At 34.9% G+C, this 60,086-nt stretch overlaps 4 protein-coding genes and 1 long non-coding RNA gene across 7 annotated transcripts; 2 read left to right on the top strand and 3 right to left on the bottom strand.

Moving 5' to 3' along the window:
• The first annotated feature begins 3,349 nt into the window (after window positions 1–3,349).
• Window positions 3,350–5,853, top strand: LOC101740980 (dynein light chain Tctex-type 1). Its single transcript, XM_004931251.5, has 3 exons — window positions 3,350–3,539; window positions 4,500–4,668; window positions 5,585–5,853. Exons 1-3 carry the CDS (start codon window positions 3,516–3,518, stop codon window positions 5,737–5,739), a joined length of 348 nt encoding a protein of 115 aa, XP_004931308.1. The 5' UTR covers window positions 3,350–3,515; the 3' UTR covers window positions 5,740–5,853.
• LOC101742231 (histone-lysine N-methyltransferase trithorax) lies at window positions 5,840–32,370 on the bottom strand. 2 transcript variants are annotated; one of them, XM_038011898.2, is made up of 13 exons: window positions 31,378–32,370; window positions 26,518–27,742; window positions 26,249–26,440; window positions 25,725–26,065; window positions 24,924–25,463; window positions 23,946–24,119; window positions 23,418–23,630; window positions 22,770–22,931; window positions 13,168–22,689; window positions 12,870–13,093; window positions 12,661–12,788; window positions 11,301–11,491; window positions 5,840–9,738 (listed from the first exon to the last, which is right to left on the bottom strand). In XM_038011898.2, exons 1-13 carry the CDS (start codon window positions 31,552–31,554, stop codon window positions 9,565–9,567), a joined length of 13,263 nt encoding a protein of 4,420 aa, XP_037867826.1. In that variant the 5' UTR covers window positions 31,555–32,370; the 3' UTR covers window positions 5,840–9,564. The 2 variants fall into 2 exon arrangements, with proteins under 2 accessions (XP_037867826.1, XP_037867827.1); XM_038011899.2 differs by having other exon boundaries at window positions 23,418–23,627.
• Window positions 32,371–40,820: 8,450 nt separating this feature from the next.
• On the bottom strand, window positions 40,821–45,488 carry LOC134199151 (uncharacterized). Its single transcript, XR_009973508.1, has 2 exons — window positions 45,363–45,488; window positions 40,821–41,066 (listed from the first exon to the last, which is right to left on the bottom strand). It is a non-coding gene; the product is annotated as an uncharacterized LOC134199151 (long non-coding RNA).
• Window positions 45,489–46,033: 545 nt separating this feature from the next.
• LOC101740836 (ras association domain-containing protein 8) lies at window positions 46,034–55,536 on the top strand. 2 transcript variants are annotated; one of them, XM_012694878.4, is made up of 10 exons: window positions 46,034–46,763; window positions 46,878–46,988; window positions 47,087–47,205; window positions 47,773–47,964; window positions 48,545–48,779; window positions 49,342–49,458; window positions 50,150–50,352; window positions 51,516–51,630; window positions 52,159–52,285; window positions 53,537–55,536. In XM_012694878.4, the coding sequence occupies exons 1-10, from the start codon at window positions 46,692–46,694 to the stop codon at window positions 53,635–53,637; spliced, it is 1,392 nt and encodes a 463-aa protein (XP_012550332.1). In that variant the 5' UTR covers window positions 46,034–46,691; the 3' UTR covers window positions 53,638–55,536. The 2 variants fall into 2 exon arrangements, with proteins under 2 accessions (XP_012550332.1, XP_062525362.1); XM_062669378.1 differs by lacking the exon at window positions 53,537–55,536 and having other exon boundaries at window positions 52,159–53,454.
• Window positions 55,537–55,566: 30 nt separating this feature from the next.
• Window positions 55,567–59,227, bottom strand: LOC101740695 (inhibitor of growth protein 1). The gene is made up of 5 exons (XM_004931249.5): window positions 58,687–59,227; window positions 57,926–58,132; window positions 57,653–57,841; window positions 57,000–57,119; window positions 55,567–56,923 (listed from the first exon to the last, which is right to left on the bottom strand). Exons 1-5 carry the CDS (start codon window positions 58,820–58,822, stop codon window positions 56,601–56,603), a joined length of 975 nt encoding a protein of 324 aa, XP_004931306.1. The 5' UTR covers window positions 58,823–59,227; the 3' UTR covers window positions 55,567–56,600.
• Window positions 59,228–60,086: the final 859 nt, after the last annotated feature.

Here is a 60,086-nt window from a genome sequence, read left to right as displayed (position 1 = left end):
CTGTTGATGATGATGATGAAATTTCAATGACAAATAAAATTATACAAATATAAAGATCTTTTTTTATTTAAACGTATGAAATCTACGTGTGCACTTACGTTCTTAATAGAGCGCTTAAAATTTTTCAGCTTACAACCTGGTATCAAGAAAGTTTCCCTCTCTAGTGCTTGTGATCCAGCACTCGATCACTTGGTCGACGTTGCTTAAAATTATCAAACAAATTGCAATTGAATTTCCCTTGGTGCAACCAAGTCATGGCATTGAGATTTTGTTTTTTAGTTTGAATTATGGAGGGTAGAGTAAGTCTTGTAAATACAGAGGACAAGTTGAAAAAGTGTCCATTGTAAACAGCAAGTTATTATTGGAATACTCACCAAAATAGCGCTAGTGTAGGAAATGGGTAATGTTAAGTATAAAGTAATTTTAAGCAGAGTAGAGAGTGCTGAGTTGAAAAATGTAATATTTATTGTCACTTGCGTATTTAAAAAATATGTAGTATTTCAAATTTCAGTTATTTATTTTTGAAGTGAAACTTCTAATGCTGCTTCCCACTAGACATGTGTAAGTAATGCGAGTGATATTACTCGGGTAATATTACTCTACGATGTAATGCAACATCACACATTACGCGAAGGAAACAAACATCACACTATCACCCAACATGTTTCTTTCTTTGTCGTGTAATGTTGCTTAATACATGAACGGAACCGAGCGAGCGAGACAGACCGATCGACGCAAAATAAATGAGCAAGCGACACGGAATTATTCCTAGTGATTTTGAACCGTATGTCCTGGCCGCTAGGTACATTTTTATACCTATGGTACGTCTGAATTTTAATATAGGTATTTGTGTATATATTTTTCATGCGGCCAGCCGGTAGCTCCCCGCAAGTACTTACTTAATTTTTTATTCGCAACTTTTGTAAAATCGCTAGTCGCTCGTAATTGTTTAGTAATATTTCATATTAATTTTTGTGTTTGATTTGAATTACTTAAGCACTTGTTTGAAGATAGTTTTATTATTTGTTTTAATGCGTGTTTAATAAGTGAAAAAAATAACGGCGTCTAAATGAAAGTACAGTCCTCCTTGGATGCACTTTGAGGATATCGCGCCGAAACAATGCATCTACTGCTCTCGTATATTAACATTATTGTCGAGCTCAATTTGCAGTCTAAGTCGCCATATGAAATCCGTTCATCCCACAATAAATTATATTAAGTAAAAAATAAAATTATTATATTATTAAGTAAGTCAATCTCTGTCAAGTAATATAACAGTGTATTACAATACAAAGTTCTTACTTTGTATTGTAATACACTACTGTAATGACACACCCGAATCATTACCTAAGTGATGTGTATCAACACATCACTTAGGTAATGATTCGGGTGTATAGATACAATGTATTCGTCGTCACAGTATCTATTGAACGCACCGAGTAATGTTAAGAGTGATGTGTAATGTTTTCGAGTAATATCACCTATCTGTAAAAGTGATGTCATATCACATTACATTGGGAAGTGATGTTTTGCGCAAGTCTACTTCCCACAAGGCAGGCAGAGCGAGAGTGAATGGGTATTGGGTGGCACCCGAACGCATGCGCGCAATATACCAGTTACAGGCCAGCGCGAGCGTTAGCAACGAGTAGCGTCCAATATTTTAATGATATAGGTATTTAAAAAAAAATGTATTTATTTTCCCATCTATAATTTAAAATTTAAATAATATAAATGTTGAAGATGTCGCATCTCTTACACACAGCATTCCCAATTACAAGAGCAATCTGATTTAAGATGAAACATTAAGAAAACCACAATACTACACATCGAAAAAGAAGTTTCACTTCATTCATGTGCACCAAGTTGCACGCGCGCCGTTTTTTATTACTATTTACGTAGGATTGATTTCTTAATTTATATAGCTTATGGCGCTATTTAAAAAAAAAACCACTGCTTCTACCCTCCTTAGTTTGAAAATAAAAAACAATGAAATATTCAATCAAAAATAGTTTTTATTTTTGAAGAAAAAGCAGAAATTTCAACTTATAGCAGTTAACCAGGAAGCGTATGTTCCTGTAAGACGATTCTTCTAATTGGAGAACTAAGCCGTACAAAGAATTGAGTAGCATAAACTCGATAGATTCTACGGTTTACAAGTGAAGTAAATTGTTCCTTCATATTAAGGTGATACTTTACAAAACTTGTACGCGTCCGAATATACCTCATGCCTAATGTGTTATTTACTCTAGCAGCCATAATGCACAAAGACACCCTCCAAATCTTACAGTCCTGTTTTCATAGGTGAACCGCAGAAATCTGGCCCTTGAAGAATTCAACTCTTGAAGACCTCTAAATATAAGTCTCATACACAGCCTTAACTACAGAATATTATATAGCCATTATCGGAAATCTTCCTTGCGACACTGTAACCCCCTTATCGTGACCACAGCTAACTACACCTCTGTTCCTGACCCAGTTCACGGAGTAATGGAGCAATCAGCCACCGTCGATATTTTAGACACTTCTTGATCGATACACTTGATCCACTTTCGGTGCTGTTAGACACAACACTAGCACCGGTCAAAACACAAACTAATGTGCTTGTAGAAGATTTAGGCGTGACTTTTTTTCCTTCTTATGCTGATAGCCTTGAGAGGCTATTTCAGCATCTCCTTGACGTGTAGGTGAGCTCACGGGGCTTAAACCGAAGTGTTGCTAACACTGGCCCTAGCAAGAGCAGTGCTTCGCAGAATCTACCACCGGATCGGAAACGCGACCCACTGAGAAGATCCGGCGAGAAACTCAGCGGGCTGTGTCTGTCGATAAATTTACTCGCCGACCCTTAGTCGCACGCGACGGGCTCGACGACAACGATGATCGGTGCTTGGGGTACCTAAAAGCTATGTTAGTGGATCAGGAGAATCCGAAATGACGTGTTTTCTACGACGTCGACTGTTTACTTCGGTCCGAAGGATCGGGAATGAAGGCGTTACACTTTGTCCATAGCATCAGCCTGCTCGGTTTTTCACTTGGTCTTCTCAGCGGGTCGAGAGTTTGATCTGGTAGTACAGTCATTCGGGACCAGCTACCGGAGTCGAAAGTTAATTAATTTAATCGACTTCATTCTTCCCATTTATACCAAGAATTAAAGTCGAAAAATTATGGCGAGCTTAGGTATTCATTGTTTTTTATTTTTTAGGAAGGAATGATTGAAAGTCTTTTCGATTTCACCAGGACAGGTGGGCGAGGCCATCTTATTCATTTTATTCTATTTGCTAATGCCAAGAAAGTCATTAAAATCTCTTTTCAAAAAAAAAAAAAAAAAACGTAACGACAATTTGAATAAATTCTATTTGAAGCATCCACTACAAGACTAAGACGTAAACGAATATTATATTGCAAATTATCTATTCATTTAAACAAAATTAAATAATCTTTTTGTATTTGAGTCTCATTAAAATACAAAATACATCATTGTAAACAAGTTAAGCGCAACAAGGAATTAATTGTAACTAATGGCTCAAGAGGATGACGAAGAGGTATTTTAGTAAAATGTGAATACCTAGCTATGTTATTAACTCGACTACAACTGCAGTTTTTTATTGTTGTGCAAAAAAAATCACTAGTGTATTAGCTGCTATTAAAATACAATTTTTAAGAGAACCTAATGTCCTAGACTGCTTGAGCAGTAGCAGTCACGTTATGATATAAATGGATTTCTTCTTGATACCACATACGCCAAAGAGCATTCGAGTTCCATCTACCTATCTATGCCTATTTTATAAATGTTTCGAGATTGAATTCCAGTAAAAATAATTTACATTATGCGAAAAACACGTTTTAACAGTTCCTACAGTCTGAATTTACAGTTCAGAAACATTGTTGTAGTAAAAAATACTTTTTTTTTTATTGCTTAGATGGGTGGACTAGCTCACAGCCCACCTGGTGTTAAGTGGTTACTGGAGCCCATAGACATCTACAACGTAGACGCGCCACCCACCCTTCAAACCGAAACGCATTACTGCTTCACGGCAGAAATAGGCAGGGCGGTGGTACCTATCCGCGCGGACTCACAAGTGGTACTACCACCAGTAATTACGCAAATTATAATTTTGCGGGTTTGATTTTTATTACACGATGTTATTCCTTCACCGTGGAGGTCAATCGTGAACATTTGTTGAGTACGTATTTCATTAGAAAAATTGGTACCCGCCTGCGGGATTCGACACCGTTGCATCGCTTCAACACGAATGCACCGGACGTCTTATCCTTGAGGCCACGACGACTTCAAAAATACTGTAAGGCGAGCTCATAGCTTACCTACCTGTTGTCCAATGAATTCCAGTGGTTTTTGAAGTTAATAGATACCGCAAAGTGAATGCTGTTGCTTCCGTAAAATTCTACGATGTCTTGTATTAAAATGTACTTTAAATGTATTTGTTTTATAAAATAAAAAAACAGTAATTTGACTACAAAGACACCGTTTTACATAAATTCAGGATTTAACATTTAACGTCGATGAAGTGCAACAGATAGTAAGAGACAATGTAGAGTTGTGTTTGGGCGGGAACGCTTATAGTCACTCAAGAACGCCACAGTGGATAACTATAATCACAGAGAAGACCTTAGCTCGATTGAATAAATTAAACAAGCCTTACAAATATATCAGTAAGTATCGATTTCTGTTGACAAATAATTTTAACAGTGTACATTCTACAAATGTTCTAAAGCTTAGCTTAGCTTTGTTAGCCCACTTCAAAAAAGGAGGAGGTTCTCAATTCGATTGTTTTTTTTATGTTTGTTACCTCATAACTTTTGAACGTTATGTATTCAAACTAATGAGTTAAGGGTAACTAAGCTCCTTGCACTATGATACCGTATTATGAGGGAACTAATCTGAGGAACCAATAGTATGTTCAATATCAAACAACAAATAGCAGTTAGCAGTAGGCAGCGGCTTGGCTCTGCCCCTGGCATTGCTGACGTCCATGTGCGACGGTAACCATTTACCATCAGGTGGGCTCAGGTATGCTCGTCTGCCTGCTCTATGTTACATCTCCAAAATAAAATAGCGGATTTGTAGATATAAAAACAATCGACAGCGCCGTGGCTGTCGCTTGGATTGTTGATGTCTATGAAAATTCACCATCACTTACCAACAGGTCGATTGTATACACGTATACTGTCAAAGGTGTGTAATAAATAAACTGACTGAAACGACACAATGCATATGTGATATGAGGTACGCTATTGCTAAATAAGCAACCACTATGTATACTTCGGAGATTTTCTAAATTAAATAATCTAACACTCCTAAAAAAAAATTCAAACTTTTTTGAAAGACGAAGATGTGCCAAAAATTGGCAATTTAGGAGAGTGGTGGGAGAGATATGTAAAAATAATAAGAATATGTATAAAACTCAACTTTCTATTTTATACTAAATGATTTTCTTACTTTTTTGATCATAATAAAAAATTAAAATATTACTAACGCAGATACCATGGCACTAAAAATCATGATGTTAAGCCCCCCTTACCCTTAATTCCAATAAAAACAATTAAGAACTTATATTAATTTTGCTAGTGAGAATTACCATAACTCAGAAGAATGGTTCCGGTTTGCATACAGCCGCTGCGTACTACTGGGACATCGCTACAGATGGCACGTGCACAGTGCGTTGGGAAAATAAGTACATGTATTGCATTGTGAATATATGGGCGCTTGCTCTTCAAATATAGAAACCCACGGCGAATAACGTTATTTTTAATGTATGATGATGAGACGACTAGGTGTTCGAAATGTTTCGCAGAAGCAGTATACCAAGCTTAAATAAAACAATTTGGTAAAGCACATTTTAGTATTTTTATTTTTGGTAAAATTTACCACAATACAAAATAATGATACAAATAAATAAAGTAATAAAATGTATAGACAGGTCATAGAGTAATCCATTGTAAAATTGGTGCTTTTAAAGCAACTTCATATAATTTATAATAATATTAGGCAAAATGGCATTGTGTACATTAAAATAGAAGCATTATTTATAACACAAATAATATCAAGAGCAGATGATTTGCAAAATAATAATAATAATAATAATAACGCAAATTGATTCATCACTTGGTGACTTAGTCTTTTGTTTTTTTTTTATGAGACTAACAAAATGCATAATGTACTTAAAGCATTTTCCGTGTCTATCAAATAATTCACTTAAGCCATTCGTAAAAATAAACTTAAATTCCTTTCCTAAAATCCTTTTCTGCGACATTACGAATCATCTCATTACGAATAAAGATCACACGAGAACAGGAAAAATAAACTGGTGTTAAATATGACAAAAATATTCAAATACATTTATAATAGCCATTCTTATTTTTAAATTAAATAAAACTGTACTTGAAAAGAGATGTAAGCTTGTACGTTTCACTAAAATTCTTGATTATTATTAGATGATTTTGATAAAAGCGCACGAGTCCAACGTTATGCTCAATAACTTAATTATTAAAAGTATTCAATAACACCTTGATAAAATTTTAATGATGTGTTTTTAAACTATGTTCTCTACACATACTGACAGCTATAAATAATCGATCGACTTTTTGTATCACGAAATCACAACTGCTACACTACTACTTTTAGATAATAGCGAATTAAAATAATAAAAACATTCGATCAGTATTCAAATAAATAATTTTGGACTCAAACGCTACGCAGTTTGATCAATGTACATTGTTTTTAATCTACATTTTACGAAATAGTTTATTCACATTATCTTACATTTCTTTACACGTCGCAATGCTTAGGCCGTATGCCTTTGGCTAACTGATTATGTTACTTCAATGATTTTTATGAACATGTTGCGTTAAAATCGTCACAAAGTAATTTTTATACAAATACTTCCCTATTACAAAGATCACCATAAAAATGTATTTTGATAAAAAAGACAACAGTATTTGAGTATTGAAAACATTACGAATTGCTAAAAACTGCAAACAATTATTTATAAAAAAAAAGTATATAATATGTACTAGCAAAATTTTAATTGATGGATATTCCTTCAAAAGTGTTGTTGTTGGTCATGTGATGTCCTTCACAAAATTAGTAAATTTGCATTTGAATATGAAGTCATTGCAATCTATCGCAGTATACTTAAGATTGTGTCATCAACGTTTTTGGTCACATGAACAATACAATAGTTTTGATTTAACACATCTGAATTCATAAAAATCCATTCTTAGTTTTAAAATATTTCAGGGTTCTTATAAAACATATCTATCTATATGTTTTAATATATTATATAGTTTAATCAAATGCCCAATTTATTAGTTTTTGAGTGAAATTGTATCTTGCAAATAAAATTTGTAGCTGTAAGAAACGCTAATGAATATTGATGTTCGTACTTAATTAAAAGTTAATTTACAAAGAGTGCTAATATCGCTACTAAATTGGTTTCACTGGTATTTTACAAATATTTTACGATGTATTAATGCTATGAACTATCAAAAATATATAAAAGATACAAACCGATGTGACTACTGAATGTTATCTGATTCCTACGTGTTTGTATAAATGGCAAGGTACATTGGGAACAGTATTAGTGTTTTAAATAAAGCTTCACTAAAACTTACTATACATACAGACATTATTATTAGAATGTACAAAAAAATATTATTTTCAATGATCTGCAATTAGTTATGGGAAGAATAATGAATGGTGTTCTGACTTTAGTTTTTTTTAACAGAAAATATCTACATCAATAAAATATATTGCAGCTGGAGCTAGAATATCAAACCAATGTAAGACAAAACAAAATTTAAACCTCTATTTTGAGTGATGTGTAATGACAATATAATTAAGACTTACAAACCAAAATAAAAATACAAATTAAAATAATATAAAACGCATTTTAAAGCAAAATAAATTTAGCTAGTAACGCTTTTTTGTTAAGAAAAATATTCATGATTATAGACTTTCGTGTTTATTGAACGAAAACAAGATTAATTTCATAGTACACGTTTTATTTCATTGTACTGTCTTGATATATCTATATGTATATGTATTCCTTGTTGTAAAAAGAGTAAAAAAATTATTTATACGAATCTAATAGCATGCGTTAGCGCTGTATAAATTATATTAGATGCATGGTCGCGTTTGTGTCACTAATATCGTAAAACTATATTAAAAAGTGTAGGAGTTGTTTTTTTTTTAAACTTTCAGATATAAATGTGATGACTGTAAGTTGCGCTGTGATGTAATACTCAGTCTATAACCTCGTAAACAAAATAGAATGCTAAACTGCTAAAACTGCCGATCGAAGTGACATGCACTAACTCAATAATGTAAAATTTATATATTTAGCTATAAAATAATCTGAGGAGGTGGAGAGAAGTTTTAAAGCTAAATGTGCAATATTTAACTGTACTAATAGGAAGTAAGTAATTGAATATGTTTTACAGTGTGAATAACGCCATATTAGGGTCCATTTTCTCACGAGCCCTCGGACAGGTCACGCGGGCCGCGCACTAGTACATTTATAATAAACACAGTAAAATATACTTTAAAAAGTACAACCTACTACTATGACTACAAACAAACGATTTGTCGTTTAAACTCTTATTATGCCATAATTCCTCTTATATACAATTTTTTCTATACAATACACATTAAAATAATTAAAAAGTAACATTGTACTTGAAACTTTGCTACCCTTTATCGATACACTACCATTATCCGTTTATTGACTAACTTACAAAGACTACACTTATTATATACACAAGTATGCGCTGTTAGTCGGGACTTAACTGATCACATGTGCAAGAAATAAGAACATAATGAGGAACAAATATACATTACCTACGCACTAACCGTTTTGATGCCCCAGGCATCGGGGCTGAGCGCATATCACATCCGAAGTGTAAACACTTAAGCCGATCGCGAACCAACGCTACATAACCAACAAACTATGTACAAAACGTATCAAAACCTATATAAAAATAATATACATTCAAGTAAAAAAAATAATATAAAATTCATTTTAAGCTCCAACAAAATAAAACACTGGGCAGATTCAATTAAGAGATCATATCAAGATTCATATTATGTAACATTTCCGTTGTATGTGAATTTCTTCAGTACTTAGATGTCAACAGGTGGGAGTAAACACGATATGTAAATTTGACTTATTGTCTTAAATACTTATTTACATGTAACGAATTGTGCTCGACCCAGTATTCATTGTCAAACGTTCCATTTTCCCACTATAATTCTAGCCTTAGAATTTTTCAGGAGATCCATCATCTAGCTGGCTCAAAGTTGTAAGGTTCTCATCATTAAAATTATTATTTAATGTCTAATCAGTATGTACTATATTTAATTATATTATGCTCCTTAACTAGCTGGGCCGTAGGGCTCGTAGCGACAGTATACACTGCACTGGTCCGTTGTCCTTTTCTCTGGGCAGAGTACGGTACTTCATATCAAACGCAACACTATAACTTGTCGATTTCACAAAACAAGTATAATTGACACAAACCAAACACACACTCAATATTCTCGGGACATTTTCAATTGAGATATTTGCGGCATTTCTTTGCGCCACAAGTGCATGGAATCTTCACTTCCTCGAAAGGAAACTTGTAGTCGTAGGTGAGTTCCTCTCCCACGGTGATGCGACGCAGAGCGAAGATCAGAATGTGTTTGTGACCGTGGATGTCAACTACCCGCGAATAACAGTTCGGCTAAAAGAGAATAAATTAATAAATAAAATACATTAACAATTTGAAAAAGGTATGAAAATTTAGTAAGGGGCCATCCATAAATTACGTCACACGAATTTTAGGACTTTTGAACCCCTCTCTCGTCCTTGTCAGAGGTTGTCGCATTTTTAGAAAACCTCACCCCCCTGATGTGATGTGACGTCACACATTTTTTCAATTTATGAATAAATTAGCGACCCGCCCTCGCTTCGCTTCGGAAGCTGTAATTTATTATTGATTTCTCCACTATTTAATTGATGTTATTATACATATAAACCTTCCTCTTCAATCACTATCTATTAAAAAAAAACGGCAACAAAATTCGTTGCGCAGTTTTAAAGATTTAAGCATACATAGAGAAAGCGACTTTGTTTTATACTATGTAGTGATTTAAAAATAATCGCGAGAAAATAGCTATTTTAATTATTATTTTTTGACGACTCATTGTATTTTATTATTAACAAAAAGTCAAGTCAAAATAATTTAACATAACTCAAGCCACACAGTAGAACAGATCTTCCAATGCGCTTGAAGGAGGCACAGTCCCCAAGATACTGGCTACGTTGCCTCGTTGGACAGCCAGACTCACTCTCTGTTTTTTATATTTTTTTATTAAATAATCTAATAAAATCAAGATACAGTTCAATATTTCAGATAACCGAAAAAACAAACGACTAGTTCGAAAGCAATAAACCACTAATTTGAGTGTCTCACTTGCATTACGACACCGCTCTAGAAGTTAAATGACGTTGCATCAGAGATAATTTCATAGCGAGAATGCTAAATTATTAATAACTATAGTTCAAGTTCGTAGATTTTTAAAGAATTTTATTCACATCTAAACTTTGTGTTTTAATATTTTAATTTTTAACATAATATGACGTCACAAAACTATTGACCCCCATGCCCCTTGTCACACTATGTCACATTTCGGTGATACCCCCTCCCCATCAACGTGTGACGTAACTTATGGATGACCCCTAAGTGTGTAACGATTGGATACAAACGTAACAACAGTTTATTGCGTAGATGGGTGGACGAGCTCACAGTCCACCTGGTGTTAAGTGGTTACCGGAGCCAATAGACATCTACAAAGTAAATGCCGCCATCCACCTTGAGATATGAGTTCTAAGATCTCAGTATTGTTACAACGGCTGCCCCACCCTTCAAACCGAAACGCATTGCTGCTTCACGGCAGAAATAGGCAGGGTGGTGGTACCTACCCGTGCTTACTCACAAGAGGTCCTGCCACCAGTAATTACGCAAATTATAATTTTGCGGGTTTGATTTTTTAACACGATGTTATTCCCCTTCACTGTGGAAGTCAATCATGACCATTTGTTAAGTACGTATTATCTAATTCACCCTGTTTCTTCTAACTCCTAAAACCGTCACTAGAGGGCGCTGTAATACGCAAATCCGTTGTCATGATACCCTTGTCATAAGTGACACTGTATCCGTAGATTATTGATTTTTTATTGAATATACGAGTTTTTCTAATCCAAGTTTATTTTCATAATCATCCCTCGGAAGGTGAAACTCACGTCACAGGAGTGGTTGATAAATCTCGCTGCGTTTCCCTTGAGCGTGGCGTCGACCACGAGGTTGTCGTCGATGCGGAACATGTAGCAGCCGCCGACGCCGCGCCGCCCGCTCATCGCCTCGTAACGCTTCTCGCGCTGGTCCGCCAGCACGGCGCGGATCACTTCTCCCGCGTACTCGATCACCATATCACCTAGCCAAATATTTAGAATAGTTTATAACAGACACAAATGCAAGGGCGACTGTGAGATATCAAACCAATTCCTAAACGTATTCGACACCTCGTCTTTTCGCATTAAAACTGTACCATTTCCAAAAATATTCGAAATTGAATTAATATGCGGAATCATTTGGTATCACCAGTATTTTTCTCATGAATACTGTCCAAAGAGCGAATTTTAGTTTTAGTTTTTTTTTTTTAGTTTACCTATGTTTTGACTACTATTAAGAAAATTTATACATAATTTTATCTTACTTTAAAAGACAGATAGTGTAACTGGTAAAAAAATGTTGCAAAAATTATTAATATTAAAAATATCACATGTTAAGCCTTTAAAAAACTCTCCTGTAAAATTAGTAAGTTTTGAGATTATACAGTTTTAATGCGAGAAGACGACCTGTCATTCTAAAATGTAGCTATCTCGCTCTTTACTCAACTTTTTTCTTGTCTTTTTCCTAAGTGTTCGGTTCAGTGTGCGCTCATATTAAATAATACTTATTAATTAATTAAGTGTTTTAATTCATATATGAAAGCGATGTGTGACAATCGACTATGAATCGGTACAGTCCTGCTCTTCAGCTACCTTGATTTATCCATCTATGTTAATTGATAGTACTATGTGTATTCATCTTATTTTTCTATCTGAGGTTCCATCGAGAGTACTAGTCGTGAAGCAAGTCGAGTGCCTTCGTTTTCTATTTTAGTCGCAAAAGCTGGAATATCACTTACTTATATACTCGATATTAATATTTGATATGGTCATCCGTTCTGTTTAAATACAAGTTATTCTTAGTAAGAATTTATTTTTAAAGACACCACTTCGAAATAGTTTACATATTAATTAAAGCCTTCCATTTACACTGATGCTTTATTGACGTTTCAATTTTGTGACTGCGATTCGGTTACACAATAATAATACTGAATACAACAAAAATAACTACTAACCAGGTCTTAGTAAGACTGTCTTACCAAGCTGCCTCGGTCAAAGCTAACATTACTTGTATTTAATTACCGTAAATCTACCATAGAGATCACTTATTCATTGCGGAATTTAGGTTCGGAACGTATTTTCCCAAACCTAAATTAAAATATTCCGATAAAGCGAACAGTCATTCTTTGAATGGAAACTACCCTCAACATACCTTCTTCGATATCACGTTTGCAGAATAAGCCACGTCCGTGAATGTGCGACCTGTAGACGCCGACTGATATCTTAGAAGTTTCTTTCAGTTGTCTGAATCTCATCGCCGGCGGTAAAGTCGCTAAACGTCTGTGACAAACAAAATGTTCGCATTAAATCTTTGCGAGATTGAGAGTGGAATATATTTAGTGATCGTAATGCAACATTTACCTAGAAATCGAGCTCTCAGTCTCTTGACCACCAAACGGAGGCGGTTCCTCTCTGAAAGGTGAGGCCATCCAGCTGAACATGTCGTGATTAGGTTTCCTCGCTATGGGCCCTGTTCTAGCGCTTCCCCAGGGGCTCTCTTTGAATCCTTCACTAAGGTCTAAATCCGTATCCAAGCTATTCAATTGTCGCCCCTGTCGTGTTTTGTATTTGATGCAACGGCTTGCCTAGATAAATAAAAGAATGTTAAAAGTAATGCTTAAATTGTTTTCATAATTATGAAAAACACGTTTTCACTTACCCCAGGCAGTTGTTCAACAAGATATCTTAGCGCATTGTTGTTGAGTCCCAAAAGATGGGTTCCGGATGTGCTAGGTGGTAAATTATATTGTATAAGTGGTAGTCCCGACTGTTTTCTTGCATTTTGTACAGCTTCAATTACTTTTGCCCAAAGATCATTCAATGATGATGATGTATAATTAAATCCATCCTCTGAAGAGACTTCATAAATCAATTTGGGCCCATCATCTTTTGGAATATCCGGACCCGGCTTGGACAGAGTAGGTTTATTTTCCTTAGAAAGCTTGCTGGGCTTCTTCGTCACTGTTTCATTTTCATTTTTCTTATCCGTGTGGTGTATAGGTCTTTTCAACAGCTTTGTTGTAGCGGTCGATAATTTAGCCGGTGCAGGCGCTTTATTTCTGTCCTTTTCTATCAATATTCTTGGTGGTTGAACTTCGATCATCTCTGCATCTAAGCTTGGTAGTGAAGATTCCTTAGATTTAATTTCAGCTGGAGCATTTATTCTGATAGTCTCGTTATCTGAAGCGGAGCTCGTGTTCGCTCTGTTCAGTTCAGTTGATAGCTGCATAGCTTGAGTGGCGTCTCTTTCTTCTTTTTCTCTATTAGCCCTTTCAAGTTCCATCATTCGCTTGGATTCTTCAATGGCTTTTTCGAGGTCACTGTCAATTGTTTCGTCTTTTATATTTAGATCTGGCATATCATGACTAACTGGTCTTTGTTTTGGCACTGGTAAAGTTTTTGTCGAAGGTGACGATTTCGTAGCCGATTTGCTTTGACAGTCCCTGTGTAGTGGCAATACTCTGTTCATGGGTCGCATGGACATTGGATTCACAACATTTGTCGGTATACCGGATTGTTGAGTTGGCGGTGCTTTAGGTAAAGTGATACTGGAACTGTTCTGTGTTGGTAAATTTATAGTATTATTCTGTACTGGAATGCAAATCATATTGTTTGTGGAATTTTGGTTTGGCAAAATATTCGCATTGTTTTGCAATGGAAAACTGATATCCGCAGCACCTTTTGAAGCTATTTTAGGGTCGACAAGGTTATTCTGTACGGTTATATTAACAGTGTTGTTACTAGAATTCACGTTGATGTTCATCGGGGCACTGTTTGGAATAGCTTGAAAAGGTACGTTTATTGTGGTTCCAGAACTTTCATTCTTCTGCTGGAATGATATCGGATCGTTTGCAATTCCGCTTACATTACCGTTGCTGTTATTTGTAACCACACGTATATTGTGCTGTTGTTGGACATGTTGCGAAATATTGCTGTCTATACTTGTATTGTTTAGTCTGTTGTTTCTCTCTGGTAAATTTATAATTCTGTTGTTTTGTGAATTCATCTGCATATATCCGATTTGATTATTTACGGAAATGTTGTGATTCGGCTTGTCGTTATTGACGATATTAACTTTAGCACAATCATTGTTAGGAATATTAGGAATGGAGATATTATTATTTGTTGCAGAGCTCATCATATTCTTGCCTCTTAGTGGTTCCTGGGTGAATTTAGGTGGTTCTACCGGTAAATTGTTTCTGTTTAATTGACCCTCCATATTTGGTACATTTGGGTTTTGCGCATTATTAGCAGCCATACTACAATTATTCAGGTTCACTTGGGAATTGTTACTAATTTGGGTATTTAACGATTGGCTTGCATTATTTGTTGCATGAGTTTGAGGGCTGTTCATCATCATACTATGATTAGGTGTTCCAGACAACAGGCCAGCGACACTATGATCGGCGGCGTTGGTGCAATTCATCAACATATCGTGGCTATTTATATTGTTTTGAGCGCCCGTTGCAAACATATTGTTGCTGTTATTTATATTATTCAACATCATATTACTAGAAGACATATTTGGATTATTTGCATTCATACCATGCAACATCGTACTCGAACCCATTGTCATATTGGGAGCGTTCATGTTGGAACAGATTTCCATTGAATTCTGATTTGCAGAGAAGAGAGAACTATTGCTAGAACAACTTCCACTGCATGAATTTTGAAGTTCTGTTTTAATATCCGGAATGTTAGGAACGTGCATCAATGAAGTATTCATAGATTGATGATTTACGTTATTCATTTGCATTGCATTACTTAGATTATTGTGCATGTTCATGTTATTCATAGAACTCATATTATTCATTTGGTGTTGCATGATTGATGAATGATCCATTGCACATCTATTGTTTTGAATTTGATTCATTACATTCATCCCTTGCATTGCCATTGCATTGTTGTCATTTCTGTTCCCGTGTATGTATGGTAGTGAGCCAGAATTATCCATCTGATTTAAATTCATATTTGTTGTATTTGCTGGCATATGATGCATATGCATAGAAGTTTCAATTTGTTGTCTATTATGCATTTGATTTACATGTTGATGCAAATTTATCATATTGCTCTCATTGTGTTGGCGATTATTTTGCATTTGCATGACATTGGGCATTTGATGTTGATGATGCATGCCTGAATTGTCGATTTGTCTGTTTTGTTGCATATTCATCTGCTGGTTTACATGCATATTATTTTCCATCAAAGAACGACTGTTGCTATTCATATGATGGTTTATTTGTTGCATGTTTTGCAATTGTGTATTATGCATGTTGTCCATCCCTCGATTGGAATGTATGGTGTGGTTATGGTTATTCAAATTGTGAGGTTGCATATTATCCATTAATATTCTATTATTTTGCATATTTGACATTGCTTGCTGCATTTGCATATGATTGTGATCATTTATTTCCGATCTGTTGGGATGTGCATTGCTGCCTAAATTGTGCATATTCATAGACTGATTTATAAGGTCATTACTGTCAGGAGTGTTACGGATGGACATCATGGTTTGGTTGTGATTTTGCTGGGAGCTCATCATATTTTCATGGAAAGATCTTCCAGAGCTGTTTTGACTAATTTGCTGTTGTAGTTGATTATTAGTATCAATTTGACGATTGTGTTGAATTTGTCCATTCATGATGTGAATCTGATTGGATGATGACATTTGATTATTTTCATGAGAAACTATTTGCATATTTCCATGAGGCATATTAGATGTATTTGTGATTTCATGATTCAATTGCATGTTATCATTGGATGAAACAATATTCATTCTACTGTTTACAGCTTCCTGACAAGATAAGTTTATATTTTGAATAGAGTTGTTTCCAGAGTTCAATAGCTGCACTTGTCCGTGAGAAGAACTTGTTGAAATCGAACACATTTGGTTTTGATTGTTGGAAGGTAGATTGTTTTGAGTACTTTGTGATGGTGGACGCATGACATTGTGAGGTATAATACTAATGGCAGGAGCATTGTTCATGCTGCCAGCCATCTGGCAACTGTTTAATTTGTGTATATTCATTTGACCCGACATGCAATCCATATTATGTTTGTTGTCATTTGTTCCCAAATTTTGAAAAGATTTTTCATTATTAGCATTATGTTGCGAGTGTGAAGCCATTATTTCTTGTGAGAAATTCAGATGACCTCCTTCAGTTTTCGAAAGAGCATTTATCTTACTCAATTTCAATGTCGTGTCAGCATCAAAAGTGCTCATACCTGATACAGGTGGATATATGTTTCCCGCTGCTATATGTATAACATTGTTCGAAGAATGGGACTGATGGTGGCTCACATTGAGATTAGGCTCATACTGATGAGAGTGTGTATTGACATTTGATAAACCATTACCATTATTTGACATTGTCATAAGACAACTTTGATTTATTTTATCATGTTCATTGTGTAAATGTGACCTTCCTGGCATATTATTGCTTTGTATGGTCATTGATGGTGTAATAATATTCGTTTTTCCTGTTCCTTGCATTTCTATCTTGTTTTCGGTATGAGCATTATTGGTTAACGTACTTATTTGTCTCCAAGGTGTTGGTGATTTAATACTCTGTGCCACACTTATAGTCGGTACATTGGACGAATTCGTATTGTCTTGCAAATTGCCACTAATTTCAATGACATGGGAGTTTTCTGTTTTAACATTGTTCTTATTTAAAGATGGTGCTATAGAGCTTGTGACTATAGGCTGTGACAGCGGTATAGGTTGCATTGAAAATGTTGTCGTAGAGTTTGGAGTCGATTGAGATATTGCCAGAACGGGCTGTCCAGTGGAAGAAACTAGAGTGACAGGAGACATCGAAACGTTTTGTTTAGTCACATTGGCGGCTCGGTGAATATTATGCGAAGCGTTTGACAACGTCATACTGTGAATCTGCGACGTTATCGGATTTATTGTCTGTCTCCCAGTCATTATTGAGTTAGGGCACGACTGCGATCCCATTGTTAAAGGTGAAGAACTCATATGGATTACTTTGGGTGTTTGACGGATGCTATTATTTAAAGCTTTCTCGGTTAATGGTTGCAGTGTAAGATTGGGAACGCTAGTTTTAACTGCCTTCATGGAAGCCGGAGAAGACTGAACCGATTGTGCCGTTACAACGTTAGGCGTCGACGATGAAACATTATCTCCGACATTGTTCACAACAACATAGCCTGTTGGTACTTCTACAATAGGTTCAATCTTACTGGCTTGGAACACTTGTGTAGTTGTTGCGGAAAAACTACTGTTTTGTGCGAGCACTCCTTGCATAGCAGTCGAGACAAATTGTTGAGATGACATTACTGTATTCTGCACAATCGTTTCTAAGCCATAATAGACAGGTTGCGTCGTAGTTAAATACATGCATCCAGATGAATCCGTCACCATTTCCAGTGTTGGTGTCGATCCGAGCAAAACTTGATCGTTGCAGAACTGAGGCAGAAGCGTACCTTGTGGTAGAATAGTTGCACCTGTCAAAGTATTACCTTGTGTTTGTAACGCATTAGGTATTATAGTGGTTTGACCATTCCCAATTCCACTCTGTGGTACGACAGTAGCACCTGCCGTCTGCAATGTATTATTTGGGAGCAGCGTTGCGGTTTGCGTTGTAATATTCCCAGGGGCCAAACCTTGTAGTGTACCTTGTGGTATTAATGTTGCACCATTTTGGGTGTGAATCGTTTGAGGTAAAATTGTAGGTCCATTTGGTCCCTGCGAAATTATTCCTTGTGTCTGTATTGCTCCTTGGGGTAAGATGGTAGCTCCCTGCTGAATAGTTTGTGGCAAGATTCCGACGTTTCCTTGGGGCAGTAATACTGGTATTCCCCCACTAGGCACAGCAACTAATCCTCCAGATTCAGTCTGTTGTATTTGGAACGTTTGAGGTACAAGACCACCTTGTGATATAAACTGTGTCGGTCCTGTCTTAAAATCTCCCTGAGGTGCAATTGTGGCGATATATTGCATATTTTGATTTTGTTGTTGAGATAGTGCTTCAACATAGGCCGACATAATGTTCTGGTTGGCTACAGGTTGCACAATTATTGAAGGCTGACCTGTTTGATTGTTAGTTTGTAATTGAATCACTGTATTTCCGGGGCCGATGGGTGTCTGATTGATTGTCGTGAAAGTTTTTTCTAGTTTAGTGTGTCGTTTTACTGAAGCGGGTTTGGGTATCGGTCGACCTCTTGGCCTATTCGTTGTTTGAAAAATGGGTTTAGGCTGAACGGGAGTCGGTTGTTTCTTTGGAGATTTTTGGGTTCCAGGCATTAAAATCTGTTGCTTGTGTGTGTTTGGTGAAGCTAGTCTTTGTGCCGACACTGCAGGTACAACAATGGTTGGATTAGATGGTCGTATCATTGGTTGGATATTTTGAATAATAGAAGAATTTGGCATTCCTTGTATTGAATTAACAGGTAAAGCTATTGACGAAGCACTGGCCATGTTTGGGAAATTTGCCACTTGATTTTTACCCTGGATAATGGGAGTAATATTACCCTGTTGATTTGAAGGTATTGTAAGTACTTGGTTGGAATTCGATGATATAACTTGTATACCCCCTGATCCAGATAAAAGTTGAGTCATATCTGTACTTCCTTGAATTTGTTGTATGTTAGTGTTTCCTTGTTTAACACAAATATTGTATGGTAAAATTCCGGGCTGTGTAATTATTTGAGGTGTCATCATTTTTCCTGCCCCAGAATTCGATTTGTTGGGCAGCAGCATTTGAGGAGTAACAACGATTTGTGGCGATGGCATCATTTGCTGATTAGTGGACACTTGAACGTTAGTAGTCTTACTTTGATCAAATATTACAGTTCCAGATTTCATTTGCTCTGTAATTGTCATAGTCATTTCGTTTGAAGGTCCCGGAGATGGTGTTTCCACAATTGTTCCATTAATGGTAATTTGCCTCGTATTGATAGATGTTCTTCTGGCTGATATGCTTTCAGCTTTTACAGTGTTTTCTGAGCCACTGACAACTCCTGCATGAATAATCATTGGTTGTGCAAAAGCACCTTGAAAAGCATTTTGAAGGGTTGTTAATGTTCGATTTTCTGGCGATTTAGGATTTTCACTCTCACTTTCACTAGTTGACACCATGTCGCAAGATGGCACATGTCTGTCATAAGAATCTTTATTTCTATAAGTGCATTGACATCTATCACATCGCACGGGTTGTTCCATTTGATTTATCGTCCCTGAAGGATCTTCAAACGATCTCATAACAAGCTCTGATTGCCCATTAACCGAATTCCCAGCAAATGTGACTGTGTAACTCTCTGTCCCACTGGCTCTATACATAAATTGATTTGTTTGACTTCTCTGTGTATCACCTGGAATATTATCTTCTGCGCCATCTAGTTGCTGAATAGGAGAAAAATCATTTTCTCGGGGGCTGCTTGGACGTGAACCACAGGAACTCTCAGATCCTGACCAATCTTCAGTACCATCTAGTTGTGCTATGGGACTACACTGTATCTTTGTATAGAAGTCTATTACATCTGCAAAGTACCCTTCGGTTTTATCATTTTTTACTGCCGTAGATTCTTCTTTTTCTTTAGTTTCACGGTAGTTTACACCAGACGTGTGAGGCACTTCATCGCATACATTATTGGAGCAACGATCTACTTTCGCTTTTTTTTCTTCCGACCTCGAATTAGTACTTTCGGCTTCCTTTGTTGCTACAGTTTGGTTTTCAACTACTATTCCTCCTCTTTGGGCAGGATTAAGTTTTTCTGTTACTGTAGATGCTTTTCCAATTTTACATCGTTTTATAGTAGATGACAATAAACTTGTATCAAATTTATTGTTCCAACTGCTTGATCTTTGTTGACCACGACCAGTTGTCAAATTTTTGAGGCCATGAGTTTGAAGCAGCATCTCAGATTTACTTCTTTTCAATTCTTTGCTTCCTGATTCAAATCTTGCATTAAGTAATTCGTCAATGATATCAGTAGGACGCAAATCTGATTTATCATTACTTTTGTCTTCGGATTGTACAACTATACCGTAAAATTCATGTCTCAAGTCTTGAAATATATCTTGCATGGATATACCATCCAGTAAATCATGGTTCAAATCTTCGAAAATAGCATCTTTTACTTCAGGAGGTAATAAGTCGGCAGTATTTTGAGGTTCTTCATCATCCTGTTGTTCTTGTTTGCAAACATTATCTAATAAATGTTCAACCACTTGCTGTACTGCTAAATCCTCTAAGGTAACAGAATTCCCTTGTTTTGTTGGAGACTTATCGTTGGATAACATGAGTGCAGATTTACTGGACCCATTCTGCAAACTTTCATGCCATGATCCAATTTCAGCCATCATTCTGTCAACTGCATGAGTTTCCAAATTATGATCTACGGTTATATTAACTCCAAAGTCAAAACCAGGCAAAGGTTCTGCTAGTATCAATTTGGTTTTGATTGTGTATCTCACTATTTTCGTAGGTTTTTTACAAGACCAAAATAATCGGGTACAAGAAAAATCAACAGGGATTAAGAATTCTTCATAATCTGATACTGAAGGTACAATTTTTCCCAAAGTATTTACTGTTAGTGATCCAAGTATAAATTGAACTTTATTAATTTCACCATACCTTTTCTTTTTCTTGTCAAGCTCAACATAAACAGGTCTTGTTAGTTCAAAATCTGTGTCTTTTTGTAAACTTTTCTTAGGTACATCTTTCCCATGTGTAGGGCAAAACACTCTTTTATCATCCATAAAGGCACAAGTTTGTTTTCTTGCACAGGCATAGTGGTAGGTCTCACTACAATTTTTAGCGCAACAACCGACACTTGCACCTTTTGTTTCACATGCAGCACATTTAATCATTTTTCCTCTGGATATTGCTGAATGTACATTTTGCAAAGATCCATCTATTTCTTCAAACACTTCTGCTGACCATAAAGCACAATTAGCATGAATCCAATCATTCTGACCACAATAAAGCAAGCGTCCTTCCATTGACGGAGTAGCGTCACCGACCACTTTGCACAAGACACAAGTTCTAGAATCAAAAACTGGATAAAAGTCTATCAAATCTTCTTCTATTTTATTTTCATCGTTTTCAATTTTTGGAACTATCTGATCTTGGGGTCTTTCGATTGATTGTGCAGAAGCTTTAAGCCCTTTATTATCAGACATGTCATCATCTTTTAAGGATTCACTATCTTCCAGTTCACCCTCAACTTCCAAATTTGGTTGAAGACAATTGTTTTCACAATCAAACCAGGGAAATGTTTCTGAGAATAAATCTTTGTAAATTTTCTTCAAGTCGTCATTTACTGTCCTGGTAATAACTTCCTTCATATCATGATTAAAATCTTTTAAAGAAACATATTCATCATTATTGACTCTTTTCTTTATGTCTAGTAAAGATGGTGACACCATCTTATTATTTTCAGTCATTTCAGCAACTATTGTATCATTAATTCTTACAATGGCTGGGCTCAAGTCTTGTTCACTTCGAGCTTGTGGGAAGCTCCTCACTGTCTCATCATCACAATATTTTTCAACATTAGGAGATGCTGGTAGCATTGTTGTTGCTTTGTCGTTTTGTTTCTGAGAAGGGTAATTTTCGTGTACTTCAACACAAGGGGCATCAAACTCTGTCTTGGTACCATAAAGACCTGTTGAAAAGCAGACCTCTTTATTCTGCATCAAGGGTTCCTGAAGATTTACAACTTTATGAGAAGTATGTGGAATGTCTTCCTTTTCCATATCGACATCAGCTAACAGCGATGAACAACGCCATACTTGCGACTCGGTTGTATCATCTTTGGTTTGTGCATTATTACGTTTTCCTCTAGAGCTGTTTCTGTAGACTTTAGTTTCAGTTGTTTTCAAAGAATCATCTTCGGATTCAAAGTGTAGTTTTCTGATAGCCTGTGGTGATGTAATGCGGTACGGTTTGTTAGCGATCGGCGTATTTTTGTGTGGTGTCAATTTTAGTAATGCACAAGCTTTTTTACTCTTGGCAAGTAGTTTGAGTAGATGTAAAAGTCGTCCTTTTAAATGTTCAGTAAGCATTTTCCTCCAAGGGGGATCATGAGGCATGCATTTACAACAAATATACTCGATCGAGGGCGGAAGTGCGGAAAGAAGTTGGTACTCCTCTCCAGATAAACCTTCACAGCTTGCATGTACCCAGCGGCCACACCAACCACATTCCATCATCTGAAATTATTTAGAGATTTTGTTTAAAACTGATAACATGTATAAAGATTCAAATAAAATAAATATCCATTCAAAATTACCTTGCTATCAAAATCATTATCTCTGTAACACGCTTGACAGAGCGGACAATAATTTCCTTTTTGTCTAAGTTTAAAGCATGGACCACAAAAAGGTAAACTACCAACAAACTTGCTCACGCGAGTACTTTCGCAGCTTTTACATTTCAGACACGCACTGCAGATCTGTAGACAAAAACGTTATTTTATTATACAGATAATTAATTCTAAGACGTTTATATATTCACGTAAAGGCTTTTAAAAGCGGACGAAGATGTCATCCTTATGATAAGTGGTCACCAGTGCTGATGAACGTTAGCAATCTGATATAATACAGACTTATAGTCGATATCATTTCTCTCCTACACTCAAACCACCTAGGGAAAGGTTTCTCATTGAGTTGGGATATTTTTAATTTAAGCATGCTCATAACCACCCGTCACTACCACAAAGTAGTACATACTCCAGTTTGAAATGTGGGAAATCCTTACAGTACAATACAATTGAGACTACGTTCTCATGTCTCGAGGCGAGTGGCGACATTCGCATTGTGACGGTTATCTGGAAAATATTTAATTTTATGACCAGGTTGGTTGTGAGAGCAACTACTCCTCTAAACCAATAAAATATTTTTGTATTCTACTTCGCTAAAAATATGATAAATGCAATGACCTGTGGCCAGTCACTACGATGGTCCGGAGGTGCAGCGGGCAGACAAATTGCATGATGTGGCGCAGCGCACAGACGACATCGTAAACGGGCGGCGGCGCGCTCGCACACGGCACAGCACGCACAGCGCGCGCACCGCCAGCCGCGCCCGCCGCTCGCGTCCTCCGCGCACCACGTGTGGTACCACTCGCAACAGCTCGAGCACACTACCATCTGCTTTGAAAAAAATACAGAAATTTTAAACTGTTGTGTTTCATTCATTTCTACATCCATTACTTTTCCTTTAGAAGAACTGCTGAATTAAAATCATGTCAATTTTATAATTTTCAGGTCATTCAAAACTCATTCAAAAGTTAGGCTTGCTGAAAGCTTTAATTTGTGTTAGCTTTGGCATGGTGAACCAATGAAAAAATACAATACTGATTAGGTTTCAGTATAAACAATAAGACTAGATTCAACACACATTTTTGTATTTTAGATAGCTGTACACTAAACTTTTAAAAGACAGTGGCTGGTTTTTTTGAGACTTACTTTTTCTTGGCCAGCACTTCCGCATAAGAAACACAATTTGGCAACAGTGAATGGTAAAGTGCCGATGAGACCAAATCCAGAATTGCATACTTCATCAGGGTCGTAACTCTCCCAAAAATCGACACATATTAATTCTGGTCGATTTTGTCCACATTTCTGTGTGCGCCCGCGGACCTATAAAGCGCAATTCAAGATTAATTAGCAATGTTAATCATTAATAATTTTTTAATTATACATATTTTTCAGGTAAATATAAATATTTTACTAGTTAATACTTGTTGTACCATTTTCTGTTAATCTCTCTTTTCCAAATTGTAACACCCGAAAATTAAAATTTTATTTCATGTATTCACGAATTACCTCCACATTTAAGGAATAATGTCATGTACTTAAAAGGTAAATAAAATCATCTGGTCATAGGGCATGTTGAGAGTGTACTGCATGCAATGTAATATCAATATCTGGTCTACTTCTCTCGTCATCAGTTGAACTAAATGCTTGTTTAACTTCATACACAATAAAGAATCAGATCAGCTGTTATGACATACAATTAAGACTCCAACCTCATGTCCTTAAGATTGAGTACTATAATCAGATAGTGACTTCTGCACACTCTCATAATTATTTAATACCAGGTACTTTTTTACTGGTGGCAGGACCTCTTGTGACTCCGCACGGGTAGATACCACCCTGCCTATTTCTGCCGTGAAGCAGTAATGCGTTTCGGTTTGAAGGGTGGGGCAGCCGTTGTAACTATACTTGAGACCTTAGAATTTATATTTCAAGGTGGGTGGCGCATTTACGTTGTAGATATCTATGGGTTCCAGTAACAAATAAACCCCACGTGGGCTGTGAATTCGTCCAACCATCTAATAAAAAAAAAGCTACACTGTGAGGACACAGATTACAGATTGATCTACTGCGAACCATATTTGCTAAACAAAATTAGTCCACATCACTATTAAACAATCATCTTACATTAGTGATGTTGGATAAAGGTTTCTGTATAGTTTTCTTGGGTATGAGGTCCATTACAGTTTCATCCTCACTTGATTCTGCTTTACCCTGTTTAGCCAGCAATGGATCAACTTTTCTTTTCTTTGGTTCTACAGGGGATTCCTCTACATCCTTTACTGAAACCGCTTCAAGAATTATCTGTGGTACTTTATTCTCCAGATCTACCTCAGATTCTTCACTTGATAAATCAGGTGCTTCAATATCTTTATCAATGGTAGAGACAGTGTTATCTTCTTCAGATATAACTTTGTCATGTTTGTCTTTTTCTTCCATAGTAGGAAAAGTAGCAATAGGTTGTCCCAATACAATGGATGCACTTCGACAGACATGCTTAACTCTTGGACCTTTGAGTTCCATTTTTTGCCTCTTAGGGTCTTCAATTTGTTTGGCCTCTGATTTATCTTTTTTCCTAACTTTTATCCTTGTTAATTGGCGCTTCCTACTGGCACAAAAATCTTCATTGTTTTCTTCTGTATTTGATTGTTCCTTTGAAACCTTCTCCTGAAAGCAAATTTGAACACAAGTCACATTATTGGCACAGATTAACACTGTGCAGTGGGATGATTCGAAAACTTTTTACAATATTACAATCAAATTCATCTCAAACAAAAGGGTCCTCATGTGCAATGGTTTAAAATTTAATATAAAATTGGATTAGTTCATTCTATATAAAGAGAAAATACAGTAATTATGTATTATTTAATAAACAACGACATATTTTTAAAAAATATGAATTGAGTAATTAATTTAATGTAAACAAACCTCAACTTTTTCTGGCTCCTCTACTGTTTTCTTGGTTGACGTCAAACTACCAAATATGTTTGTTTCATTGTCATTCACACTTAACCCAAAAACAGGCTGACTGGTTACAGCAGCGTTTGTAGTAGGCACTCTTAGCGGATTCGCTGGTGATAAAGGAGTAGGCTTAACACTTGGCCTCATGTTAGGTGGCAACATAGCAGTAAGGCTAGCTCTAATGCTGGGTGGTACTTGAAAAGCCTTTAAGCACATTTTCAGCCAGCACGCAGGACATCTAGTTTTATTTGTACATCGTAATAACTTCCACTGTTGTGATCTAACTATTGGTGGTACATGACAATTTCCTGTAAATTATTTTAAGTACAATTACAAAAATCACAAAATAAAATAAAATGGAGTTGTAACAGTTCTGTTGCTACTAAAAAGACATCTATTCTGCTTTTAGTCAAATTAACTGACACAAGAATAAATTTTTATTTTTATTTTATTTACTTAAGTATTACATTTTAATTTTATCTAATTCATACCTTCTCCTTTTAGGCAGTGCATTGAGACAGGACCCATTCTATGAGCCATTTTATCTCTTTTCAAGAGTTTTGTGATAAATTTGCGACAAGATTCACATGAATAAATTCCAAATTTTCTGGCTTGTTTCACAAATCTGTAAAACCTCACAGCTCCACAAACTCCACAAGTTACAGTTGTTGGTGGATTGTTTGCTGAAATACAAATACAGTTTAATAAAATAACTTTCAGGTGGTTCAAAGGTTGTACTGCTATTCATTATTTAACTTACATGAGGCTGATGTGAGCATCGAGAAAGGACCATCTAATCCAGAAGTTGTTTGAGCGGGAGAATTAAGTTGTAATCTAGCCTCCCTTATTATAACTTTTCCACTTAGTAACTGAGAAGCTGATTTGTCTTTATCTGGACTTGGTAAAATTGGTTTATCTAATTCTTCTCCACTTCCCTCAGCACTATCACTCTCCCAACTCTCTTCAGATTCAGAACCACTACTGGTGCTGCTTGAGCTACTTGCATCAGATATGTCCATTAATTTTCTCATAGCATGCCCGGACCTGTCATCCTTGGCTGATTCAGTTGTTTTCACCTTTTCTGAACATTCTACATTGGAATTCTCATCTTGATGTTCGCGTTCCTTATCATAAGAAAATAGATCATGAACTCCTTTTCGTGAACCACTATTAAGAGATAAAAAGGAGTTTGTTGTTTTGTCTTTGAATAAACTAGAAGTTTTAAGAACAGATTTTTCCTTATTTTTTTCTGCTTCAATAATTTTATTGAGTTCATCTTCATCTGGAGTTTCATCATCGTCATTATGTATATTATTGAAAACCAATCTCTTTAGCTTTGGTTTCTTAAGAACCTTTCCTGAAGATATTATACTTGTTATTGCTGTTGGCTCCTCACCATCTATAAACCTTTTATTGGGTTTAATAACACGAGATGAATGGGCACTTCTAACAGGCAATACAAATTTTGTTGTTGTTCCATTATTATCTCTTTCAACAGGTGATGAATTTCTTGGTGGTGGTGAAATACAACGGTTCTCACTCAGCTGTGAAAATTTATTCATAGGTTTTGACAAAGGATTCAAATTTTTTCTTAAATACCCTTCTTGATGTTCTGATGAAGACTTAGAGCTCAAATCAGTAAGTTTCGCGGGTTTAAGTATACTGTTGAATGTTGAATATTCAGTTTGTTTCAATAAAGATTTTTTCTTTATAATAGGGACAAGAGGAGCATGATGTTTTGAAGGAAGCTTTTTTAGGGGAAAAAATATATCTTCACAGCTTTCAACAGTACCAAAGGTTACTGTTTTCTTTACAGGTTTATCAGCTTTTGTGGCCTCCATTTTATTTTGCGACCGGGTACGCACAGGAGACTTTGATGTATGGATACTTTTAGAGTCTTGTTTTTTGTTTGGTTGACTTAATTCGTTTTCAGTGGCTTCAATTTCATTTTTGACTTCATTGTTTGCTTCTTTCTTTTCTTCTTCCTAAAATAAGAAAATAAGACATTACTAATGAACACATAGTATAAAACAATTACTTAATATTATATTGTTTTATTTTCTTTATCTAAGAGTATATTTGTAATATGTGTTTAATATACATAATTTTTCCAATGTAATGAATGTAGTTTATAGCATAAAAAAGTAATATGTAAAGTACTAGTAACAATTTTAAATCTTAAAATAAGGTGAAAAGACTTTTAGAAAGCCTCACTATCAGAATCAAGCAGACAATAGCATTGAACCAGGCCATAAATTTCTATATGAAAATAAAATAAAAATCCATAAATCTCAAACAAAGTGAACACAAAACTGAACTAATCCAATATACAACTTTATAGCAAGTAGCTTAGTGAGAGGCTGGGAATAAACTGCTATAGATATTGAGGAGAGTCACCAATAACAAATTGTTGTCTATTGAATTCATACATTACTGTATGGTATATTTATACCAATATTATAATATTCACCACTTTTATTAATTATACTGGAAAGACAACTATTATCCCTGGCTCTTGAAAAAGATGTTGTTAACATTTGAGGACACAAAAGTAAAAGCAAAAGACAGAAACACACCTAAAATTATTACTTCTAACCAGAGTCTGTCTAGTCATCAAATAAATTAGCAATTGTTGTGCACACTCGCCTGAATCACTAGTATATCATACATATAGTAACACTAAAAAATCAATCAAATCAAATCAAAGCAATCATTCAAAAGTGACAACCTAATTTATCAACATGTTTAGAAGAGTAGCAGTATATATAGATTTTGAGCTTCCATACTATATATTTTACTAAAAACATTACATCATTCTGCAAAAGTTAATGTTGCAAGCTGCAAAGTTAATGTTGAAATGAAGAATTCCAAGTTCAACACTCCTTACTTAAATTCTTCTCCTGTGTTTATGGGAGTTAGAATAAACACAACTAAAGCAAGAACACCAAGGTGCCGAATGCCATTTGTATTAGGAAAGATACTAATTCTAACATTTCTAACCTAGATAATAAACACATATGTGAACTGTATTAGCACCATTCTAAACAATCGTTTATTAAAGCTCCCTTAAGATTTAGTTTGAGCCAAACATGCTCCAACGGAAAATTCAAATTCAATTCAAATCAAATTATATCTGAAAATTCTAGGTGAGTTTTTCTTTAAAAGAAATAAGACTATATTAGATAATATACAACAACCTCTCCATATATAGACTCATGACTCAAAAATATCAACAGACAGTGTATTCTTGGGATATGTTGATATACTAGGCACTGCACTTAATTGGATTATTTTGATGGACATACATGAAAAACACTATAAAATCCCTGAGGATGTTAGTTTCATATTCTCAGCTGGATATGTTCCTCTTTTCTAGGAAAACCAAACATATAGGGTAGAAGATTTTACTGCATGGTGTGAAACAAATATACCTAAAGACCACACAATAAAAAGAATCAAAATTTTATGATCTTACGAGCTAACGAAAAGTGGATGCATGGTTAGTTTATATCCTGTTGAAGTGGAATACCTCTTCCAGCGAAATCTCTCTATGACTAAAAGACCTTGACATGTCAAGAATTACTAGAAATTCTATACTTGAATGAAAATCTTAAGGTACGCTAGTAGATACTTATCAATTTTGGGTAGGCAGGCAGGTAGAGAAATGCAGAAAACAGAGGTGAGCATATTGGGCATTGATAGGGGTCCCTTAAACCTACACCAGGGTCAAAATTCCTCTCCTAATTCTTCAATTCCTCTCTCAATAATAATATGAATCCAGCACCTGCACACTGAATACATGGATCAACATTCATTTCATTATGATCTACTGGGAACTTACTGTCTTCCAAGTGAATACATATGAATCATAGAAGCAGTTGCAAATTATACAGTCAAGCTGATATCAAACCTGAATTAACTCTAACTGTATAGTGGTATTGCATTGGAAATTAAAATCCATCTCTAAGGCATTATTCTGGCACAATGGATATGCATACAAAGGGAACAGTAGGTAATGATTGCAACCCTGAACACATTTCACCTATTTAAACAAAAAAAGCACATCTACAAGTAAAAATTTAATTGACACAGTCTACAAGTAATAAAACAAAAAATTCATTGGTATGGACTCGTAGTGTCACAAGCGAGAGTTGTCTTAACTGAAATTACAACATGACTAATACATCAACTATTCATCACTACACTACAAAAGTTCATTGGCAAGAGTTATTTGATAGTCATTTTTACAGAAAAGCTGTGATTTATTGACCCATCAAAGCAACAAAAAACAAATACCATTAAATACACAGGGGACCTAAGTTTCGTTATATTATGCAATGATGAGAAACAGGATCACACACAATTAAACTTACGAAAGAGCAAATTTCAAGTTTTATCTGCTGTACCAAAATCATTATTAAAACTTTATAAAACGTATGTAAGACCATTGTTGAAGTATGCATTTGGAATATGGAACCCCTAGTTTAAGAAAAACTCAAAGTTTGACCATTTAGAGAAAGTTCAGAGATAAATGACAAAGATTTTTAGAACATAAAGATATTTTACCCTGTAGTGATTGGCAGCCCTTTGCCTCACATCTCTTGTGAACAGAGAGAAAAGTGTTATTGAAACATATAAAGATACTGATTTGTTGAAACCAGGTTCCTAGTATTGAGAATCTGTTCACCCACAATAAGAATCAACGTCTACAAGGACATTCATGAAAACTAAGCAGGCGCATCATAACAGAGCCCTTTGAAGCATTTTTACCAAACTGTAATTACAGAATGAAAGTGGCTGCCTTAAGGTGTTGTATCAACAGCAGTATTGAACTGCTTTAAAAACAGACTTAACAGATTCTCCAAATATCAAAATGTGAACCTATTATGCTGTTGATCTGTTTAAAATATAATAATCAATTTCAAAGAACAGTACAAGGAACAAGTTCAAGGAACAGTATAATATTTGAGAAGATTAGCAAGAATGTTTTAGCAGTAAAACATTTCTTGCTAATCTGTGAATTATATTATAGTAGAATGTTATAAATCTACTCACTCTAACTCCTTGATTTTATTTTAATAATGTTACTGACAAAATTCTGAATTGCAAAATATATTATTTGTCTAATAGATAGATAGAACTAGGAGATGAAACATTCTCCCTCCTTTGTTACAATTTCTGGCCTACCATCAACCTTAATCAGTTCCAATTGCAAATTTGCTAGTTATTTTTATAAAACTACATAAACTCATTTAAAAGTAATAATAAAAATTGATTTATGTTATAGTTTTGAGTTTTACATTTACTAAATACTATGTTTCTCTATGAGGAGACACAATAGTGAGGTTATGTTGTAGAGTTCGCCTCTATTTACAAATTTTAATTTCATACTGCAGTCTTGGTCTAAACAATCTCAAAATTATCAACACGTTTCAGCCATAACAGTTTTGTTGGTAAGTAGAGTATTGAAATGTCAATCCAACATACTTTACTTTATGGGCGATTAAGCAAAACATTTATTGCTTGTCGATATTACGTAAACACAACATATCCGGGTATTAAAATTATGAAAAAAAGAGTATTTATAATAAACGCTTATGTTGTGAACAATGAATTTTACCTCTTGTTCCCCAGCAAAATCATTAGCAGCAACGCTGCGGGCTGGCGGGCCCTCTGCAGCAGTTTCATGATAAACAGTCCCAGATAAAACACTGATACGCTTTCTGTTTTGAAATTTGAGTGGCTTTCCAGGGAATCTCGACCTTCCCATTTTGATGTGAATGTAACCGAAGGACATTTAGTGCGTTCCTGGCAATTGCGAGGAAAGAGGCGCGCATGCTCGGGCCCGCGCGCTCCGCAACGCCATTTCACTCATTTATGCAATGTATATTTTACAAATTACTTAGCAGTTTTAATCACGAACACTTTCAAACATAAACACAGAAATCACCCTTTTTATTTTTCACTAAAACTGTCATTATTGATTGTCTTTGCGCAAAACACATCATTCATCATTTTAATGGTGGACTGGTTGTTAACGCCGTCGTATAAAACGAGCTTCCATTCATCGAAGCGTCGGCTGCTATTGAAACAAAAGAGAACTTATAGAACGTTACGGATTACGGTGAATTTGATTTCACGATACACAATGATACACTCAATTAATTCAACTGCGTTTTGTGACATTAGGTATTTTATCATACAATTAAATAAAATTGATTCGTAGTAGATTGACAAAGATGGCTGATCGTCGCGGTTTTAACAATAGCGAACGCGAGTGATTAACGAGACGAGGCGCGAGGCCGCGGTGTGAACGACACCTGGCTCTCGGAGGCCAGTTATGGATTTTGAACCAATAGCGACGTTAATTCGGACCGGTATGAAAACAAACATGTCGCTTACTACTACACACCAATAGATAGAAAAGAAACACACTTGCGCACAAATGAATATAATGAACAAGGCTCATCTCAAGTCACGCACTGTTTCTTTTATTTTAAACTAAATTTTTTATTGAATCAAAATAATTTACATGTATGCATTCTTTATAGTTTATTTTCATCGTTTTAATTATTTGGGTGCATTTTACCTACATTAAAGTGTGAACAAAGTCTGGAATCTAGATTATTATTTTTGTGAATTTCTTTAAACTTCTATGCTAGAAGTTGCATAGCAAGTAATGTAATCAGTATGTCTATAAGTGACACTGTCTGTTACGTTTTTACAACCAAACCACAAAGGAGATTGGGTGGAATTCTGTATCGCAATAGTTTGAGGCTTGTGAAAGAATATAGGCTATCATTCATCCCACTGCTGAGCACGGGTTTCCGTCCGTGTTTAACTGTATTGTCTATAATTGTGATAATAACCCACGCCATATAAAGTGTAGTCCACGCAGGCGAAGCTACGGGCTGAGCTAGTTTAGATTAAATACGTTCCGGGTGCAACTGTTAGTAGGTACTTACATTAATCATTCTCTTAACTAAAGGGAATATTGTACTACCGACTACCACTACCACTAAACTCTTAAACTTCAACATAAGCTTTATAATGTTATTAATTAGTTAGGTAATCAATTATTTGTTCATATTTCATAAGCCTCTAAAATAAAGCGAACAGCCGATGACGGAGTTTTTGCGTGACAAAGAAATAAAAATCACCGATCTGGGAACAGGTACACGTACCTAAACGTTACCTTCATTATTTGTAACCTTTTTTTTGTAAATTTATTTAAAGTAGGTATAATTAGAATTGTATGGGCATAATATAGATTTGCTAAGTTGTTAAGTATGAGTATTAAGATCATAATAATTTTAGTCATCATCTGCCTGCTATTAGGTAATCAGAAGTTATCTTTTTTTTCCTTTACATGGACGGACGAGTTCATGGCCCACCTTATTAATTTGTTTTGTTCCTTTATTGTATAGATGATATTAACAGCGGACATCGAAGCTAATAGACATCACAACCCATCCCGAGGTTGAAGTCTGAATAGTACTGTGTAACCCTTATCCTATCCTTTAAGCCGGACTGCATAATTGATTCCCGTCAAAAATAGACAGGATTATGATCCCCGCCCGTGTGGATTCTGCATACCGTGAATATGTTAGCGAAATGTTAGTTTTAAACTCGCGGATCGCTAATGAACCACTCTGATGGATGAGTTCCAGGATGGTTGTATTCTAGGCGGACAAGATGCAGTGATCCGTCACGGGTGTATACCGCGTGTTGTACATGCCAGTATCCTGCCGGTTGCTGCTGTGTGTATAATATAATCTTTCTCTTCGATGGTCAATAATCTATAATCTTTAATACAATATAAGTATGTGCCCATTCTCCAATACAAGCTATGACAGAAATTTATACCGTAAATTGAATGTTTCTATCGATTTCTTTAGCTGGCTTAAAAAAGGCAAAGATAGTCCTTAATTGATGCTGCATATTTTATCTATCGATTACCTCGCCAACTATACCATATTTCATTTTTAAACAGTTATAATTTATAGTAATGAGGGAAATATTCAGAAAATGATGCCGTCAATTTTTATACAGATTTTTTGAGTTCTAATGAAATTTTACATGATCATTCTCTTTCAAATAATTATAAAAACTTGAATTGTGTATACATTTTGAATATTTAACTTTACTAATAAGTGGGAACCCCATTATGAAAGCTTACTTCGTACGCACACTAGAATAAAAAATGATTTTAGTACGTGCACCCTACTCTTCACAATGAACCCCAAAACTCTACCGGTCGATCATGCGTAAAGGGCGTACAAGGGATGGTTGAGAGGGAAGGACGCCGTATTAACTTTACAACATATCTATAAACATGAATAAGATTTGTACATTTCTATCTGCCAAAAGCTTGAGAAAATAACCATTTAAAAACGCGTTTTAATAATAACTGACCTCTAGTGTTGTTTACGAAAACTTCCTTACTGAAACGTTTCCTGAAATAGGCACATTGAAATCGGGTGGCATTTCCTCAGTCTTGGATCGAAGCGAAACAAATCACATTGCACTTCACGTATTTTCACAGAAACCAGATATTTTTTAGCTTCCACTATTCGTATTTCAATGAATCTTACTTTTGATGTTTTGAAAATATCAATTCGCGCGTAAATATTGTGGTAGGAGTAATATTTACATCACTTTCGTTGCGCTAGTGTTCGTGCGTAAAACTGTAGTAACAAGACTGGCGGAGAGACGACGCGCATGTCGCGAGGGACACGATGTAAATATAAAAATGGACTGAATTCCCCTTCTTGGGGGCATACACGGGTGAATCGCGGATAACTACGATACAATCTGGTTCGTATTTGGAATGCCATTTTTTATCACAGGTTTTTTTTTGGTTTACTTCGGATTCAAATGGTTCGAAAATAAAGAGCGATCATACATATTTAAATCTAAAATCCTAGAATTAAGAGGAAATTATTGATTTATTTAAATTTGTAGCCTTCTGCTTACAAAATAAAGTAAATTATTCTACAAGATCATCAGCTTGTTGCAGCTAATGCCTCGATTTGACATCATATTTTATCTAAACTTGAAGCTCCGCAGGTAGCATATGGACCGGCGCGGCGTGTTTTTTGTCGTATTGGGTCGCAGATTCGAAAAAAAGGTAAGTAACTATGTTTCATGGAGTTAATAAGTACCTACAACTGGAGTGCTGTCTAATGCCGAGAAATCGGTCTCGAAAGAGAATACTTTTTGGTCGCGGTGTCCTTGTCTAATATGGTGACCATATAAAATTTATTTATAGGACAAAATTATACACATGCATCAGTTTTGAATTTACGTTAAGTAATTCTGTGTAGCCCTATGTAAATACAAAACACGTGCTTGCAACAGTTTATTTATGTAAATTCAATTCTAAACATTGCTTCGTCGTCATGGTGACTTTTTTCGACGTTTTTTTTTGGAAATTCAATACAAACATCATTACCTCAGTTCTATTACTTAAACTTCCTCAAACTCATGTTTAACGACCGAATACTCAACCGCGACTTAAATATTATGTTAAACTTAATTACGCAATTCCTACTTTAATGTACTGGCTAAGTAGGCCGTGCAAATTAATATTTGACACTGCAACACACATGCTCTGCGCGTATCGGGTGCTCTTTTCCTACATTCACAGCTTCAATTGATTTAAAATTGCTTGTATTTTTACTTCTGTGCTATTTTCATGACACGTGTATATTAAGTCTACTAGTTACATTTTAGGAAATAAAACACAATGGGTAATAAAATGAAATGAACTGAAATTCATTTATTTGTTATATGTAGACAATTAAATAACTCTTAAATGACAAGTCAGTACACATAACACAATACACACAGTACTTGATCTCTATTTACAAAATATTGGTTATATTATTATTATTAAGTTCAGTTAATTTTCTGTAGTTTTATAATATAATATTTCCTCTATTTTATGTAAATTCTTTTTTTTCACCGAAATACATAATTTATTTTAATCAATATCTAAGTGAACCATGAGTATCATTAAAATTTCGCAATTTAAATTTCAATTCAATTAAAAATCGCCATTTTTCTTTAATAAATCTAAAATCGACTTTATATTTACAATCACTATTTCGCGACTTTTAAGTTTTTGTTTCAAAACCTTAACATCTTGTCGTAATTTTGCTTTTCTCGGGGTATTTTTTATTTCTTGCGTTTGAGTACTTGATTCCTCTTGTTTGACCTTTATATAGGACATTTTCCAGAAATTCCAACGTCATATTTACTAGAAGATACTCCTCGTTCGCTTAACGTCAGGCAAATGATATACATGCTTGCGTGCGACGTTATTCAATACAATAAAAAAAGTTCAAAAAATACCACGTGGTGGCTCTTGTAATATAAAAAATACATTGCAAAATTATAGTTTTTCACGATTGTTTTTTCAAATTTAGTATATGACATAGATTAAGTACAATTTACAAGACAAATGGTATTAAATATTATAATGAGAAAAAATATCTCACATTTTAAAAATATATGCTCACACTAGTAAAAATTTATCAATGAATGTGACATATTGAAGGATATTCCACAAACTGTAATGATTATCGCTTACAACCACTTACAATACAAGTGTTCACCATGATTACACGGAAACTTTCACGATTTTCGAAAAAAAACAAGCCACAAGCTGTATCAGTGCCCTTTTAACTTCGAACTACAAACGTAAATAGACGCCATTTTTCTTTTGATCCATTCATAGCTCTTTTTCGGTGATGCCAACAATTAATCTGGCTTCCCACCAAATTCAACATGTAAACCATCAGAAATCTACGTACCTACCATTAAATTTTCCATTAAACAGAGTTCTTATAATTATAGAACAATAATTATTTTGTTAATGAGCTTTATTAATATATGATGCTCTATTAAAAATCAACATATATCATATAATCAATACTTCTTATATAATTTATTTTAATAAATTGTTATCATCAGAAACTAATTTCACCATAACTTTGTACGTTTCTTTTGAACCAATTTAATTTTTGACGTTGATGGAAATTCTAAATTGTCGCAAAATTTTCTAGTTAAGTATAATTCACATCGTTTAAGTAATATTATTTAGATATATTATTGTCATAAAATGTTTACAATCCTGTAAAGTAGATTGATTTTAACCTTTTCGATAATTTTCAACAACGCCCAAGCTACTAAAAAATCCACTAACCATTAAAAGCCATTTTTGATAACTAAGACAGGGGTCCAAATTACGAGAATTTGTGGAAAATCCTCTAAGCTAGCTACACTGCTTTTTGTTTGTAAAATGTGCGAGAGGGACACCACCACTTAATAATCATTCTCTTTTCAGACCGTTTTTCCTTACATCTTTTGCTATTTAAAAATAAACTTTAAGCCATAGAGATAAACTATATTTTTAGTTTTTATGTCAAACCAAGTAAGCACTCCAGTTAGAATAGTAACTCCATGCTATGTTTACACATAAATAAGGACGTTGTCGAAAATATTCCACAACTTAATTATTTTAGTAGGTAATATGGCTACTCATTTTATCGAAATTAAATTATATATTTATTTAAATTGTAGGTATTTAAGAATTTCGTAATTTTATTTTGCTTTTTTAAATAATGATGTTTGGTAAACTGATGCACACGGAACTCTGATGTTGAGTAGTAAATGATGCTCAGATACACCAACGTCGCCCACATGATGATACCATATCATACTTTGCAATTGGACGTTCAAATTACATTAAGTAACTTGTTGTACGTGGGGTGACGATGGACAATTAAAATAGTAAGTTTTACGCATATTCCAGACTACATTTTCGTGGACATTACTAAAGTTTCCACTTAAAGTGTATTTAGTCAAGGTCTAAATTTTAATAAACTGTTCGGCTGCCGCTATGTACGTTCTTCATTCCCGCGATCTGAAAGCGGAGTAAATTATCCCTTCCCAATAAATTAACATTTCACAAAACTTGGATACGTCCGAAAGAGTTTTTTTTTCCCTACCTAAGCCGATAGCCTTGAGAGGCTATATCAGCGTCGCCTTAACTAGTAGGTGAGCTCACGGGCTCAAACCTGATGACATTGCTAACACGAACCCTAACAAGAGCCGTCCTTTGCAAAATCTACCACCGGATCGGAAACGCGACCTACTGAGAAGATCCGGCGAGAAACTCAGTGGGCTGTGTCTGAGGGTTAATTTACTCGTCGAGCCCTTCGTCGCAAGCGACGGTTTCAACGAGAACGATGACCGGTGCTTGAGGTACCTAAAAGCACCGTTAGTGGATCGGGAGGATCCGAAATGACGTTTTGGGGTGACGTCGACTGCTTTCCATTCTGTCCGCAGGATCGGGAATGTAGTTACCGGCGGCCACGATGAGAGGTTTCTCGTGTCGTGCCGCTTTATGAAAGTGGCCGAAAGAGTGGTGTTCGATCACGCGGCCCGTGTAAGTACACGTACAATCGCTTCAATCTTATCTTTTTAAATTAACCGTCGAAGCACCGTGGTACGTGAGGAATGTAGATTTTCACGACGAACTAAGTCTTGAATACAAAGGTGTCTTTGGCCCATATAGTGCCCGTGTCCAATTATCACTCTTGCGCCCTCTAATAATCGCGCAGTCAAAAGGGAATAGATATGGATGTCAGGTTCATTGAAAGTGCCGAGGCGCTTCCTAAAACCTTTGTTCCTGCCTACAATGCACACTGCACCATGTAAAGCCGCTTCTGCAAGTTTATTATTTCAGTAACGGAACGAAACTTCGATACACAAGCCCTTTATCGTCGTAACCGCTGAACTTAACGCTAGCAGTAGCTAAAGCAACTCCAGAACTTTTACAGCTTAACCGGATACTAAGCCGGAAATAGTATCAGTCTGCTAGTTAGTTTTTGTACGATTTTTTTCAGTGGGTCGTGTTTCTAAGCACAGCTTACCTGATTGAACTGAACATAGTGGCGATTGACACTTAGAGTAGGTACGGTTTCAGTGTGCGTAGTGCGAGTTTTTTAACGTTCTCGAAATCGTAAAAGTTAACTCAAATTTGTAAGCAGTTGGAACAGCGCCCCTAGCGGCCAACGTAGGCAAACCTTCTAACTCCATACAAATTTAAGTTAACTTTTACGCTATCGAGAACGTATTTTTTTTTCCCTACTATGCTGATAGCCTTGAGATGCTATTTCAGCTTCTCCCTAACATGTGTAGGTGAGCTCGCGGGGCTCAAACCGGAGTGTTGCTAACACTGACCCTAGCAAGAGCAGTGCTTCGCAGAATCTACCACCGGATCGGAAACGCGACCCACTGAGAAGATCCGGCGAGAAACTCAGTGGGCTGTGTCTATGGGTTAATTCGCTCGTCGCAAGCGACGGGTTCGACGAGAACGGTGACGGTGCTTGTGGTGCCTTAAAGCACCATTAATGGATCAGGAGGATCCGTATTGACGTGCTTTGGACGACGTCGACGGTTTACCATTCGGTCTACAGGATCGGGTATGTAGTTTCCAGCGGCCACGACAAGAGGGTTCTCATGTCGTGCCGCCTTCTCAAAGTGGCGCAGCGATGCCGACCATAGATACTTACTGACAGAGTCGAGCTCCAAGTCATCGTGGAGATCCACGTTCCTCAGGAACCATGATGCTCCGATGGCTATCCTGCAGAATCGGGTTAAAAAACTCGCATTAAGCACACTGGTGCCATTAACGTAATACAGGTAGCTCGCGATGAATTTCAAGAATTTCAATTCCTGCCTATTCGTTGGTAGTCTACGGGGCTATTCCAGCTACTCACGGACTGGTAGGTGAAACAAATATTTGTCGCTTCTCGCCGTTTCTTCTCAGTGAGTCGCGTTTCCGATCCGGTGGTAGATTCTGCGAAGAACTTTTCTTGTTAGGGCTAGTGTGAACGACGACCTCACGTTAGAACCCCGCGAGCTCACCTACTGTTACTGCTGGCATAAGCCCTAGGTTACCAGCTTAGCTAAGAAAAAAAGACGATACAGCAAAGGGTGACGTTTCTATAGATGGAATCTACTAGTTTATATATTTTATAAAAATCTAATAGGTTGGGGAAAAAGTTTCTTCGTATTTTTTAGGAAAATTTACAACATTTTTTAATACAGTTTATTTACATTTAACTAAAGTATGTAGGTACCATTTTGTTCGATAACTTTTTTGCCATCTTGTAGTTAGGGACATGATCCCATTGCTATAAAAATTTTGGAGCTTCTGATCAAAATACTGCGACAATTCGTTTTGGCAGTCCTCTCGCGATGTCCACCTGACACTTCCTAAAGAATTCTGAAGAGACCGAAACAGGTAGAAATCTGAAGGTGCAAGGTCAGGACTATACAGCGTATGCATTAATACCTCCCAGCCAAGCTCTCTTAATTTTTGCTGAGTGGCTAAAGATGTGTGAGGTCTAGCGTTATCATGATGAAAAACCACACCCCTTCTGTTGATCAATTCCGGCCGCTTTCTCTCAATTTCTTGTTTTAATCTCATCAGGTGTTCGCAGTATATTTCAGAATCGATGGTCTTGCCTGGTGGTAACAGCTCATAATGAATGACCTTCCAATCTCACCACACACACAGCATCACCTTGCGAGTTAACCCGGGTTTCGCCACAGTTTGTGAAGTCTGACCGGCCTTTGACCACGACTTTTTCGCACGTTCTTGTCGTACGTGATCCACTTTTCATCACCGGTTATCAGCTTCTTCAAAAATGGTTTGGTTTCATTACGTCGTACGAGCTTTTTTGTGTACCCAGTTATTTTCAAATGCGCCAAAATTGTTTTGTGGTCAATTCCCAGTTCTTCAGCTACGTCGTAACTACTGATATGCCGATCTTGCTCTACTTTTTCAAAAATGGCATCAATTTTGTCCGTAATGGGGCGACCAGAGCGACGTACATATTTAACATCAAAATTTTCGGATTGAAAACGCTTAAACCAAATTTGTGCTACACTGAGACACTGCACTAGGTCCATAAACATCGCAAATTTTTTTCGCGGTTTGCCTTGCATTTTTACCTTTTTTGTAGTAAAATTTTAAAATGTATCGAATTTCTTCATTAGATTCACTCATCTTGACAGTACGAAAAAAAAAACACATTTTCCTATTTTGAATCAGAAATTATGTTGTTTAAAATTTAAACTTTTAATAATACCAAAACTAGCTAGATACAAATAGTATAGCCAAAGAGATTTTATTACAAGTTTATACATACTTTATTGCGAAAACACTTCCCCAACATAATATGTGAGTGGCAATATGTAAATAAATTGTGATGAAACATGACACAGTTGTTTCTGAAATCAATGATTTTTTATATAATTAGTTATAGACATAGCGCACCGGAGACAAGTTCGAAAGATGTAGTGCTGAAGAACAAGAGGGAATGCAAAGTTACTGACGAGGACGTCGAAGGCAGAGCGAAGTGGAGAAGTAGACTAAAAAAAACTGACCCCACCACCATGTGGGAAGAATAGCTAGGAAGAAGTCACAGCGTCACAGATTCAATCAACTATCTACTATCTACCTTAATGATATGTACCGGTAAAATGGGGCGATTAGGGACAAATTCCAACTTTATGACCAATTTTAAGGTAGTTGTTGATGTATATAGTGCTATATCAGGATCAAAATGATTGAGTCTTGGGGGCATCTTTGTTGTCCAATTTAAAAATGTGCAACTAGTATTCCAGTTTAAGTAAAAAATGCAAAAATAAGTGTAATCCCTATTTACCCGGAAATTGCGGTTAATTGGGACGAAATGAGAAATTTACTAGGGTGGGCACTACTTGGTTTAAACTTATTTATTTTATTTAGTTGCACCAACAAAGTGATCATAAATAAAAAACATTGAAAAACTGACACTCTGAACAAATATTAAATATTTTATGATGTATTACTTAGATATTTTTGTCCACCTTGAGATTTCATTGTTCTTGTTACATGTCTGTGCAAAATCGACTTACTTATATTAAATTGCTGAGCTATTTCAACTAAAGACTTATTCCCAATTTCATAGGCTTCTATTGCTGTTTTTAATATTAAGGGATCATATCTCTTATAAGGCTTTGCACTCTTTGATATGTACACGCGAGGCATATCTAAAAATAGAAAACAATACGTAACTGATAATATAAATCTTTACCAAACAATAAAATAAAACATTGATAATTTTGAATAAAAGTTCTAGACAAATACATTATGAATAAACCAGATTTTTACCAACAAATTAAAAAAAATATTGTTATAACTACATAGACAACCCTACAAACCTGTACCTATTTATACTTAGGTCGCCATTTCGCTTATTCTCATCCCAATTGACCCCTTTTTCGTTGTTATTTGTACCTAAGACGTCCCCAATATCCCCAAAAACAACAGATTTTTACATGTATTTTTATTTTATCAAATACATTAAAACCAATAACATCTGAGACTTACCTTTAATATATATGATGGTTCAAACACTAAATAACGTTTATAAATCACAGTCGTCTTCTATTATTATCAAATAAATAAACGAGAGCAAAGTTTCTAGCACTAAAATAATTACCACCACAGGAAGTTAATTTGAAACGCGATTTTTTATAAATTAGCAGCTATGATCATTCATATTCAGAGTTGTTTTGTAGACTTTCAACATTCTACTATTAAACTACAAAAAATTGAAGATTTTGCAACGAATATAAAATTAATATTGAGCGTCGAAAGTTTTTCCCGGTTTTTTCACGATTCGCCTCTCAATCCCTAATCGCCCCACTTTACGGTATTCAATATGTATCTTTTTTTTAAGGGATTTATGACCTGGTAACTAAACCTTTCGGTCAAGTCTTATTTTAATTTATATTCTTAGTTTTATGAAAAATGATATTATGGTGTGAAATTAAATGAAACAAGATGAGATGATATGGGATGAAACATAATCTCAGTAAAATGGTGGTCATTTACTGAGATTTTTTCAGTGGAATTTTTGGCAGATCCCGAGAAGTAACGTTCAGCGGCATTGTTTCATTTCCCCACATTTTTGCACTTTCACCGATACTAAACAGTTAATAAACTACCGTTATTACACATTTAGACCTGAAGAAACACTAAATATAAAAAAAAAACAAATCACACAACTTCACTCCTCGCGTTCCCACCAAAAAGTCGTTTAGGTATCTCGTGTGAACATAGATAATATACTTTTCAAACCAAGATTAATTTATTAGACGAACGACGACGATGAATCATGGAGATTAGAGGTAAGGAGCACCATCTTGTAGAGATATAGAAGTTTTACACTGAGTGAAGTGTGCAGGATTGCAGTGAAGGCTATGTTCCGATTTACACTGCGAGCACTGTTCAGTGCTCGTACTGCGGAGATATTCGTTACGTTAAGGACAGACAGTATCATCATGGTTCCAAGCCGGTTTCGACCACGGCGACCAAATTTTTCAGTTTAATAACTTAAAAGCTAATGTCCGCGCCTCTCATGCGCTCTAATATGGCTACAGTAGCCTATCTTGTTCTTAAACGTGCGCAAACAGAAGCTACACGTAAGAACACCACCCACGAAGTTGTAAAAAATGGTGGAAGGCGGTCTATTTTTCAATTTATTTCGTCTGTCGTCCAGTTCGCGCCTCCTGTCGTTTTCAAAGACATGCACGCCCTGCTGTACCAAGTGTCTCCACTCCAAACGATTCTGTGCTTGAGCTTCCCAACGAGAGGTGTCAATGTTGCATTTCTTCATATGCCTCTTCTGAACATCCTTATACCTTAAGAATTGGCCGCCACTTTTTCGCTTGCCAGTCTGGAGTTCAGAGTAAAAGATGCGCTTTGTTATCCTCTCGTCGGACATCCTCATCACATGGCAGCACCAGCGCAACTGACGCCGCATTAAATATGCCTCTATACCGCCAATACCGGCTCTTCTTAAAACCTCCGTATTCCTGACACGATGTGACCACGATATGTTCATTATCTCTCGGAGGTATTTAAGGTGAAATCTATCCAACACACGTATATGTTTACGATACAAACATCATGTTTCTGAGGAGTATAGCAGATTAGGCAACACAATTGACGTGTACACTTTTATTTTAGTGTTTAGAGAAAGGTCATGAGAACGAAACACCTTATCCCGGAGCTTCCCAAATGCCGCCGAAGCAGCACCAATCCGAGCATTTATCTCCGCATCGAGGTCTCCTTTATTTGTTATCACGCTACTAAGGTACCTGAACTTATCAACCTGTTTAAGCACACAATCATCGACAGATACAGCAAGCTCCGTGCGGTCCATAGCCACGACTTCTGTCTTAGTGATGTTAATCTTCAAGCCAAATTTCTGACAGGCACTATTAAGATTGGTCATAAGTTCCTGAAGACCAACTGGGCTGTCAGAAACAAAGCAAAGATCATCGGCATACACAATCTCCGTGATGATCTCAAGTGAACACCTGGAGCAAGCTCTCAGTCTTCCAATATTGAAAATATTCCCACAATTTGGTTTTCGGCCAGGTCGGGGAACTTGCGATGCTACAGACAGTATACAGTCGCAGTAACTTAAGGAAGGCGGTAGTTCTTTTTGACGTTCAACAAGTGTGCACTTTCATTTATGTTGAATAAAAAAAAATTTGATTTCATTTGATTTGATTTCCAAGACATCATTTCATAAATCTTTACTTCATCACTTTTATCGTGCATAACCTCAATTCAATAATACGGTTATTAAGTTATTATAGACTAGCGGCCCGCTCCGGCTCCGCTCGGGTCATTAACAAAAATTTCAAAGATGTTTTATTTTTAAAAATAAAAGAACACTTATTGCGGCTTAACTATAATAGTCAGACATATGCTGTCGCGACACTTTTTGTAAATAACAATGTGTTCTACAAAGTCCTAGTACATTATTTTATTCTATCATTAAAACTTTTCGCAGGGCACGCGATGTTATACTTTTAGCGATTTATTCAACTGACAAGAACTTGAATATTCTATTTCCAAATATAACTAAAACAATATTTTTTTGTTGAAGTGAAAACACCGCCATGGCAACGTCGATGACAGTATACTGTACTGTAAAGAAACGGCTTCACAGTATACTAATTTGATGTAACACCTTACAGTGCTCGCAGTGTAAATCGGAATAAACCAGAAGTGTGGTAGTTTATGGCGCTGTTTTTAAAATCTTTCAACGGTGCCATCTTAATTTGCAGCCCTTCAGTGGACACTTTTTAATATACTGAGATGGTTCTCCTTACCCTCTACCCTCCATGCGACGAACAACGAATTTTATAGAGGAACTTTAAAGCTGTTTTGTTTGGTCTGTCCAAAAGATACTTAAAGACAGACGAAGAGAATATAACTCATACATCCAAGTAATTAAAATAATAATCTGAAGCTATTTCATTATTGAAAAGTAATTTCATGAGTATCCAGGATAATACCAACTGTCATTAAAGAAATATGTATATGATAAAAAAAACCTTTCTGAATATTTGAAATGTAACGAAATTAAGTAGTAGGTTTCCGTTTTTGTGCCATGCTTGAGGTTTTTACGCGAGAACGGATTGAGTGCAGTTAGCATTTCATTTCATCTCATCAACACTTACTATGTTGTCCTCTCTCATGTCTTTAATTTTATTTCATTATGAATTTAGTTTCAGGTGGTTTAATTTCTCATTTCTCACAACTGATAAAGCTACAGTCTTTGTTATCAAAAATTTACTTTCCACGTTCCATTAGATTGTCCGATAGACGAATTTGCTAATTTTTTTCCTCGGATGGGAGCTTTTGCGATATCATTGTTGTCGGTGTTTTGAGTTCTCCTTCAATCATTAAAATAATAATATATACATGAATTTGAAACTGTAACCAATTAGTATGAAATGAAAAGAGATGAGATGACATTTCAAAAAGTCTGATGGAGGAATTAATCGAACGACACCACAAAAAAAAAAAACTGGTGAATAGCTTTTCAGATGTGGATTCTCAGGTTCCTCCAAAAAACTAACGAAGTTTCAATAAATCCCATATTTTTAGTCAGACACTATTCTATTTCGATGCCTCCAATGAACAGTACGCTAACTCCAAATTCGTAGGTTTACAGGAGGAGCGTTTAAACGAAAAAAGTTGATAAAATCTTTATTATTGCACATATATGGTTTTTTTTGTAACTAGCTGATTTACTCTTGCTTCGAACCCCCAATCAATAATGATTTGTAATACTATTAAGTGTATAATCTATGGTAGGTACGGTAGGTATTATTATACCTCTTGGGGACTTTTTGGCGGGAATGCGAGGAGTGAAGTTGTGTGATTTGTTTTATTTTGTCTATTTAGTGTTTCTTCGGGTTTAAATGTGTAATAGTGGTGGTTTATTAACTGTTTAATATCTATGAAAGTGCACAAATGTGGGAAAATGAAACAAAGCCGCTGGACGTAACTTCTCGGGATCCTACAAAAAAATCCACTGAAAAAATCTTAGTAGATGACCACCATTTTACTGAGATTATATTTCATCCCATATCATTTCATTTAATTTCATCCCAGTATATTAATATCTCAAATTAATCATCTTCATTTCATTTCATTTCACTCCATATTATCTTTGTTCATAAAAGTAAGAATATAAATTAAAATAAGACATGACTTAAAGATCTTAGTTACCAGGTCATAAAATCCCTTATAAAAATATCATACTCTTTGACGGTGGACTTCATATTTCATAGCTGTCAAAAAAAAGCTATTTGCAACTGCTACACTCTGCATCGCTCATCACTAGTACAATATATTGGTTTTATTTTCTTTTAGTATTTTTGGTATGTTTGACGTGCGTTACCTATCACTGTACCCACAACGGAGATGCTGGGCTGGTTAAAGAACTTTATAAAATGATATCCTAGTCAAAGGTGTTTCAAAGCGTTGCTTATTATTTCTATATGGAGCTGAAGGTCTGGGTCGAGGGAATACAAAGAATCGTCTGTGGGGTCACCGAGACAACAACTTGTCAGGTCAGAGCTTCTTCTCCTTTTATATCTTTATAAAACGCACGCATGTGTCCCAATTCTAAATATAAATTTTAAAGGTGATGAATATTTAACTTCAGACTCGTTTTTTTTACACAGGATGTAGTTTTCGCGTTAGCACACGCTACTGGTAAAGTCGGCAGATTCACTCTCATAGAACGATGGCGAAACAACGAGAGACTTCTGGCACCCCAAGAATTCCCACTGAAGGTGACAGTCACAGTTTATGTTTCAAAAAGCTCCATAAATATCACTGATAAATTTATGATAATAGCTGTAATGTTTTCTATAATAATTTTCAACTGCAGATTTTGATGAAGTGGGGAGAATACTCAAATGATATTCAATTTATATTGAGGAGATCTGAACCAGGCAGCAGCTCGAAGCCTTCACCACCACAGTTGAACTCCAGGTCTATTGGGAATAGGTTAGTAGTTTTATTATGTTGAGAATAAATATGAATGCTGATATTTTAAAATGACACAACCCGTCTGGTGTTAAGTAGATACTGGTACCTGCACCATTAAAATGTGAATGGTGTCCCCCAGCTTGTGGCATAAGGCCGATGTATTGTGTAGCTGCTGTCCTAACCTTAAAACAATAATGCTTGATTATTTTGTGAAAGAAGTGGGTAGTGGATATCTTGGTATAAAGTAAATTTTGGCTGTGTTGCCGGAACTGTTGTCTTGAGGAAACAAGTATTGATTTCTATGTACATTGAATTATTTCTATATTAATTTATTTAACAATTTTAAGTTATATACATATCATAATTATTATGAATATATTATGAATTATTTAAATACATTTTATTACTATTTACAAAAAAATAAAGTCTAATACACGTAAAATATATATAAATAAATTTTCAATAATAAATATTCAACGCAGATTTAAAAGCATGTAACACCAGCATTTAATACTCTTTTTAATAAGCTTTTATTTATGAAAAGGAAAATAAGTACCAATACTTACAACAACAACTTAATTGCAGCAGTCACAACACTTCTAATCCAAATATGCTGGAGAACAGAATTTCTCCAAATAGAATAAATGCTATACCAAATTACAATAATAATGTCAACAACACTTCTCCTGGAAATCCTGTAGGAGTTGTAAAAGGGATTCAGCAATCAAAAACACTGGAATCTGATAGCACAGGATCAAAAGATGTACCCCCTTACAGGCAAGTTGAGCTTATAAATATTTGAGGATCTCTATTATTTATAGATGTCCCAAGTTTTTTTATTGCTACTGTTGGCATCATATGAATATAACTGTAGTCAGTGGTTCATCATTCAACACTCATCACTAATCACTCATGACAATACTAGGGGCACAATCAAGCCAAGGTTACCAAAGAGCACTTTTCAAGGTTGGTTTTAACAGCATGTTATGCTAATGTTATTTTAAGAGTTTTTATGAAAATAATTGTCATCCAAAAAGGGGCTTTTTGAAAATTTTTGTCACTTAAAATTTGGACAGCTTCAACTCTTAGTTTGTAAAATCAGCAATTTTATATCTAAATATTTTCTAAACAGAGTGATAGAACCTTTTATTACATTTTTATTTATTATTCATTTTCTCCATTATCTACATTATTAGTCTTAATAGTTTAATGAATATTGAAACATATTTGATAACTAAGATATCTGTTTCTGCAAAGGATCTGAGTTTAACTGCGAAGATCAAATATTAAAGGAAAAGAAATTAGTTTATTGTTCTGATATGAAAACATATAATTAATTTGTTTTTGAATTAAATAGGGAACCGCCCCCACCATATCGTTCTCCCCCACCTCCAACTCAAGCTCTCCAAAAATCTCCAAATCGTATGAGAGTTCTACAAGGCCCTCATATGTCACCTGTGAACTTAACTGAAGAATCCACCGAGAATCGAAGCCCTGAAGCAGTTAGTTACAACACACAGTACAGGGAACTTGTGTCGCTTGTTAACTATCAGAGAGAAAAGCTCTCTAGTCAGCAGGTTGATCTTATTAAGGTTAGTAGGTTAAGAGCTTATATAATACAGCACCTGTTTGGAAAAATCTATTGTAATTATTAATCCACATAAAATATTTCATATCACGATTATGATTGTAAAAAAACATAATCCTTTGGTCTAAATGCTCCTTCATAGATTTAGAAAGAAAACATACAAGAAAAATCATGTTATAACATGGAATGGAAAAAGTGTATGCACATTTTTCAAAATAAAATAGAGTTTTAATTGAAGGCTCTGTTGAGACATACCTATTACCTTTTTTATTATTAAATGTTACATGGTTACAGTCTCTTCAAGTATCAATCACAAGATATGTATATGATGTCCTAATCTCTTTCTAGATACCACTGTCACTCACTTTTTTAATTAGCATTAATTTTTGTATTGCTGATCCCAGACCTGATTCCAAGAAGAGTTGTGTTTCTTAAGCATTAATTAGATAATAGTCAATGCCATCTAGCATTATTAGGACAAGAAGAAGTATAAGTCATTCAGTTTGTTTTTCTTCTATTGTGCCAATTTAGTAAAACCAGTGAAAGATGAACCATTAAATTTACAGTATGATGCGGAAATTGGTTACTGGGAGAATAAAGGCAGAGAACAAGAACGTCAGGTTGAACTTTTGCAACAACAAATCAGCTCAGCTGACAATCAGCTGAGAATTAGTACAGAACAGGTACATATAGTCTGTGAATTAATTGAATATGCAATTTCGAAAGGGCACATGTCGCATATTTTGTCAAATACATTTTTAACTATTAATTCTTGTTTTTGTATTCAATACCGTAAATTTCGAAAAGGGATATGCCCTTATAGGATATGTCTCACAAATATAAAATATCTAATTAAATGTATATACTGACTTATAAGATAATAATTCCAGTAATTTTCAATTGCTAATTAAGACTAAAATGTATCTCAAAAGTTAATATTTTAAATTTTACACTGCTTTAGAAAATAATCAGTTTTTTTTGAACATTTTACATTTACAGATATGTGCCCTTTTCGAAATTCCATATTCAATTGTAAATGAAATAAATATTGTTATAAACATAAATATCATGACAGCATTCATAGAGTTCTATTTTAAGATATTTTATTAACTCTACCATAATTAACTTCATTGAATGACTCACTGGTCAACAGACAAACCTGTGTTTCATTATTTAAAGACTTGGTATTGGCAAAATCAGAGTGCATTATTATTATTATCCATCATTAATTTCATATGCAAAATAAATGCAATACCCCCCTAGTATGCATATTTTTAAACATCTGAAACATTTTCATTTCAATGATAATATGAAAATATGATAATAGCAATAATGTAATACGTAACACCCTGGTTATTTAATTTTCAACTTCAGGTACAGGCATTAACTTTTGTGGAAGAAGAAAGTGAGGTAGTCAAACAAAACGAAAAGACTTTAAGATCTGAGATAGTGTTGATGCGCTCTAAGCTTGCCAACTGTGAGACAGAACTTTTGCAATGTAAGAATAAAATAAGAAAATTAATGGAGGAAATACACAATGAACAGAGGATTATCAGTAGTCGACAGCAGGAAAACAGGTCAGAGTGAGAGATTATTAGCCTTAAGGTTTAATGAAATAATTTATCTAAAAATTTTTTACTGATGTGCTCAGATATGTGGATGATATGTTATGTAATATTACCATTTGGGTCTATAAATTGTCTTTGACATTGTTCCAGTTGTGTATATATATATATATAAATATAATAATATATGTATTGAGTACCAAAGAATTTTAAATCATTAAGTTAAATTATTTTTTCGCATGTGAATTTTTTTACATTTTATTTCTTTGCATGTGAATTTTTTTTACATTATTATAAGTTTCTTTTTCCTGGTTCTGCAAGAAACAGTAACCTACAAATATCCCTATGATTTTAAATATTTATATTATGCGTAATAAAATATGTCTCCATAGTAGATAGATTGTGCAAAGTGAACAAAATAATTTTGATAATACTATCAATGTGGATTGTAGGCATGTGATATTTCATTGTCTGATTGTGTAGAACATTGTAATACATAAATAAATTCGCAATATTTGAAAAATAATTCGCAACATATTAGCAATTAACGCTAATATGTAGCCTTGTAATTAAATCACACTATTAACGGATCGCCCGCCTGGGAATAGGTAGGTGAGGGCGAACTGTTGTCTAAGAGTTCAGGGGGTGAACATTGGGAGGGACTGGCAGAGAGCTCAAGTGACTTAAAGCGTTCGCGGGTCTCGCAGTGTGCAGTTAGTTTAGTTGTTACGAACGCCCCGAAGAAAAAAAAACTTACGAAATTAGCCAAATCATTCCCGCGAATAATGTAAAAGGAATATTCTTTGAAAGTGAAAATAATAGATATCTGAACATTAGCTAGAATTCAAATACAATAAAATACGCGTACAGAATTTTGCCCACAAAATATTAATATTTGTGAAGTCATTAATTGTATTTTTTTTATATTAATGGAAATGTCAATTAATAAACCAAAACAATTAACTATACTTGTGTTCATGCCTCCCACATCCACATTTTAATGCGCGGGTAATCCCTCAATTCTGTGATTTAGTTACTTTTTGTTTAGCGCGACAATGTACGCACATGCTGCGTGTCACATAATGCCTAAGATAACTGTCTCTCTCTTTCTAAGAAAATGTCAATTGAGACTTAGGTTGGATTAATAGTGAAATAAATTGAGAACTTTATTACAGACAAGCACTGGAGCGGTCAATGTTGGCTGAAATGGAAAACTTACAGAGTCAAATACAACAAGCTAAGCATGCTACAGAAATCAACCACCTAACTGCAGAGAATCTCAAACGAGAGGTCTGATCAACTTTTCAAATTATAAAAACTTTTAAATTTTGTTTAAATTTGTATATTGTATGAAAAATTATGATTATCTATATATTAATACGTGAATTAAAAATTTGTACCCCTTTTTACGAATATTGCGCGGACGGAGGAGCATGATATTTTCCACACTTATAGAGAATATACAGGAGGAGTGCAGGATGTTAATATTTTCTTAAATTATGCATAAAAAATACATTAATTTAATTTAAAAAAAACTACTACACACTATCATGTATTTGACACACACACCCACACGCATGCATAATATTTGTTTAATGTCAAACTTTCGTTATTCCTGAAAGTCTGTGGTCAAATTGACAATAGATTATTATTGTTTGTCTTTATTAATATTTGTCTAAAGTGTAGTCTTTGTGAAATCTCGAAGTATAATAAGTCTTTGACAATAGAATCATAATAATGTACAAACTTATAATTTCAATTAATTATAGTCGAATTTCGACTACCAAGGGACCACTAGTTTTTATTATTTTGTTATAGGTGGGCGTCTTAGAAAATGCTATAATGGAGAAAAAGAGGCAAGTAGAGCGTTTAGTTCAAGAAATGAAAGAGGCAAATCTTCAAAGTTTAACCGGCAGCGTGGATGAGCTACGACACCCGTTAGATGGTACGCTTTCTTCGTCCTCCTGTTTTCAAACTCTCATCGATATTTATAGAAAACTAAACGAAAGTGCCTACCACACACACAGCATCACATTGTTGCGAGTTAACCCGGGTTTCGCCACAGTCTATGAAGTCTGACCGGCCTTTGACCATGACCTTTTTCGCACGTTCTTGTCGTACGTGATCCACTTTTCATCACCAGTTATCAGCTTCTTCGGTTCGGTTTCATTACGTCGTAATAAAGAATCACAAATGAGTACACAGTTCATTAGGTTTCTTTCAGTAAACTCGTGAGGTACCCAAATATCGAGCTTTTTTGTGTACCCAGTTTTTTTCAAATGCGCCAAAACTGTTTTGTGGTCAATTCCCAGTTCTTCAGCTACGTCGTAACTACTGATATACCGATCTTGCTCCACTTTTTTCAAAAATGGCATCCATCTTATCCGGGCGACCAGAGCGATGTTCATATTTGACATCAAATTTTCCGGATTGAAAACGCTTAAACTGAATTTGTGCTACACTCACAGACACTGCACTAGGTCCGTAAATATCGCGAATTTTTTTCGCGGCGTGCCTTTTTACCTTTCTACACACTTTTTTCTAATTTAAATTAGGAATTATCTTGTTTAAAATTTAAACTTTTAATTATACCAAAACCAGCCAGATACAAATAGTATAGCCAAAGAGATTTTATTACAAGTTCATACCTACAGACTGTAATGCGAAAATACTTTTTCCCCAACCTATTAGCAAAATAAATAATTTGTTTTTTAAAATTCTTCATTAAAATAAAATATAAGATAGTCAATATGCTACTGCCATGTATAGGAGCAATGAGAAACTAATAACAAGTTATCTAGTGGCCGACGACCGTAAACTGAATGTGTACAAGAGGCCAAGCTCGCTTTCTCCCTCTTTCCAAAGTCGACTGGTTCGGGAGACGCTGTCTATTTTCTCATGTTCATTCTTCCTAAATATTTTTTTTCTCTAGCCGTAACGAATCTGTCGCGAGTTAAATTTTACTCTCGACGCGTCTAAAGAAGTTTCACTTCAAAAAGCATTTATGTACGAATAATGTACCTACTAATATCAAAATTTATTGTGCATTTTTTGCAAATTAAACTTACAACATATTAGCTAATATTTTATTTACACTTGATTTAACTTATATTGACTCACGGTCCTCTCGCATAAAACACACTATAAAATTTGATAACTAAGGTTTTTTTTTTAATATTAATATTTTTATTCTCAGGACTTTGCAAAGCTGGTAGCGCTCGTAGAATTATAGGATCTCCGAGGCAGCTTGAAAATGCAGCGCCTACAAACAAAAATCCACATGGTGTATGGGTGTAAATCATATCAGTATCAGTAAAATATAATGTCGCCATAACGACAACCAGCATAATATAAACTCGAAATGATATTCAATACTAAAATCTTACCTTTTTCGTGTTTTTACGCATGCAAATTGTTCATAAATTATGAACAGTAGCCTACTGGTTAAGTGAAATATTTAAAAAAAGTTACATATACAGCATTATTTGTGTTAAAAACCGTATTTAGTAGCCAATTTAACAATTTATTTAGTTTATTTTATTAGTACTTGTGTTCAAATATGTGTCATATTTAAAGAGTATTGTCACAAATTATGTGTGTTAGTTTATATTGTCGAGGTTTTAATAATATGATAAAAAGTACTTACGGTTTGATCTCACATTTACTTATTTTGCACCCTATGATGTATAAATACTTTCACAGTTGTTCCGTGGTGGCGTCACACCAGAGAATGATTTCATGTTAAAAAAATTATATCGCGTCCCCTACATGAAACTTGATTAAACTAAGTTGGAACCGTATTTTTTAAACCATTTACGTTGACTTCATTTGAGTGTAAATAAGAGTATAATATTGAGCTCATTTTTTAAATTTTTTACCTCATTTTTTCAACTCTACTGAAGCAGTTTCAAAGAGAACGAAGAAGACTTGGGGGGGGGGGGGGGGAGGTCTCAAAACGCGCAGTTTTTAAAGTTTTTTTTTACTGTGATCAAATTCATTTTTTGACATAAAAAATGGCTGATTTACATTCATTTAAGTTATTATCCAAATATTATAGACCGCCTTACCAAATATTAAATTTTTTTTTGCAGTTTGAGTAAATTTAGTGAAACTTTATTTTCCAAAAAATCCCAAACATAAATGTATGGTAGACCACATTATAATAAACTCATTTAAAGTTATTTTTGCAGTATTGTAGATAATATAGCAACTGTGCAAATAATTTTCAGGTACCCTAAACCCTAAAATAAATTATTAACATTGAAAGTATTATACCATCTTGCCCTATTGTTTATATTTTATTGATTGTTTTAAAGTTAATGTGGGGTAGTGAGTAATAAACGAATGATGTAAAATTAATACCTTTATAATTTTACATCTAATATTACAAAATGTATATTTATGAACCATTTTTATAAAATGCATTTATTTCTTAAAATTGGTTAAAGATAAAAAAAATAACGCACCGCAAATGTATGATATAGCGGTCATATTTGACAAAAAATAACCTTTTATCACTTTATATTTGAGTCGTCTATTATCAAAGGTGGCAATCTGTACATTTGGACAAAAAAATGTTATTGATATGTCAATACAGATTGATTTGAATATAATCGTCTCCTTCAAAGAATACGGTTCAAAACCTGCATTAAATAAAGGTTAATAGTTAACCTGTTATTTATCTAAGATGTCGTTCCGAAGAGTTTTGTGACTGCCAATGGAATACAAAGTCAATAATTCGTTTTTCTGATTTTCCAATAATTGTCCAAAAGTCAGATTGCCGGCTTTGATAATAGTCGACTCATTTAAGCTAAATTGAATATGTATTAAGATTTCGTTTTAATACTTTTGTAGCATTTTCCATGTATTGTGTTGAAACATTAGGCGTGTGTTATTTGACCGTGATATATTGGTACTAATTAGAGGAATGTTATCCAGTTTATTAATTTATATCCAATAAGTGTACTATATTTTATAATTGCTATATAGCAATAATTTTAATTGATCTAGTCGAAAATATTAGCCATTACAATATTGTATAAAATCGATTACTTATTAAGGAGTATTGAAACGGCATTTATGTTAATCAAATATTCAGCATGTATTATTCTCATTACTTAACTGTACGGAATGAATTAATGGTGTTTAGATGAATTGTATACCTACTTCGTGTTTAAAATAAAGTTTAAATCACTCTATGGTTTTTTTTTGCAATAAAACAATGAATATTTCTCAATCCTTATACTCAACATAACTTAATAAAATAGTAGGAAATTACATCTGTAACAGCTAATATAAAATTCTCTATACAACAGTTGCAGATAATGCTTAGAGATGATTTGTTTTAAAATTTAACAAATTTAATACATTTCTATTGTAAAGATTATTTTAATTAAAATTATAACTGCGATTTTGTAAGTGTAGTAATTATTTTTTACTATGGTGTTTTAAAAAACAAGCTAATATTTTTAGAAATCAGTAGAGCTTCGCTTAATTGTTTAAGACGCACAAATTAGTTTTGAAATTAATCTTTAATGTAATCCGACATTCCAAAAATAACTTTTTATTTTCCCGTATTCTTAAAACTAAAACCACCTTCATGATTTTTTTGTTATCAGTTTATAATTTTTTTGTTCTCATGAAAAATTATGTGCGTCAACTCTTAATGACCCTGAATCACAGAGCACATCTAGGCAAGTTTTTTGTGCTTAATATAAATAATAAAATACGCTGCCCAAAACTGAAAAGTTAACATAATATATCGAAATTACAAAAATAATTGGCATCTATTTAACATTGTGAGATGAAATCCGATGTTAGTATTTCAGTCATTTATTATATATTATTCCTTGTGGTTAATTAACTGCTTTACGTAAATTAAGAACAACCGTTGTTATTCACATTAATAGGCACATTCTTAATCTGAATATGCCATAATAACAATTTGTCACAACTTGTATAAAATAATTTTAATCATCTCTTACAAAAGTGAAATCACATTTAAATACTTCAAGTGCTCTAGACGAATGTCTGTCAATCATGGATTCAAAACATGTGGGGCATCATAACGTAAATAAACATTACCTTTACAAGTTTTTAATTTTAAAAGGGGTTTGAAAATAAAATAATCCTCCGGAAAGCATACTCTTGTTTTTAATTATAATTCAGTATAGTACCTTAAAATAGGTACCTACAGAAACAAAATCTTGATGAAATTAATATTCACTTATTTTGAATCCACATTAATGATTCTTTGAAGACTATGCTTTTTCTTCTTTCTCTCTGTTGTATCTTTCTAATTCTTTAAGAAATTGTCCCTTCGGCTTCATGACATTCGGTCTGTCGCCGCGACACTTGGGACAAAACCATTTCCCTTTAGGTTTAGTTGTGAGAGAAACGCACGAGAAGTGGAACCACTCTATAGGACATAAGTCGTTGTCGCAGAGAATCATCTCGCCAAATGAGATTTGGTCACAGAGACAGTAGCGAGGCTCATCGGGGTCGATGGCATCTGGCTCTTCCGGTGGCGTCTCCGAACGTTGCGTCGTTTGTCGGACTTTGCGTTTTTTCTTTTTACCTATACCTGGAACACAAACAAAGCAAATGTTATGTATTTTTATATTAAAAAAATGTAAGATTTATTAGTTTGCTCAGTTTACCTTTCTTATGTGTTGTGTTGTGTGTGTGCCTCTCACTATCTCGTTCACTGGAATCTGCTCCATCTGTCATTGCACCTGCTGTTGTTCTTGATCTACGTGGTCTTTTTGACCACCGTTCACCTGAAATAAAGTGTGAAATAGATTACCATTGACTAAATCTATCATAACTGCTGTATTTTAGATTTTTTCTAAAATGTTTCATGTTGTGATACTATAGTAAAACTGCAATATGTAAATACTTTATACAAAGAAGATGCAATTTATTACAGCAATAAATGTAGAATAGTTATAGTCTATATAAGAATACTATATATAGAATGGGTTATTGCTGCATCGCCAACAGAAATATTTTATTTAAAGCTGTCTTCTGATTATATTTTTTGTTAGGTATACAATTTGATTGCCTTCAAATTTCCGCAAAATCAAAGGGTATTGTGAGATTAAACAAGTTAGTAATACCACCTTGGTTAACCCCAGGGAGTCATGAGGTTGTTAACCCATCTCAGTAAGAAAATATGGAGGGGAGTCTTTGGTTTAATGAACTTATAGATTTCTGTAATTCAAGGTATTTGAGTAGATACAATATTGAATTTAATTAAAAATTAGTAATAATTAAGAGATTATTAATAAATTATTCAGCATTTGATATCTACCACTGCCTTTTTCCTTCTCAACTTTTTCTTTTTCTTTCTCATTTGTTCTTTCTGGAGGAGGCGGTGGTGCTATGTTTTGATGAGGAGTTGTTAACACACTGGCTTCCTTCTCTGTCTTGGAGAGTACATCTTGAGTTGGAGTCACCTCTTCTTTTGTAGTGCCATTTGTTGTTACTTCTATACAAGATACTGTTGGTAGACCAATAACATATTGTAATTAAATTGATTTACATTAAATAATTACATTTCTATATAAGGCAAAATTTGACTTACATAATTTTTTGTGATCAGAATCAAGTGACCTTTGTTTGTTGTCGATGAGATCTTGTAATATTTGTACAACTTGTAGTTTCTCATCTCCTATCTCTTGTGCAGCAACTAAAACTGTTTGTAGGCGTAGTGCAGCTCTGGTTCGACGGCGTTCCTCTGTGCTTGATCCTATACAAATATTTAGATGCTTTTCTGCCTCACGCAAACATTCTGTTGAAAAAATAAATTTCAATTACAGAACAGCTTTGTGTCCTTCTTCTATCTTGATTTTCAAATGACCGTAGAACTGTATATCATATTATATACGTTGATGACTATAGAATGTTGAGAAACATAATTTTATTAAAGAAATCATTAAAAAATACAAATCATTATTAGTAATTGGATCAAATTGAACTTCTATATTAATAGGGGTTTCTTTAAATTTAAACTTCAGTCTAGTTAATTAGTAAAAAAATCGATTAGTGAGCAAAAGTATTTAACAAATTAGGGGCATGAAGGCAAATTGCAATAACCTCTAAATGCACGAAAAGTGAAACAAACTGAAAATTATTGATAGAAATGTAATTTAAAAACTAAAACCTGGGCTATTTCGGTGCTAAGAACATAAAATATACAAAGGAATGCATACGTAATTAGGTTGAAAGAAAACGTCAACAAAGCTGTTTCGAAACAAATTTACATTTCAAACATATAAATTCAGAATTGAAAAGGGTTTATTAGTTATTGATTTGAAGAAATATAGTAACAAATGTGTGATTTACCCCTATATGTTACGTCAAGCTCCCGCATACGTGATAAATGTCTCTGAAGATCATTTGGAAGGTTTTCTACGCAATCTAAGTAGTTTTCAACATAAGCGGCTGAAAGCAAAGCTTCAGTCGAAGTTTGGTTTAACATTGCTATAGTCTAAATTGACCTTTCATAATAGTAATCAGATAAATTACACTAAAAACACTTCGAAAGCGAATAAGCAAAACAAGTTCACTATATTTAACAACTGAACAGTCCCGTCAAGCATCGTTTGCGTTCGGAAATGTTTCAAATGTTTGTTGATTGTTCCAGGCAGTGACACAAGCTGTTCAGAAACATACTCCCAATGCATACATCACAACCCAATAAAATCTAAATAGATTCTTGAAAATAAAAATGAAATTTTGATTTTAGTTAAATATTTAAAAGAATCATTTTAATTTTTTTATTACTTGTAATAAGTTTACTTATTATTTGTAAAAAGGTAATTAAATTTATTTTCTTTTTGACACACTTGATTTAAGTTAAATTCATAGAGTTTCTATTGTTTTAATAATGAAGAAGTTTTACTGAATAATGAAATTACAAAAAAAAAACGATCATCACACAGAAATAGGCTAAAAATAAAAGTTCCATTTATATAAAACTTATTTTCAGAATTTTTATTCCTATTTTTTCAAATAATTCGGAACATGAGTCGTGAAGTTTTGTGAATAATTGTTTTAATTTGTTAATTTAGTTTTCTTATTAACCGTTTAGCAACTCTGAAACTGCACAGGAGTAGAACAATTGTTATCGAGCAACACTTCCGGCCTCACATAATAAATTATTTACGAACTTAGAAAATATATAGAACTTATTATTCTTATAATATAATTAGTAATTTCATAATCAAGTAAATAAAAACCCCCATTCCGACAGGAGCCCTCTTCTTCGATATAGCGAAGGCGTTCGACAAAGTCTGGCACAACGGTTTGATATACAAACTGTATAACATGGGAGTGCCAGACAGACTCGTGCTCATCATACGAGACTACTTGTCGAACCGTTCGTTCCGATATCGAGTCGAGGGAACGCGTTCCCGGCCCCGTCACGTCACAGCCGGAGTCCCGCAAGGCTCCGCCCTCTCCCCGTTACTATTCAGTTTGTATATCAACGATATACCCCGGTCTCCGGAGACCCATCTGGCGCTCTTCGCCGATGACACCGCCATCTACTACTCGTGTAGGAAGAAGGCGTTGCTTCATCGACGACTTCAGACCGCAGCTACCACCATGGGACAGTGGTTCCGGAAGTGGCGCATCGACATTAACCCCACGAAAAGCACAGCGGTGCTCTTCAAAAGGGGTCGCCCTCCGAACACCACGCTGAGCATCCCTCTCCCGACTAGGCGCGTCAACACCCCCGCCCC

This window comes from Bombyx mori, chromosome 7 (genome assembly GCF_030269925.1).
Source record: "Bombyx mori chromosome 7, ASM3026992v2".
Taxonomy (NCBI): Eukaryota; Metazoa; Arthropoda; class Insecta; order Lepidoptera; family Bombycidae; genus Bombyx; species Bombyx mori.
This window is presented reverse-complemented; position numbering and strand designations above follow the sequence as displayed.

Bases quoted from the DNA above. Each gene is read 5' to 3' on its own strand.
- LOC101740980 (XM_004931251.5), top strand. From the start codon at position 3,516: ATGGCTCAAGAGGATGACGAAGAG. The intron at 3,540-4,499 runs GTATTTTAGTAA...ACATAAATTCAG, and splicing joins CTCAAGAGGATGACGAAGAG to GATTTAACATTTAACGTCGA. The intron at 4,669-5,584 runs GTAAGTATCGAT...TAATTTTGCTAG, and splicing joins CAAGCCTTACAAATATATCA to TGAGAATTACCATAACTCAG.
- LOC101742231 (XM_038011898.2), bottom strand. From the start codon at position 31,554: ATGTCCTTCGGTTACATTCACATCAAAATGGGAAGGTCGAGATTCCCT. The intron at 11,492-12,660 runs GTATGTTGAGGG...ATATTTGGCTAG, and splicing joins CAAACGTGATATCGAAGAAG to GTGATATGGTGATCGAGTAC. The intron at 9,739-11,300 runs GTGAGTTTCACC...ATTCTCTTTTAG, and splicing joins TTATCAACCACTCCTGTGAC to CCGAACTGTTATTCGCGGGT.
- LOC101740836 (XM_062669378.1), top strand. From the start codon at position 46,692: ATGGAGCTGAAGGTCTGGGTCGAGGGAATACAAAGAATCGTCTGTGGG. The intron at 46,989-47,086 runs GTGACAGTCACA...TTTCAACTGCAG, and splicing joins CCCAAGAATTCCCACTGAAG to ATTTTGATGAAGTGGGGAGA. The intron at 49,459-50,149 runs GTACATATAGTC...TTTCAACTTCAG, and splicing joins TGAGAATTAGTACAGAACAG to GTACAGGCATTAACTTTTGT.
- LOC101740695 (XM_004931249.5), bottom strand. From the start codon at position 58,822: ATGTTAAACCAAACTTCGACTGAAGCTTTGCTTTCAGCCGCTTATGTT. The intron at 58,133-58,686 runs GTAAATCACACA...TTTTTTCAACAG, and splicing joins GCTTGACGTAACATATAGGG to AATGTTTGCGTGAGGCAGAA. The intron at 56,924-56,999 runs GTAAACTGAGCA...TTTGTGTTCCAG, and splicing joins CAACACAACACATAAGAAAG to GTATAGGTAAAAAGAAAAAA.